The following is a 50583-nucleotide window of genomic DNA, read 5'->3' as shown; positions in this document are numbered from 1 at the left end:
GCCAGTGTTTTACTGATAAAGTGACTCATACAATTTCATTGTATTCAATGTGAATTTTGATAGCTGTACAATAGTAGGTTTATGATTAGATGACATCAGGCGAACAAAGGATTCCAGTGTTGGATTTACAAAGTATTTAGGATCAATGTATCGATATCTTAAATCGTTAAAAGTAGGGCATACAAGTGCAAAATGATATTCATTTTCCACTAGACTAATATTTAATCGAAGACAATATTTACACAAGCGACATTCTGGATCGATGGCTCTGCGTCTGCCCATTTCAATCATCAACTGATTGAATCATCTAAATCTTGACAGCGCTTGTTTCAGTAGTGTAGAGTCGACTTGTGTAAGATATACTTCGGTCTGTAAAACTGATTTGTAGGTTGAATATGCCATTAGCTTTGGATTCGATGATATTAATGAATGCCATTGTTGGATGTTGTAATCGGATACATGTTGCTTAAAGTGAGACATAAAAAGATAAACATGTCCATCATCTTGCATAATCCAGGCGTAGCCGAAACCAAACTGGAATAAGATATGTTTTATTTTAGTTGCCCAGGAAGTTCTGTTTACACAACCAATACATACAGCATAAAATACGGTTGCATCGGAAGTCAGCCATTATTCATAGTGCCATGTTGTGGATCCAACCAAAGTCGGCAATTGTACTCTGGGCAATGTTGCAATGCCTTGCCATTGCTGCTTGTGATTTATGTTTCAAGTCCATCCAAATTAATAAAATCGGAGCTTTTACTCTGAATAAACACCTCTCTGAGAACCCCTCCATAGGAGGTGAAAACAAGCTTTCCTGAATATACATTTCTGAGCTCCATAGTATCTACTGGAATACTTTCCATCCTATAAATTTACTTTTGAAAATATTGCTTCCTCCTTATTTGGGTTTCTTAACTGGAAGAGAGCATATGTGTCACTGCTTAAACCTTGTCACGATATGGCTGAAATATTGCCAATGTGACGTAAAGCATTAACTCACTCACTCACTGCTTAAACATTGTTGTGAAGATATTAGCTTCAGAGAACATTGGTCATTTTCAACATCAGCACATCTGAAACAGTCTGAAACATTAGGCTCGCCTTTCTAATAAACCTCCTTACCCTATCCTCCCCTTGCATGCACACACACAAAAAAAAGCACAGAAATTCTGCCTGAAGTGGGTGTTTCTGTGATGGTAAAGCCGGGATGATATCGTTGGCTCGTCGTGGGTGTGGTTCCCCACACGGGTACATACATTGTTTGATGCATAATCCTGCTGTCCCTACAACAAGGTGTTAGTCTCCCTATTCACACACTTTATGCATCGGTTTCTTTTTTTTGTAGATGCTAAATATCTTTGTGTTTATGTAAATTGTCAATATCAGTTTGTCTGTGGTTGATCAGCAAACATGTACTGGCTAGTCTGATTAACTAGTGAATTATCATCGAGTGTGTGAGAAGGAAATGTTGCTTTGTTTAATCCTGTCACTGTTTAGCCCATGTTCCACATTTTGGTACCAAGGGAAACTATCATGCCCCAGTGTTCATCCAGTGATCCTTGTGTAGTAACAATGGTTACAGGCAAGCTCTTGTGGCCAGCCAGTATTCCCTGTTTAGTAACCATAGTTACAATCAAGCTCCTGTGTCCAGCCAATGTTCCTTGTTTAGTAACTATGGTTACAATCAAGCCCCCATGTCCAACTAATGTTCCCATTTAATTTTGTAACCATGGTTAGTCAAGTTCCTGTGTGCAGCAAATGTTCCTTGTTTAGTAACTGTGTTACAATCAAGCCTCCATGTCCAACCAATGGTTCCTGTTGTAACCATGGTTACAGTCAAGTTCCTGTGTGCAGCAAATGTTCCTTGTTTAGTAACTGTGATACAATCAAGCCCCTCTGTTAAGCCAATGGTCCAAGCTTCTGATCTTGTCCTTCACTTCTGCCTCTACTAATGGCAGCAAACTGTGGTATGGATGCCCTGTCATCAAATACTGGTACATGTAGTTGATTCAGACATTTCTTAACAAGATGACTGCAACAATGCCATTTACCTATACAACTATACATGTATGCCAGTGAGACCTTGATGTTTACTGTGCCTGTCCCACTATAAAAATGTATACCACCAACCTTCACCTTTGTTAGTCCTTGAACTTTACACTGCCAGATGCAAAATAAGTCGTATGTTTGATATATGAGATTTTCGTTGCTGTACAATTTTATAGTCTGTGATACATTTACACACAATTTTCAATACATTGACATATTTATGGTACACATTCTTATATCCACGACTGTATTTCTTGACAAAGATAAGAAAAGAACTCAAATAGGATGTATGTGTAATAATGTCTTTTCTGAATAGTTATCAATGTATTCCAATCTCATTAAAATAAGATCTTAGTTCTCTCTACCGCTAAACAATGATCTGAGGACATCCCATTACGGGTCACGTCAGAACGACCTTGCGCAAACTTTGACCGACCAATGGAATGACCAATCAGAAGGCAGCTTTCTCGTGCTTTACGGCACTAATTTCAAATTGGCGACTACGCTTCGAAACATATTTTGACAAATTCTCGATTACAAATTTGAAACCTGAACAAAAGAACATTCTGGAATGGCTAATAGATGGTCTAGATTGTATGGATAGTCGTTAAACCTGTAACTATCGTTGGGAGTTAAAGTTTTCGAGGCTGCATGATCAGCAATCACATTCCGACTGTCACTTTAATGATCTGGTAAGCGACGCTCTGATTGGTTGGATGAAAGGTCGTTCTGACTTGACCCATAATGGGATATCCTCAGATCTTTGTTAAGTGATAGTGAGAACTAAGATCTTATTTTAATGAGATTGCAATGTATTCCAACACAAAGTATAACCTGTCTACATCCTCCATTACCCAGTGTGGTGCATCTCCACTCCCCTGGGCCCAGTCTCTACCACAGCTTCATCGTCAGTCCTGTTTACATGACAACAATAATAGCCGTCCAATTAAATTACAATTGTGAGAGAAGAAATCCTCGGAATTCGGTGATGAGAGATGAAGATCGCTTCCCCCCAAAAAGCTGTGGTAGCAACTGTGTTCATTATGATACATCGGGGATGTTGGAGGAGGGTGCCACTGTGCGTTGACCTGTTTGCTCATTTCCTTTGTACTACTTTTATATGTTTAAATACATCGATCAATAAAGACATAAGTTGATAACAGCTTTAATTTTGTTTGTGGGTGTCAGTGAGTGAGTGAGTTGAGTTTAACGCCACAGTTTAACAGTATTACAGTTATATTGTGGCGTGTCAGCTTAATGTGGGAAGAAAGCCTGAAGTGATGCAGGTCTCGGACGTTTACCACTTTGGTGAAGCGCACAAGCACGGGTATGGTGCTGACAAACATATTCTGGGCAAACCAGGATTCGAACCCACAGTCATAGGTTTCTGGCGTGCCCAAGGGACGCAACTCTGTACAGCGAATCATGGCACCTTAGACGACTGGGCCACCCGTGCCCCCTGTGGGTGGTGAGACTCAGCTACATGGTTGGTATCATGTTGTCGTACTCTGGGACTGGATGTTGCTCATTTGAATGTAAAAACACACAGCAGTGGAAATTTAATAATCCCATGTTGCTTCTGACCTACATGGCATCTACACACGTTTTTCTTTTGACAAGATAAACATTTCCAAATTGATAAACTTAGCCGTATTGTTTTAAAAAGCTAACATCAAATTGGCTCAAGAACCAAGCATCCTTTATCTTACAGGGTCCTTTGCTCAGGGTTCACCGGACACAACCTTCTTTGGAGGTGTCAGATCTCAACGTAGTGTTATCATATCTGAATAAAAAATCTGATTTTAGGATCATTGTACAGAAACCCCATGTCGCTCGGGTGTAGTCGTGAATTCTGTGTAACTGAGGTTGTGAATTCAGTCTGAGAAACGACAACTCAATGTTCCCAGTGTGGCATGTTTATTGCATGTGTTTCCAGGTTACAGACATTAGCTAAGACAGATCTTGTATACAGACATCACCAGCACAACTGTGCACACATGTACATACACATGTTGCAACAATAGGATTAAATAGGAGTGAGATGACACTTTGGTCTCATTCCCTTTCCCATATGGACTAATGACAAGGTTTACTAGAAACAATTACCAACATGCAAAGATGAAGAAGTCTGAGGGGAATCACCCACCGCACTCCCTTGTTTCCCAGCTAGGTTAGAGAAATTGCATCAAAAGGAGGAACCTCTTGTTTTAGACTACCATGTCTACAAAGGGTCATCTTACCTCGGCAAGTGTGTCCACTAGCCTTTTTTCGAATCCACTTGTCACCTTTGCAACATCAAGTACACTTTCCAGTGCTAAATATGATTGGACTATCGCAAATATTGATGGTCCAATCAGAAAACATTTCACAAAATCAACATCCGTTTTCCGAAAAGGCCCCTGCCGTAGCTTGTCAAATTTGCGCTTAAGTTCTTTCAACAATTAAGAGAAGATTCAAGATTAAAATTCAACTTTTCCCAAGTACAGTGCTTGTAAGAGGTACGATGATGAGAACAGTCATTAAACACTACTGGTACACAATCATATTTTCCACTGCCTCACATTGCTGACACGAATACATCTTTTCAATCTTCACACCCCTCAACGATCGCCTTTGTCTGACAGGGGTGAAATTGTGAATGTTTTCATAATTTGATCGGCCAGGTTCTCGTCTATAGTAGTCGCCATCTTTGTGGAGCCATACACGATAAGAACAGTGATCTGATTGTATATCACATTTTCATAACAAGGGGCACAACTCGTGCTATACACAGGGACCCCACGATCGGGTCAAGAAAAGTGGGCTTGATGTGGCAAGGGTAAAAACTAGGCTATGATATAGGCTAGTACACACGCTTGCCTCAGGAAGATGACAAAGGGTATATCATTAACATTTCATAATCATCTATTAAATAACTGACAGTACGAGACAAAGAGCACAATATATACAGAAACAGCTGACATGTAACCAAATGTACAGGTCCCAACATGAATGATCTACATCAGATGAACAATAATGTTACACGATGCATGAGTTCACAGCCTTCAAAGTGATTAAACATTAGATGCAAGAAAACATGTCCTATATCCTGATATACTGCTGGGATGTATTGATCATTCCTGGCTATAGATATTCTACAGAAAGCTCAGTGCTTGATAGCTACCATGGACACGACATGTCATGGACAATTTCGACATGATATTCAAATGCATTTGGATCTGATAATCAAACGGTACACAGACTTATTCATCCTATACAGTTGCACCTTGTTAATGTGGAGAAACAGATTCTAGACTCCCACAGTATTTAAGTGAGTTGTGTTTAACACCGCTTTTAACATTATTCCAGTCATATCACGGCATGTCAGCCTAATGTGGGAGGAAAGCCCGAAGTGATGCAGGTTTCAGAAGTTTACCACTTCGGTGAAACCCATAAGCACGGGTATGGTGATGACAAACCTAGAAACATAAATGGGGCGAACTGGGATTCGAAACCCACAATCATAGGTTTCTGGCATGCCCAAGGGATGCAACTCTGCACAGCGAATAACGGCGCCTTAGACGACTGGGCCACCCGTGCCCCCTCACAGTATTCAAGCCATTATGAGGATGTCACTCTATTGTATTCTGCTCCAGGAATTCACTCACCATGCTGAACAAAATCAAAACAACTAAATGATGACACAAGTATAGGCCATTATGTAAAATTATAGAGAAACTACATATCAACCATAACATGTTTAGGTCTGACAAATCACTAGAACATGTTCTATTCAGAAGAAGAATCAACTTGCCCCTTGGGGGTTCACTGATTCCAGTTCCAGAATCAATAGATTCTCATATCTCCATTACATCGTTGGTGCTTTCTTTCGTTAATATGGTTGATGTCTAGTTGGCAAAGTGGATTAAGTTACTGGTAATCAGTTTTGAAAAGACATATTGTGTGCCACAATATTTAACATATAATGCCTTCATTAGCATTAGCTTGGGATCCTTGTAAGGTCCTCCTGTATACTTAGAGACAATGAAGTGTGTACAAATTCAGTGAATGAAGTTTCAGTTGTAGCTAAATACAGTTACATGAAGCTCGCAGGGAATAACACTTGTATATACACTACAGATTCTTGCAACAATTGATATCCATTAACAATAACCCCGCAACTATCATTCAACATACTTTAATAGGGTGTACCACTATCACACCAGGGTGGGTACAGATCCTGATGTACCAACACTAACACCCGCTACACATCACAAATATCACATTCAGGTTTCTGCTGAACCACAATCAGAGTGAACAGGGTTCCTGGTCCACACAGAAGGGCTCCTGACATCTCTACATTATGCACAGAGAGTGTCTCATAGGTCAACCAACTAACAACTTTATTTGGTAATAACAAGATCTCCTAGCTCTAATATGGAGTTCTATCATGTTCATTCGTTAGGTTTTGTTCATTTTGTTTTTGGAATGTTTGATGATCATGAAAAGGAAATGTCATTTTTGAGCATAAATAAAATAAAACCAAGGCTCAAATATTTTTCTTGATATCTTACGAGCAAATTATGAAGCTTGGATTAAAAATTCTAACATTTCCAATCACAATTATCCTGGGGAGCAGTCTGTTTTGTTGACAATCTTTGTTGGACTCCGGCACTAGCACTAGAAGATGGGGATGTAGGAGTCTATCTTGGCTCGGTGGCGCTGGGCAACACACTCCGCGATCCAGATGATGTTGCGACATTCCTGTTCCTTAAGCTTGACATACGAGTAGAAGACCCCGAACTGGAACTGGTGCATAAACGACTGGGTCATCAGCTTCACCTGAAACACACACAGTCTGAGTAATTCACTTCAACACACCCAGTCTCAGTAATTCACCTAAACACACCCAGTCTCAGTAATTCACCTCAACACACCCAGTCTCTGTAATTCACCTTAACACACCAGTTCCACTTTTTAAAGGAAATTGATTTAATACATAAATTTTGATGTACATAATATGTTTTTATATATTGGTAGTGCTAATATATAACTTAGATTGTTAGTGGCTGTACCCTCGAGGGGGGTTGAAGTAGCGTAAAATTATTGTCCCCCTAAGAGGGTATGTAAGTCCCACATCATTCAATGTATTGTTATGCATACCAGAATTTTAAAACGTAGTATTTTTGTCCTTTTTCATCTAAGGCTTAACTGGTCAACTATGGCCAGTGACTGAAGGGATGATATAAATCCTGCCGGGGTCCATGCAGGAAGCAAAAGTACTGTAAGTCCCCATGGTCCCCAGTATGGTGATCTCCCTTTAGTTACTGACGATCTCTAGCCCATTTTTATATTGTGTTGTTAATTCTTTCTGCTTTTATATGTTCCTCAACTAGTTTTAATACACTCTGTGATATTCTAGTTATTGTACTGTCCTTTGCTGACAGTTTTTTTTATAAATTTTATATACTTATTTGTTATTAATGTATTAATTCTCGTCACGATATGGCTGAAATATTGCCGATGTGACGTTAAATATTAACTCACTCACTCACTTAACACACCCAGTCTCAGTAATTCACCTAAACACACCCAGTCTCAGTAATTCACATAAACACACCCAGTCTCAGTATTTCACCTCAACACACCCAGTCTCAGTAGTTCACCTAAACACACCCAAACACACCCAATCTCAGTAATTCACCTAAAGACACCCAATCTCAGTAATTCACATAAACACACCCAGTCTCAGTATTTCACCTCAACACACCCAGTCTCAGTAATTCACCTAAACACACCAAATCTCAGTAATTCACCTAAACACACCCAGTCTCAGTAATTCACATAAACACACCCAGTCTCAGTAATTCACATAAACACACCCAGTCTCAGTAATTCACCTAAACACACCCAGTCTCAGTAATTCACCTAAACACACCCAATCTCAGTAATTCACCTAAACACACCAAATCTCAGTAATTCACCTAAACACACCCAGTCTCAGTAATTCACATAAACACACCCAGTCTCAGTAATTCACATAAACACACCCAGTCTCAGTAATTCCCCTAAACACACCCAGTCTCAGTAATTCACCTAAACACACCCAATCTCAGTAATTCACCTAAACACACCCAGTCTCAGTAATTCACATAAACACACCCAGTCTCAGTAATTCACTTCAACACAATCTCAGAATTTCACCTAAACACAATCTCAGTAATTCCCCTAAACACACCCAGTCTCAGTAATTCCCCTAAACACACCCAGTCTCAGTAATTCACCTTAACACAATCTCAGTAATTCACATAAACACACCAGTCTGAGTAATTCACTTCAACACAATCTCAGTAATTCACCTAAACACAATCTGTGTCTCATGATTTCACCTGAACAGGCAGTCACAGATATTCCCCAAAACACAGTCTCAGTAATTCACTTAACAACACAGTCTCATAAGTTCACCTGAAACACAGTCTCAGTAATTCACACAAAACGTATCCAGGACTTGTGTCCGGCCTTGTGGCATTAATGATGCCCCTCACCTCATGTTCAAAGAACTTGTCCTCCAGTGTCTTGTCACCAGGGTTGGTGCCAGCGCCATCAAACAGCTCCTTGTAATTCTATAAGCACACACAAGCAATCTTTCAATAGCCACAACACTGGGCATGGACATTCACAATATCAAAATTATTATTGTTTCTTATTAATTTTTTAAAGTCTAATACTGTTGACACCGTTACAGGTGTAACTGACGAATCTACTCACAGCATAGAAGTCTGCGACCTGCCGGACCTGATCGTAGTCCTCGCACTCCCCGAGCATGGCGAGACCATCAGGGTACAGATGTCCGCAGCGGGGGTACAGCTTGAACCGATCCTCCTTACTCAGCTCTGTGCCGAACGAGTTGATGGTGATGATGAAGGCTCGACGATCTGCCTCAAACTGAAGCATGGACACAGTTTAGTCAGGCGGACACCAACAGGACAATTGGGGATGTGTTTGTTTGTTGTGTTTGTTATTTAACGCTGCACTCAGCAATATTCCTGCCAAATGAGTCTGAATCAGACAATCCAGTGACATCATGAGCATTGATCCACGCAAATGGAATACGATGACATGTATCAACCACACGATCCTGTTAATTGGGAAAGTGAATGAATGGGGTAGTAGTTAGCAAGATGACACTTACATCCCCAGTGTGGACCAGACAAACCCATGGTCGATAGTATGAGCAACAGTCTGTGCTATCTGCTTACACATTCCTACAGACTACACCATATCCTGCAACATGGCAGTCAGCAGACTTGTCACCATTTGAATCAAACTCAAGTCAGCTTAATGAAAGGTGTTTTCATTCTCATTGAACAAAGTCATTCCTATGTTCAGACACGTGAACACTTAATTGAAACAACAGTCATCCAATTTTTAAAAATCCTACAACGATGATTACCCAATCTTTACCCCCATTAAATATTACAATACACCATCAAAGCTGAAAATTTCATTGCATACTGCAGCAAAGATAAACTAAAACAGATAACTCTGAAGGTGTGACTCACAGCAAGTGCTTCACACATGACCTCCGATGTGGCTCCGCCCATCTGCTTGCAGAACCCATAGAAGTCTTCCAGGTATGCCTGTTACAACAGTCAAATATATGCATACTGTAACACTCAGTTATATGTAGTGGTCCTGTTATCACAGTCAGATATACATAGTGGTCCTGGTGTCACAGTCAGATATACATAGTGGTCATGTTGTCACAGTCAGATGTACATAGTGGTCCTGGTGTCACAGTCAGATTTATATAGTGGTCATGTTGTCACAGTCAGATGTACATAGTGGTCCTGGTGTCACAGTCAGATATACATAGTGGTCCTGTTGTCACAGTCAGATATACATAGTGGTCCTGCTGTAACACAGTCAGATATACATAGTGGTCTTGTTGTCATAGTCAGATCTACATAGTGGTCCTGCTCTAGCACAGTTAGACATACATAGCGGTCCAGCTGTAACACAGACATACACAGTGGTCCTACTGTAGCACAGTCAGATATACATAGCGATCCTGTTGTAACAGTCAGATATACATAGTGGTCCTGTTGGCACAGTCAGATATACATAGCGATCCTGCTGTAGCACAGTTAGACATACAAAGCGGTCCAGCTGTAACACAGACATACACAGTGGTCCTACTGTAGCACAGTCAGATATACAAAGTGGTCCTGCTCTAGCACAGTTAGACATACATAGCAGTCCAGCTGTAACACAGACATACACAGTGGTCCTACTGTAGCACAGTCAGATATACAAAGTGGTCCTGCTCTGGCACAGTTAGACATACATAGCAGTCCAGCTGTAACACAGACATACACAGTGGTCCTACTGTAGCACAGTCAGATATACAAAGTGGTCCTGTTGTAACAGTCAGATATACATAGTAGGCATGCTGAAACAGTCTGAGAGTTGTCCTGCTGTAACTATGGTAACACACAAAATGGTTCATGGTGGACTTACTTCCTTCTAACCTTATTTAATAAGGTGATGACATATCAACTTGGAGCAGTCTATTAGTATTCCTCAAGGCATGTAACTGTTAAAGATCCTTTATCATCGGAATATACTTCAAATCTCAATCATTCGATGCATGAAATATTAATCTCTACTTAACAGGTCAAAAGTGAATTATCCAATTACAATGGAAGCCATGCCTTCATTAATCAACAATGTGAACTCAATCAACAGTTACTTTGTCAGACGTGCAGTCTGTGCTCCTAGGCGCCCATAGATTGAATAGCTAATAACACTGGCAGAAGATGGTCAATACTGCAGAATGTCTATTCCTCACCTTGTAGAGTGTGTTCCTGATGATCTCGATGTTCATCTCGTCCAGATCCTGCTCTGATATACAATCCATGAAGTAGGGTGCTGAAATCATCAACAATGGATTCTGGTAAATGGTCAGCTGTACAGTTACAAACTCAGAACATGATCATGGCGACCCTCTACTGTGGTGGCACAGCAGGAGCTGCTGCCGAGACCCATCACAACAAATCTGTCACTGGTAAGTATGGCAACTCAAAGGTACCCAGGACAAATCTTTTATAACCTCATTCCACAAAGTATTGTAGCCCCAAGATGATCATAACACCCACAGTTTAACACAGATTTACATCAGACTGCATCATTTTTATAAAAGTTTTAAAACATCACATCTCATGGTAGATGATTGTTAATTTGTACAAGACATGGTTAACATACTCTTGAACTTCCATGCCCTTTGCCTCGGAATGTGTGCACAAATGTATGTTTCTCTCTTTGCCTTGGTTGATATCAAAATCACTGTCATTATCACTGACCTTTACAGGTATGTTATCTGATCTCTTATAGTCAACTGTCACTTATTTTCTAAGCATCCTGAGAAGTCTGAGATTCTCTGAACTCTTTTAGCCTCACACATTTTCACTTTTCGTGTGACATGTAATTATCAGAAAGGACATGATGTTTGTCTGCATTGCTGATTACATTTCAAAGAAAGACATGCGAGAATCACAGACAGGCTTAACCAAAGAATTTGTTTGAAATAACTTATTAAATTTGTTAATAGCTGACTGGGGTGTCCACTAGAGACTACATACCAAGAGGGGTGTCCACCAGTACAGCGTTATACAATTCTGCAGGGGTGGAAGCAATGTGGATTGCCTCCATCTGCTCGAAGCTTCCCAGGGGGTGACACTTGGGGATGAGCTCGTTGATCGGTCGTTGATGTAGTGTGCCGGTGATGAGGAGGATGATGTTGTCGATCATGTAGCTGTAGCTGCAGACAGTCAGGAAGTCAATATTGGAAACTTGAACAGTTATATTGTGAAAAAAAGGATTGGGTGAGACTTAGTATGATTCCGTCACATTTTTACAATTCATGAAGGCATGATAGTAAATGATAAGATGAAGTGATGCTGGAAGTGTAACTATGGTAACCCCCAAGTGGGGAGCAAACTACTGGTTATCCAGGATAAGTTGAACCAACTCACAAGGCATGTTTGGGACAAGTAAGCGATGCACAGAATGTGGGCGAACATATCTGGTTTGTTACAGGTATATAGGATGTACGCAAGTTGTGCACATGCAGCTCGCAATGACGAAATTGACTATGCTCCCGTGAACACGTGTTGCTCATAAAACTATTAAGAGGTCAGTGTGACAAGTCAATACCAGAATTCTCTAGAAGTCATTTGATAGAAGATAATTACAAATAAACATGTCAAAGCTAGGTAAGCATGGCCATATCATACATTCTCAGGCTTGAGAATTGGCCTATAATGTTATAAATTACACAAAGAAAGAATGTAGAAATATATCTCTCTCTCTCTTTTACAGCAACAAGATTCCCTTCAATTGTTGTTTTTCTGTATTGCTGTCACTGTTTTCACATCGGGTGCCTAACATCAGCATGTACAATTGGGTGCTATTGAACTCGCCAGTAGAACTTGTTGTTAGCCGAGACAAGAGATGCACATCATCGTACTACTTGTTACAGACCACCCGCTACCCCTTTCTTCACAATGGTACGTGCCAGTGGGTGACCTCATACATAGTAATACAAGGTTAGTGAGTGAGTGAGTATGGTTTTACACTGCTTTTGGCAATATTCCAGCAATATCACGACGGGGGACACCAGAAATGGGCTTCACACATTGTACTCATGTCTGGAATTGAACCCAGATCTTCGGTTTGACGAGCGAACACTTTAACCACTAGGCTACCCGACCGCCCCTCATACAAGGTTAATTGTCAGATCACAGTTAACTTATCCTGGCTTACCAGTAATCAACTAATAAGAGCAGGCCAATAACTTGCAGCCAGCGGTATTCTAGCTGTATCACAGCAGCTAGTATACATAACTGAGCCTGGTGCTAACAAACCAGTGATTTATATAATGACAAATGTACCATGCCATCAGGGTGAAACAACACACGATCAACCAAACCATGATGTCTGAAAACCCAATGATATTTACTAGACTCGGGGTTTGGACCAGTAGATGAGTCTTGGGGTTAGCTACAACTGTCTGCATGATCTAGGGACTCTTTAATCATGTTAACTTGCAATACTAGATCATAATCCGGACCCCTTGACTCTATCTCTGACCACAGTCTGCTCCCAGTGAGCCCACATTGGTCTGACTTACGTGATGTAGTCGAGGAAGGTGGCCAGCGGTTCCAGACAGTGGTTCCTCAGATGCTGGAACTCGATGACGAGCTTCTCCCGGAGTCTGTCATCAATGACGGAGACTGTGAGGGGGCTTGGTTCGTTGGCCAGGAAGTTGCCATAGTCTGTGCTTTGCAGGTGAAGCTTGAGATCTGTAATCATGGTAATAGCATTGAACACATCAGGAGAACGTGGTGGGGCTTATGCGACATCGGGAAATAATGGGAGTAACTTCATCATCATGAACAAGTTGGGTTTGTTTGTTGTTTAATACGGTAACAATATTCAGCAATATGACAGCAGTCTGTAAATAATCGAATCTGGACCAGACAATCCAGTGATTGACATCAGGGACATTGATCTACGCAAATGGGATACGATGACATGCATCAACCAAGTCAGCGTTTCTGACCACACGATCCCATTAGTTGCTTCTTACAACATGAATAGATGCCCCTTATGACAAGCATGGGTTGCTGAAGATCAATTCTAACCCAGATCATCACAGGTTGAGTAGGGTTTAACTTTGAACTGTATTCCAGTTGGTAACCTCCCAAAACCCCTACATCCCATTTCCCCTACAGCTTAAGACAACAAAGTTCACGGTCCATGGCACTGCTAATCCCTAGTCTGTTACCTATTTCATACAATGGAACAACCCAAGAAACTCGAATAGATTGAGATAAATATTTAATTACGATTACGATATTATTCAAAATTCATAATACATTATAATAAAATGTTCATTTTTCATAATTCATAATACATTATGATAAAATGTTCATTTTCAAAATTCATAATACATTATAACAAAATGTTCATTTTTCATCTCAACTGTAAATCGTCTCATCTCAGTTTCTCAGTGTAACAAGCGTATAGTTGACAAAGTCATCTATATCCCCCCCCCCCCCCCCCATTTTAACACGTTATGGTCCCAAACCAGGAGGCACCAGTCCAGTATGTGCCTGGTAAACATGCACAGTTTTTGTTGGAAAGTATTGAATGGGTTAAGAGTTATGCTCCGGAAACAAACCCTACCCTATAGAACCTAAGTCCAACTTGTTGCAATGGAAACGTAAAAAATAAAAATTGATAAAATTCCTAAATAGCAAAAGGCACCAGTTCAGTATGTGCCTAGTAGACATGCAAAGTTTTGTAAGAAAGGATTTAACAGTTTTCGAGTTATGCTCCGGAAACGATTTCGGGACGCACGGACGCACGGACGCACGCACGCACGCACGCACACACACACACACATACACACGCGGACGGAACCCATTTCTATATCCCCCGCCAACTTCGTTGGGGCGGGGGATAATAATTGTTTCTTCCTATTGTTATTTTTGTAATTTCTAAAAATTGTCTTCTCATCAAACAGGCATCTTTCATTACACTTACATTAATTCTTTTTTTTAAAAACTTTCCTTTAAGTCCCCTTATCCCCTAAAGCTCTACCCCTTTCATTTCTACTACCTCTACTCCAGACCTTAATCTCTCCTTTAGGTGAGTTCATAATGCCAGACAGGTAAATGCCGCGTGTTGTTTTAACTAATTGTAGGGGAACTGGGTTGTAGGGGAAATGGGATGTAGGGGTTTTGGGAGATAACCTTCCAGTTATATCACTGTGTGTCTGCTCAAGTTAATGTGGGAGGAAAGCCCAAGTGATGCAGGTCTCAGACGTTTACCACTGGTGAAACCCACGATCACAACATAATCAGGATCATCATAGGTTTCTGGCATGCCCAAGGGATGCAACTCTGCATGGTGAATTGCTGCATCTTTGGAAACTGGGTAACCCATGTCCCCAACTGCATCATAAGTTACAGCAGAAAATGAAGGCAGAATAAATTTGATGAAAAACAGGGCTGGAATGACATATTGTCTATCACTGTAGTGAGATCATGACACAGAAAGAATGATACAAGCTGCTAATCATGCTAATGACAGTTAATGTTTACAAACCAAAATACTTTTAGTCAAAATGTCATCTTTTTTTTAGTTGAAATTGAAAAAAATGATGGCACTGCCAACCACATAATACTTCAGCAATGCACTGAAAGCTACCATGTTTACAGCCACAATACTTATTGACAGGTAACTGACAGTGATGTTGCTGGAAACAAATGGCATTAGAACATTCTTCTGTATCATTACCAAAATTAAACATGCTGAAAAAAAATCTGCAGGACCTTTTGGATGATAACTAGTCCATGTCCAAGCAAATGAACTGATCAAAATCCCTGCAGTTACATGGTTTCATTGAAGCTGCTTAACATGTTTAACATTCATAAAACTCAAGACATTTAATAATAACATATTTCCTCCTATCAAATAATATAAACTTTATTAAACAAACAACATAATGCCTGTTAAATTTGTTTCCATAGCATCTCAATAAAACAATTTAAAGCCCAAAATAGGCAACAGAAACAAATGCCTCAGCTGTATTTCAATCTTGAAATAAATTCCTTAATCATCTTAATAGAACTTCCTCAACAATAAATAGAAACAATGATTAGTAATCTGACTTGTCACCTGAACATGCTGAAGTCCAAACATATTTTAACACAAGTTCAATAAGAAAACACCAAAAAGAAAATTCCAAACAGTGTTGCAGCCTGGACGCCCCAGTGGTACACCAGGATACACAGCTATGAGGCCATACCTTCAATATGTTCAACACTACACCGACACAACACTGGGGCTCTACAGGGGTGGGGTCAGCAGGAAGGAGAAATATTCAACTAAATGAAGACAATGTTCATAAGTAGACATATTGAAATAAAACAATCTACCATACTGATATCTCTCATAATAAAATATAAATAATATTGATTTTGTGACAGCCGGCCTGGTGGGAAATATTCAGTAAAATAAATGTACACTAATGGGTCACATGTCGCGTGCTCAAGTATTATCGTGTGTTTACTTTAAAGCCTCACATGGTTTTCATCACTTGTGATCAAGGTTATTCTTGAGTCTCCTGACTTGTACACGATAAGTCTGTATTTTCTTACTTTATTCATCATTAGTAGACATGGTGGATGACAATAAATTCAATTAGTAATGTTAAATATCAGCATTATTGTCAACACAACCCAGTCCAACACATGTACATTGTACTTGCTATTTGATCATGATTACAATCATCAAATCAAAATTGTCCTATAGTCTGACAGTTAAATCTTGTTTGCCTAGGACAGTATAGCATGAAGGAGGTGGCAAAACGTTGCTTAACACTATTATAATAACAACAGCCAGAGTAGTGTTTATGAATAATAGTGACAAATGTATGATAAATATACTTAACATCCCTATCTCATGTACTTTGATTAAAATGTCCTCCAAGTAATTTCCAATCAGATGTTAAACTTTTTCAGCTTGTTAATGAATCCGATTCATAGATTAACATGATCAATTAAGACACTCGATAGAAAACAACAACAAAACATTTTCCCCAGATTTGGATAACAAGATGGATATTTTCCAATCACTATGCCACAGACATCATTATAAGCAAGTAAAACTTTTAGGAGAAACAAGTGTACTGTGATATGATGGAGTCAATAGAGGTAACCACTTTAACGACCCGGTGAAACATCTCAGTGTACAATCACTGCATAACGCCCTGGGGGCTCATATATATGGAAATTAATCATGTCAAATAGAGGGCTATACTTCCTGGTCTACAATATTTACTTTGAGGGGACCTTGGCTTAAGCAATTTGATCATGTCTGTTTCACAAAGGACCACTTACAATAATGTTAATTACAATGTTTAGACCAAGACAAGAAATGAGAGCCTGGCTGTGGAGACATCCTTTACTGATGTTGCTGAACTTCATTTACATTTACTCGGTACAACAATTAATTTTTTACTGTTAAGCATGAGAAGCCTAGTTTATAATAAGGACTGTCGTGTGTCCAACATTGAAAAAATATATAACTTGCATGCAATGTAAAATAAGCGCTTCATCATGTTCATAAATACCGACCCATATAGGCAAAACGCATGGATAAAGATGGGCCAGTTAACAGGCTGTAGGTGAATTTGTAACCAAACGAATCCGTAGTCACTACCAACTCGTTGGCAAAATTAACAGTGAACTTGTAGACAAAACAAATATTGATACAAATATAATGGAGCAATAGAACTGAATAATGATTTATGAAACATTATTAACATTTAAAAAAATATAGATTGAATTTTTGTGTGGCAAATGTATTTCTAATCGTCAATTTTAAATGAAAATATATACTTCATGCATTATGAATGACCTAGCGTGACGGGATTATCTAACAACATGTTTATAATATAAAGTGAGAGAACCAATCAGCGTGATCAGATGCTTGTAAAATAACAACTGTTTCGGTAAGCATAGTAAGTGAAAGAGATGGTTTGTAATTATCATTCAATTCCAATACGAAGTTTGTCTACTAATTCACTGTAAATTGTGTCTACGAGTTGGCGGTGTCTATCAATTCACGGCACCCCAGTTATAGGCTAAATATTTATGTTATCATAACATGAATAATCATACAGGATCATGGAATCCAATGTTCTGTAATGTTTGGTTATGGCTTTTTCACAAATTCAAGGATTCAGTGACCGAAATCGAGAAGAAGGGACCATGTCATCCAACTGTAAATTATCATGATGCTCACATCACATGATGAATACCTACAATCGAATCCTTTACTCTAATCTCGACAACACAACTTCGAATCATATAGTGTATACGAAAATCTCAACGGGAACTCTACAATTTACACAATGAACAGGATACGAACAGCACACACCGGATTCACGCCGTCAAGCGGGTATCAGTATGCTCACAATCACAGGTTTAGAACGCAAGCAGTATTCAGAATAAACAATAATTTACCTTCAAGGGTTTCACACTGCACGAGGTTCAAATAATCAGCCTGTCGTAAAATTCCAGCTTTGAAGCCACGGACAAGACCTTCTACGTAGCCGTGGTCAATATTAAAAGTCAGTTCGGGCATCATTTTGACGAAATTTTGTGAAAACTGTGTGTCACCTTCACGAGCACCTATCTTGACAGAATGGATCACATGATCTGCTGCTGACATCTTCCGGTCATAAACATAACTAAGGAGAGATAACTCTAATTTATTTCGTAAGTTGCCTACCAGTAGCAAAAACACAGAAAGATCTTTTTTCGGCGATTCTACTTATTTGAAGCAACGAAAATAATGACAATTGGAAATAAAATATCAAAATGTCGTATCAATACAATGAAAGGCTTGTGGAATAACTCAACTCGTAAAAGGTAAAATAACCAGCAATCAACTATACCTTTCATAAGATAAGATAAAATAGACTTTATTATCACGTCTTGTTTTTTCTTGGAATCTCAGGAGCGAAATAAAAAACACAATGAATAATAGATTACATGATAGATATAAAGCACAGCTTATTGGATAACATTTTATACAATAGTTGACAGGTAATTGAATCTGTAAGCTGCGGTGTCCCCCGCCGTGATGTTGCTGGAATATTGCTGAAAGCGGCTTAAAAAATACTCACTCACTTAAGGCTGCACATGGACAGTAATCATTATACAGATGGATTTTGTATTTTAGGAGCTGTTACAACGTATGGAGTTTTCCAAATCAACGGTAGTTTATCAAATCGTTTGACATTTGATAAATTGTCTGAAATACACCACCAATACATGTAACTGGCCCCGACGCTCTTTCAAGACAACACCGATAATATTACCAGGAGCACCGGGTGCAGGCTAAAACGGCACCTCAGCAAAACGTCACCGATTTCTCTGGCGAAAACGGCTACTATGTGTCGGGCGAAAACGGCGACTCTATTTTTAATAATGATAAGAACGATTTTTGTAGTAATATATATGGTTTATTTACATGGTCACAGTTATCACAGCATGTTGATGTTTTCTGACATTCTTCTCTCATGCAACACATCGAAATGCCATTGTGAATAATTGTGATCTGACAGCACCATGTTAGGCCTCTTAAATACAGTTTCAGTTTAAATTGAGTAAAGGTACTTAAAACTTCAAAGCGTATAGTGTTAACACATTAAGTTAACTGCGCCCCCCCCCCCCCCCGCAAATCAGTCGGCGAGTAAATTGGAGCAGGGGTCTAATTTCTTACTTGTTTTATTTCACTGTATTTATTCTACAGAAAAGATATCTGCTTCTCTGGCATCAATATGAACACTATCTGGTAGGATGCATTTTACTATTTTTTCAAAAGACTTTCACCGAAAAAAACATCTTTCTCATTAAGAACTGATTTAATCTCGTCACTTTTCCTTGGTATATTACTAGTACAGTAAACTACGGTTAAAACGAACACGCTTATAACGAACTGGCGGATATAACAAACTGGTTTTTGGTCCCTTCCATTTGCTGTATAATTGCTGTATATATGCTTATAACGAATTACGGTTACGAAGTGGTAGTGGAAGTGGTTAACGAACTAGAATTTGTGGTCCCATTGAGTTCGCTATAACCGTAGTGTATGGTAAATTGTCTACACAGAAGTTTATACAATCCGTTACTACAAAGCGTGTTGTGTCCATGTTGTTACACGTGTCTTGACAGATGTCCTACAAAGTGAACTCGAAACAATCTTTGAGCTGATCCACAGATTCCTTTGTCAGTGTTTTATAGTGTTTTAAGCTTCATAGTTCACTCTTAAGGTGGGATCTGTAGGCTTGTATCAAGTGAAGAGAATTACAGTCAGATGTTCCGATTGGTGATTTAGAAATGAAGTAGAATAAATTGGAAGTGATTCAATGGCTTTTAATTGGTTAACCACCCAATTAATTTTTATAATTTAGACGATAAAACACTATCAAAATTACAAGAAAATACTGAAATGTACAAAAAAACAACAACCGCAGGTTATGAGAAACCACATGATAGAGAATCATTGTAACAGTTCACACACAGATTCGCACTCACATACACACATATGTGCAACATGTTAAAGTCACACAGAGACGGGGTGGTGGGGAAGACAAGTGGTTAAAGCGTTCGCTCGTCACGCAGAAGACCCGGGTTCAATTCACGACATGGGTACAATGTGTGAAGCCCATTTCTGGTATCCCCCGCCGTGATATTGCTGGAATATTGCTTAAAGCGGCGTAAAACCACACGCACTCACTCATTCACTCAGAAGATAGAGCGTCTGCACGGAAAGCGGAAGGTCAGGGTTCGATCCCCGGCTGCGTCATACCAAAATACATTATGAGACGATACTTGTTGTTACCCTGCCTGGCACTCGGCATTAAGGGGCTAAAACAAGGACTGGTCGGATTGAAGTCAGTCTGCTGTGCCTGAGTTGGGTATTCATGTTAAACATGGTATCTCAGTGAGCTACACTATAAATCGGCATCAGTTCGGACTAGTACAATCAGCCACACACACAGCTAGCAGACACACGCACGCACGCACGCACGCACGCACGCACGCACGCACGCACGCACACACACACACACACACACACACACACACACACACGTTAAACCCCATCAGTTGAGCATACTTTCCCCCCTTTTTCCTTACAGATTGTTGTTCCAATACTTGATGTACCCGAGACAAGAGAGTTAACTGACCCTAAAATAACTGACATTCACAGTCAGTCAACTCTCTTGTCTTGGGAAGACAAGGGTACAAGTTGTGCTCTATGGTAGCTGTTGTAGATTTTACTGCCGCTTCACTGTCAATGTCGCTGAGAATTCCTGACGGAAACTGTCTCGTTTGTGACCCGTCTTACAAACTGGTGGACGGGTAGCTGCTGATGGTGTTTCTGTTTCTATATTCACAAATCCTGACAATGGGGCTTTGGCTGAAAGCACAGACTGTCGAAGTATCGTTAGGGGAACGTTGATATTCAGATGTTGAACAATTAAATCTTCACACACAGGCACGTGTTCCTGGGTTTTACCTCGCGGTGTAACATACGTACACTTGTTATATCTGAGACTGCCCTTGAGCATAACGCATGTTGAAGCCAACAAGAAAATCTATCAGTTGTGATCCATGAAAATTATCTGAGAAGTCTATAACATCATCTCCTACTTCTTTATAATTTATACAGTCTATAGAATTGAATTCCCCACGCATACACTCAACACTTTGTCTCTGGTACTCCTACAGCGGATTTCTCAGTGTGTTATAAAATGTCAGCACCTCGAGCATACGATAATAAGGGGCGAAGGACATAAGGAGCGGTCGGGTAGCTTAGTGGTTAAAGCGTTCGCTCGTCACGCCGAAGACCCGGGTTCGATTCCTGATATGGGTACAATGTGTAAAGCCCATTTCTTGTGTCCTCCGCCGTGATATTGCTGGAATATTGCTAAAAGTGGCGTAAACCCATACTCACTCACGCATAAATAACACAAGTACAAATTCTAAAATCACTTGAATCAGGTTTTGCCACAGTAATGCCTGAATTGTCTCCCTTGCCTCTCTTACAGACTCCAAAACCTCAACTTTGTTCAATTGAAGGACATTCTTTATCAGAGCTGATGCTTTGTGAACAGTACGTTTTGTGTTGTTAAACTCTACTGTGTCACATTTCGTGTTCTTATTCATAATTCTACCATGAATTTAATTTGGAATTTACTCGATTCTGATTGGTCAGTCAGAGGCTATTAAATTACAATAAACCCCCTCTGATTGAAACAGCTGGTTTGACGACCGCGTCACCGTGGAAGCTGATATTCATAGAATAGTACTTTTTTCAGTCATTGTCGGTAGGCATATTTAAATAATTATATCTACAATTACAGGTTACAAAATGCACACGTGCGGTTACTACAATATTCAAAGGATTTGTGGCAATGTATTTCGTGCAGAAAACACGATAGAAACCTACAAAGGGAATGTATTTACGTTTTGGAGACATCAGAGAGCTTGGAATTTTGGCGCTTTTCTATATACGACTGTGACGTCATAGCTTTTGCGTCACAATGAGCGATATGACGTCATAATGGTGAAGCGCGATGTAGAGCTTTGTTTTCTTTAGGGATGCCCACCTCATGTTAGCTTACCAAGTTGCCGCGCTTTTATGCTTTCAATGCCTGTCATATGTTCGAGTGAAGTATTACGGTGTAAACAAACTGCTTGAGTATATACACAGCGCCATATTTTGTTCGGTGATTCTGTAAATGCTGCGCGTTCGGTTCCAAATATAATTTAGCGCGGTTAAAACTACAGGTAACCTAGCTCTACATTGAAAACACAGTATGTTTATCTCCTAATTTTGTGTTTTGTAGTTTTGACATCTTTCCGAAGCAAGCAACTCATAGAACTTTCAGAATAATGCATGATAACAGAGACCAAATAATAGATATGGTCTCTGATGATAATCACACATACACATACCTTGTCACGATTACCCACAATGACTCTGACGTGTATAGCATGCATGGAACTCCACATTCACAGTACACGTAGGACCGAGTCAATTCAATTCTAACGCTGAGCAAATCGTTGAAAAACTGTGTAAAACAACTATGCCGAGGGCCAAACCTTGTATCGTAGGCAGTTTGGCAGGGTATAGGTTTTAACAGGGACTTTATATATATCTTATAATGTTTTATATTCCCCGAGATAAGTTAGTTAAATATATATAACTATTCGCAGCGCTGTCCAATACAAATTATAACAACAGCTGGGCTATTATTACTATGGCCAGCAGCACGGAGTCATGAGCAGGTCAGTGGCTTCGAATTAACACAAAAGAATGGCCTGTTGGCCACTGAAGCTGAACAATGTGGATGAGGTTCGGGATACTGCAGGACCAGGGAGGTATGGTATTCGATACGTGGCAGTTGCATGGTCAGTGATTTGACTGGTTGAAATTAGAATGCTTGGCGTCGGTCGAGACTTGACCTTCGGACAGCGGCTAGGTAGGTTGGCTCTCTGACGCTGAGATGCTGCCTGGCCATGCCCGTCTCGTTACCATAATCATAATTATATAGATGCTGTATTTATTTTTATATCACAAATAAAGTGTTGTGGACCCACTGATGGACTCCTGTGTTTGAAGGACATATATCCCAAAACAACCAGCCCGGATATGTGTGAACGTTATACCACGCCGATATGAAAATAAACAGTTGCGTGCAATTGGAATGCATGACACTGCTTGAGCACCACTCTGGCATCCGCGTTTAAACAACTAGCATGCCAGTGAATGTCGTCATTTGCTTATATAACTTTAGTGAGTGAGTGAGTGAGTGAGTGATTATGGTTTTACGTCGCTTTTAGCAATATTCCAGCAATATCACGACGGGGGACACCAGAAATGGGCTTCATACATTGTACCCATGCCGGGAATCGAACCTGGGTCTTTGGCGTGACGAGCGAACGCTTTAAAGAATGTGAGGAATCGATCAGAGAGCATAACATCCGATCACGACGTCCACCTGTACGTCCAGTTTTGCTTCCACGTCATCGAACTGAAATCATGGTATGATCAAGACACCATCAGTGGTTCAGGTTACAGGGCCAGGTTTCATCTTGACAGCACTGATGGACGGAAGCGTGTTTATCGACGTCGGATGGAACGTTATGCTGACGCGTGTGTTGTTCAATGTTCTGCATTCGTTGGTAGGGGGATAAAATAGGTCTTCAGCAACCCATGCTTGCCGTGAAAGGTGACTGTGCTTGTCGTAAAAGGCGACTAACGGGATCGGGTGGTCAGGCTCGCTGACTTGGTTGATGCTTGTCATCGATCCCAATTGCCTGGATCGATGCTCATGATTGTCTGGTCCAGACTAGATTATTTACAGACCGCCTTCATATAGCTGGAATATTGCTGAGTGCGGCGTTAAACAACAAACAGATCACAAAAATCGTTGGTAGGGTAATTAGGAGTTATGCAAAGATTTACTTCTGGCTCATGATGGTGTTATATGCCGTAGGGGCGGTGGGGCGGTAGCCAAGTGGTTAAAGCGTTTGCTCGTCACGCCGAAGACCCGGGTCCATTTCTGGTGTCCTCCGCTGTGATATTCCTGGAATATTGCTAAAACAAGCGGCGTAAAACCACACTCACTCACTGGTTTCTGGCATGCTCAAAGGACGCAGCTCTGCATAGCGGACTGCGGCGCCTTAGACGACTGGGTCATCCGTGCCGTCCAGCGAAAACGACAGCACCGGGCGAGAAGAGTACAACACTGGCTGATCTATGACTGCCAGAGAGTGTTTTTAAGTGACAAAAGCAGATCTTGCTTATTCTATGATGATGTTGTTGTTGTTGTTGATGATGATGATGATGATGATCGTGCTCGGGTCTATCGTCTCAGTATGGAGCGATTGACGGCATGTTGCATTCAGGAAGTGCATCCATATGGCGAGGCGTGGCGTGGCGTGGCGTGGCGTGGCGTGGTGGTGTGGTGTGGTGTGGTGTGGTGTGGTGTGGTGTGGTGTGGTAGTGTGGTGTGGTGTGGTGTGGTGTGGTGGTGTGGTGTGGTGTGGTGTGGTGTGGTGTGGTGTGGTGTGGTGTGGTGTGGTGGTGTGGTGTGGTGTGGTGTGGTGTGGTTTGTTGACGTGTTGTGGTGTGGTGTGGTGTGGTGTGGTGTGGTGTGGTGGTGTGGTGTGGTGTGGTGTGGTGTGGTGTTGTGTTGTGTTGTGTGGTGTGGTGTGGTGTGGTGTGGTGGGATGTGGGCAATTAACAGTCGAGACTTTTCATCTGCCGTGGCAACCTCAACGGCCAGATCTACTTCGATGACGTTCTTCAACCCGTGGTGTAGCCATTCCTTTGACAACAGCCACGGGGAACACGCTTACATCACGACAACAACGCTGGGCCGCACACTGCAAGGGTCTTCCAGGATTTCTTGGCTGCGCACAACGTCGCCGTCCTTCCATGGCCAGGTCACTCAGACTTAAACCCATTGAACACTTGTAGCACTTTTAGCAATATTCCAGCAATATCACGGCGGGGGACACCAGAAATGGGCTTCACACATTGTACCCATGTCGTGAATCGAACCCGGGTCCTCGGCGTGACGAGCTAACGCTTTAACCACTAGGCTACCCGACCGCCCCTAAACAGACTGGAAGACGCACTAAAGGACAAATTGCAACGGATTCCCAATGACGCCATCAGGCCGCTGACTACATCGACGTGCAGACGAGTCTGGGCGTACAACAGATTCCAAATGACGCCATGAGGCCGCTGACTACATCGACGTGCAGACGAGTCTGGGCGTACAACGGTTTCCAAATGACGCCATGAGGCCGCTGACTACATCGACGTGCAGACGAGTCTGGGCGTACAACGGATTCCAAATGACGCCATCAGGCCGCTGACTACATCGACGTGCAGACGAGTCTGGGCGTACAACGGATTCCAAATGACGCCATCAGGCCGCTGACTACATCGACGTGCAGACGAGTCTGGGCGTACATTTGTACCCATGGTGGTCAGGTTCGCTATTGACAGTGTCTGGTGTCTGTAAACCAATTCAAACTTATCATGACAGTACCTGCTTCACACTGCTCATTATCGTGTACTGTGAAAGTACGATAGCTTGAGGCGTCACCTGCGATATTCATTATAAAATGCATGACATTTTTTTGGTAATATCGCCGATGATACCCGTATCAAATGCATCACCATTGAATAACCATTTCTTGTTTGTTCGAGGTTTAGCCACCATCAATCTTGGGTGTATACTTTCTTTGTCCGGCAGCCTATTATCACTACAACAGCTGTCAATATGAAACCAATTGACCAATAAGTTCTTTATTGCTTCATTTCATGTGTATCGACATATCAAATGTTTACCATCATCTATAATCGTCTCTGAATATGTAAGCATTTATACACTTAACTTATACTCACCGTGATAAAATCGTTCAATATGTTAATCGTGATGGAAAAAGTATAACCAGTAATGGAGCCTCGTTGCTAGGAACAGTCGTCAAGCGTATTTAGTGGAGATTAGTCTGTATCCCACTTCTTCGTTTTGCCTACTTGAATTGTATTGTTTATATGATACTGTCGAAAACTAAGTATCATTGTGCGATCAACATTCAACACTCTCGGACATACATATACCATGGGCGGATACAGCTTTTTTAAAAAGGAGTGTGTGTGTGTGTGTGTGTGTGTGTGTGTGTGTGTGTGTGTGTGCGCGCGCACGAAATAAAGGGGGGGGGCCGCACCCCCAACCCCCAAACCCCCAAACCCCCACCCCCTCTCTGTATCCGCCCATATATACAATTCAGTTACTATATTCACCGCCAAAAGAAACGCAAACCAGAGACACGTATAGAGAAGTAGGTCCGTTAAGAAGAGATGTTTACCAAAGTGTACAAATTAATTGTTTGACAGGCATTACTTAGAAGTTGACGGATGAAAGAGTAGACACTATTTATGGATAACAACTTCTTTAATTACTGTCAAGGTGACGTTTCTGTATAGATCGTTGTTCCCGTGTCATACAAGACTGAATGATGATGATGTTGCATTAAGTGTTTCAGAGGTCGCCTTCTGCCTCCGCAATTGCGGCTGACCTGTCCCTCTTTGGGACATGTGTGTGAGTAGGGTACACATATCTATTGCGAGTTTTGGTATTCATAGAATTTCTGTTTTTGTATTGATATGATTTCTATTTTTGTATATTGATATGATTTCATTTTTATCCTTGGCTGCTCTGTTTATATACGTTCGAGAAGCTGTCCATCTCTCAGAAAATAGAATTAGTTTGGCCTTCGATATTGCATCTCATGGATTTAGGAGCTCTACGACAGATAACGGATCTGACTGCAATTCTTGTTTTAACCGAGCCCGGGCTGAGGCATGGTCTTGACATTCCAGTAACAAGTGAGCAATGGATTCAGGTTGATTGCAAGATGGACACACCTTGCATAGTGCTTTTTGTGAGTCTGAGGCTATTTCAACTTTCCTTTCATTTGAGTATGAGTTTGGCTTTGGGTGTATCTTGTGTTAAATTTTGTATAACCATCTGCCGATCTTACTTGCGTCCCACTGGGCTTGCCATCTTTGGGCTATGGAGGCTTTGAGTTTGCTTTTTATCTCTAGTTTACTAAAGCGAATAGGCTGTATATCCGCTTTGTTTAGAGCTTGCTTCGCCAGTGTGTCTGCTTTTTTTTTCATTTCCATGAATATCTATGTTAAACGGGATCCAACTCATCCCCCACCTGTTGTCCTTGGTAGTCTTGTTTATTCGTAATGAATATTATTGAGTGTGTCTGGCCTGGGGTTTGAGTTTCTGCCGCTGAAGGCTTGAAGTGCACTTAGCGAGTCTCATAGGATGACTGCCTTTGCTTTCGGTATGTCCGGTTTGACTTTGACTGCATGATGATTTGCCTCCAATTCAGCAGTGAATACTGACTGACCAACAGACAGGCGAGTTTGGAGCTATGGCTATAGATCCCGTAACAAGCACTGATGTTGATAGGATTCCTGGATCTATCAGTGTATATATGGGCCCAGCTGTCCCAGGTAGTTACTGATCGTGATAGTGTTATAAGGTTAAAAATGCATCTCAGAAACGAATGATAATAAATAGAACCCATTAGATATATTTCGTGACAGAACTTGTAATTGGAAAGGAATCAATAGAGAAAGACATTTCACATTTATCATTGGATTGGTCTCTGGCTATTATCCATGAGTTAATGAAACAAATGGGGAATTACAAGGTATAATCCATTTGGAGCTTCGGAGCGAGTCACGAAATCAATAGAGAGATGAGCAATCTGGCACGTAGGTTCTGGTATTTTTCCGATGGTGACACACATGAGTTCATGGTCAGATATAAACTTGTAACGAATCAAATGGAGATATTGAGACATGTGACAAGGACAGGTCAGGCTCGAACACTATAAAATGATACCCTCAACATAAGGAGAGTGGTGCGCGGTTTACAGTCGATCGAGTCGAATCCCGATCGTTCTAAGTTTCCACCAGCTAGTGACGAGCCTGGCCAGTCTGATCCTGTTCTGTAGTGATAGATGGACTGAGAGTAAGTAAAACTATGTGAGTATAAACTGGTGTTGCGTTTCTTTATTATGCGGGTGTGAATGCTGATAGAGACAACTTGGAGTAAGGGTCATTAGGCCAATCACTCCTTGACGGAGCCGAGCCGTGGTGGACAAGGCGAGGGCAATGTCCTGGCTTAAGTGACCACAAGGACCAGGAACGGCAATACATTTAGTAACTGTAGCAGGGTCGCGCTGGACCCCCAAAACCAGTTACGACATGGTCGAGTATGTGGGTTTTCTCTTGAACAAAATGTTTAAGACGATCCCAGTCTTTGTTTTTCCTATTGTCGTTCCGTGAGTAATTTCCATGTGTCGGACTTCCCTTCTACCGAGGACAACTTCCTCCGCCCCTCATCCCCTCCCCGCCCCTCATCCCCTCCCCGCCCGCATCCGCTCCGCTCTTACAGAGATTACGGAAGTCCATATGGCAATCGATACTCTGAGCGAACAGTTAGCTACCCTTTTGACGACACTTATTTTTCACCGTCCGAGATCAATACTTTTCACTGGAGTCAGAATCAGTATCCCCAATCCCTCGGACCATATCCTCCCTACCCAACTCGGCAGTGTGAACAGACAGGACAAGAGTTTCAGCACCAGCAGGAGCAACAGCATCTTTGACGACGGCAATCAACTTCGCAACGGGCTAACCTCACCAGTGGTGGTAAGTATGATTTTCTTTTACTCTGATAGGTGTCCCACGTGTAATGCAAAATCTCATTTTTGTCTGACAATTTGACATGTCACAGGAGTATGTAGAACTAGGTACATGTATCACTCCGTTCCCCACCCAGCCATGAACAATTATAGTCACAATCCTTCAGGCAACTTTCCCACTGTGCTGAGCAAACCATACTTATTGACTTTTGACAATACTTATTTGACGTCACGTGACCCACCGGTTTGCAATTCTCCATGTTGTAAGCAGCCTTAATCTCCTCACTGGCAAGCCACTTAAAAAATGACAACAGACAAAGGGATTCATGTTAGTTAAGGAGAAAGTTAGTTTCTACAATTGTGGATTCAGGAGATTCTACTAGATTTTTAAGTCTTGAAGTTTTCAATGACTCATGTCTGTGGAATGACATCATTTTGCAAAAGTCAGGTATTTTACCTCAAATTATTGGTGATTTTTAAAAAGACCGACGTTTTCAAGTTGTAGCTAATTTACCGTCTATGATTTTAGGCTTAGATTTTCTGATACAACGCTGTCATGAATTTTCAATATCATACTTTGACCGTTCAAAATGGTTCAACAAATGTTCCTATCTGGGTAAATTGTATTTTGTTACCACCTGTTGCTGGTCAACAAACAGTGACCACAGAACAAGAACAAATTACTGTTCTCTAGCTCTCAAATATTATAACCCCCCCTCCCCCAATAAAAAAACAATAAGTTACTTCACTTTCGCAGTTCAGTATCGATCGGGCAAAAACATGTTACTGATAAGAACGGTGCAGGCAATGATTTCGCCAAGTCAGCTGACGACGACAAGATATCTATTTTGACTGTACCAGACATAGTATCAGATTTGTATGATAGACAGTACAGTTCCTTTCCCTCTTAGTGTAATCTCAGACCCCATAGAGATTAGTCGATAGCATAAAGGCAATATGACGGTTCAAGTGAATTGTAATATTTTACTTACAACCTATCTTGGTATAATGATCACAGAGTATTTAAGTTTTGTCCACGCGAACCGGCTTAAACGGTTTGTCAACCCGAAAGATAGACCAACTAACCCAATTCCAGTTGTTGCTACGGACAACCAAACGATTCTGTCTCAATCTGACAACAATCATACGGAGATGACCGCCCCGACGCCTCAGACATTAACCCCCAAGCAGGCACAGAATCCAGACTTTGATTTACAGGAGGATGACGTTTTCATAGTCAAACGAATCTTGGCCCATAAAATAGTGAATGGAGAAAAGTACTACAAGATTCATTGGGAAAATTTCACGTTACAGGAGGCTACATGGGAACCCGAATCTAATATCCCTCAAGGATTGATTCGTGATTACATGATCCAGAAGTCATTAAAAAAGAAGCGAAAACGTTAGAATATATCTGAATATATTTGTCGAATAGTGTTTCAGATTAATTGTTATATTTCGTTTCCTTTTCAGTTATAACACTGCAGATTTCGTGTTGGAAGTGCACTCTAATATTGATTTTTGCATGTGTTTTATTTCAGGTTTAGAATCACATGATGCTATATGCATGGAGCTAGCACATGCTATAGATCGTTATTACATTGTTAGATGATTCGTTTGTCACAAGGTTATAGGAAAATACAAACGTGCATATATGTTGAAAATGTGTATTGTAATTGTCAAATATTGTGTTTTGAATACTCCGAATACTCGGATTATATACAGTGATGTGTTGGTTGACATTGAATAAAACAAATCATGTTCATGGGTTATGGCCGCACATGTATTTCGCGGGCCACAAGAATACAAATGAGTTACAATATATGAGAAATGACGACTACGGGTCGCATGGTTATATACTACTTCTACGAGATGATTCTGGCTGCACATGTATTTCGCAGGCCACTATAAAGCAAGTTCGCTTTGTGTGTATATACGAGAAAACACATGAGTTACAATATACGTGTAATGACGACTACGGGTCGCATGGTTATACAATACGGTTACAAATACAGTGAAGTGATATACGATGATGAGAATTGAGATACAGTCATGTGAACTGAATACCGTCATGTGACGTGGAATACAAAAACGAGACAATAAATAATGTTGTGATGATATATGTTGATACTGTAAAAGAAGTTCCCTATTGTTGGATGTTGCTTACTCGCACGGTTCCCAGTGTGAGATTATATATTACCTACTTGTGACAATTGTTATCATGCTTCTTAGATACAGTCAGCGAGGTGAAGATTCGAGACGAATACAGTCAGCCAGTTACTAGGTTTCACAAGACATGGAAACCTTTTCTTATAAAACATGAGTGATCTATGATATTTAGTTTGAAGTTAATAATTATGTTTATACATTTATTTCTTTGAATTTTAGAATCCAGAGGCCTCCTCCGACCAGTATGGGTCTTATTCATTGTCATCGCGTTGGTTAGCATCCAGAATCGGGTTAATTCCGTGCATACGGAACTCCGACTTCCATGGGGAGTTGTCTTCGTACATATGTCACGAATCGACATTTCCCAGAATAAATGGATTCCTATCTTTCAATATAAATTGCCTGATTTAGATGGAATGGGCAATAGATCAAGATATCGAGACTTTTGTTCCACATATACTTTGGCTTGTTATACCGTTTCGGCGATGGATGGATATATAGCAAAGGCCGAACGAGAGTTGTTGGCGTATTGGACAAATGTCCATAAAGACATTAACCTGTTAATTCCCCATATTAACATTTTTTACAAGGATTCCCGCACTAAACGAGCGATACTTCCTTTTATTGGATCAATAAGTCGCTCGCTGTTTGGTACTGCTACAGTCGAGGATGTTGAACGACTGGCGCGGTATGTTAAACAATTGTCGTTGCATGCTGCTAATACTTCTCGTGCTTTTCAAGTCCAAGTTCGTCAGATGTCGTCATTTATAACTAAAACAAATAAACGCATTTCATCCGCTCTCGCGGGTATTGAAACAAACCATAAAGATATTATACTTGTCACAAAACAAATACAAGATGTGGAGAGATTTATTTTTATCACAATGAAAATCTTGTTAGATCGCCTCACGTTCCTAACTACTATTAGACAAGAAATTGATGAAATGTATTTAGGCATTCAACAGTTAGTTAATCAATGATTGAGTCCATCTTTACTCCCAGTTTCGGAAGTAAAGAGAGCGTTAAAAATGATTCAAAAACGTCTCAATGCAGAACACCCCTTGTTTCACGTTGCACATAAGGATCCAGGTTATTATTATCGGGAACGCACTGTTCACTGTTCTCGGAATTCAGATTCAATTTTAATTTCGCTTATTGTTCCTATCCAGACTCATTCTACCCTCCTTGATGTATATCGAATAAATTCTTTTTGCTTACCATTTAATCAATCAAGTACGCATGTCACTCAGGTTATGAATTTACCAGATTATCTTGCTGTTTCGGAGGCTAAAGATCAGTATATTGAATTTTCGGCTAGGGATTTTCAAACATGTTATGGTGAACACGAAAAACACTGTCCAATTTTTCACAGTCCGAAACCAACAACATCGCTCACATGCGCACTTGCTTTGTTTACTAAAGACACACAAGAAATTAAATCCTTGTGTGATACAAAATTCCGATTAAATGGGCTACGTTCAATGGCTCTCGAAATTGAACCAGGCACAATTCTTTTAACTGGCATAAAAACCATAATACTCACGTGCAAGGGTCGCATTGAGAAGCGTCCAGCTTGTCAGATTTGTATATTTAAAATTCCTTGTTACTGTGCCTTGAAACTGGATGAATTCGACATAGACATGAGAATTCATACATGTGTGAAAAAGTCAACTGCTTCAAAATTATACCCACCTAATCTTTTACTTTTATCGGAATTCTTTAATGCATCCATCTTAAAAAACATTGATAGTTTACAGCCCCTTCTGAAAGATTCCGCTTTTAAGATCCCACATTTATTAATTGATGATAAAGTTTTCGATGAAATTCGTAGAAAGGACACAGAATTTCAAGTTGATTTACGCCTTATTTCTCAACGTATGAAAAAGGCACAGGTCATTTCGGATAATTTTATTGATGGTAATTGGATGGATTCCCTCCCACCTTACGCTTTAGATGGGGATTTAACCAACCCATATCACTTAACGGCAAGCATAGCCGCGGGTTTATCCCTGTTTCTCTTAATAGTCGTTCTTTTCTTATGGATTAAAGTTCGACGCTTATTTTTTGCATTGACCTTACTTACAGCAGGCTCCCCAACTGACGGTTTGACAATTTTTCTGATCATATCGACAGTATTTCTGGTATTCATTTTGCTTTTTCGAAGAATAAAAAAAGTCAATCGACCGGTTACGTCACTGGTTTTACATTTGACAAATTCCTTTGCTTGTCATGAAATTATGGTCTCACAATTTTATCTTTGTCCCCGAGACCTCACGTTAACGGCTGGACATCCTTTAACTAATTTTCGTATTCAGCGGGTATTCTTCACTTATTATTTACTGTTTGATTGTCACAATTTGCAAATTCAAACCCCGACACAATCTATATATATTTCGGGAAAAATGTATGTAAGTTGGCTAATGGCGTTTCGTTTAAAAACGATTCCTTCCTTCCACGACAGGTGTTTTTATGGTACTTCAACATTGTGGAGTCGCTTTTCCGTTACCTCTGACATGATTAACATCGAGATCAGTTCCTCTGAGGTTTCTTTAAGCCCTGTTGACCTCTCCACTTTGGCCAGCTGCCTTGAAATAATGATAATGGTTTTCGTTGCCCAAATAGGATATTATGGCACGTATTACTTCATAATTTATTGTCTTTGTTATATCCCAGCCTTTTAACGACAGGCCGCTCGTTACCCTCAGCATCATAGTCAGTAGGGTACAGCGAGAATGTCAGAATTTAAAATGGTTACGAATTTGAAATATTTGATCATATTAGTTATCCCCCTTTACAGATACTGATTTACAAGGAGAAAGTTTATTTCTACTTATTGCATCTCTTTATTGTGACAATATTGAATGAATTACTTTTCTGTAGAGACAAGACCTGTATTTGGAATTGGTTTCTCTCATATGATGGTCATAGGATAATCACTTGGTGACATTACGTTACATTATTCTACTATTGTGTATCTTCTATATTACTGTCTAGGTTCAATTACTATCGGTGTTTCAATGTGTGCTCTCAGTCCATCCCTTGATAATTTTATATGTTGTTCGTTTTGGTGTTGATAACTACAAAGCATTTGCTGAATGTTGTTGGTTAGAATTTTATGATAGTTAGTCCGACTGTATTGTTCAAGCATTGTTTTGCGATTTGATCGTGCTTATTAATGTCTTTTATGATAATATGTGGCTACGCAAGTGAACCTGTTACGAATAATCCAGAAATTCGATTCCTGCCGGAATGTTCCTCATATGCAAATATGCATATGCCAGAAGACTATTAGTGTTTATATAGTCTTATGTTTACAGGCAGAAGTCTGAGCTGCTGCTGTCACATCTTTATATGTATTCATATTCCTATAGTTGGTATGGTATTCACTTGTTGTTCGTGAATTACCAGTATTTTTAAGTGTTGTAGATGATGGCCGTACCCCATTCTAAAGGGCGGAGAGTCAAGCACTTCCCCCGCTGTCGTCTGGTCCACGCCAAATAATTAATCTGGCTTCTGGCTACACGCTTGCTGTCGAGGATGCACGCTGTCCTATCACCTCTGCCGCTAGACACACAATGCAGGCAACAGAGAGTTATCTATATCTCTCAGCACCCCGACGTCTACATCTACAGGTGCTCACGACGACCGCATACACACTGTAACTCTATCGGCATACAACATCTTTAGAGAGCGACCAGTCAACACTCAAGCAGTGTCGAGAAAAGTCGACCTCTCGCTTTGACACCCCAGCCGAGGACCTGACTGTGTGCATAGACCGCGTGTTTTCAAGGATTCAAGAACGTTGGACAGCGTTTCGCCAATTGACTTTTCGAAACAAGAAAGGAGCCAGTGAATTCGATTGGGACCAGCGACAAATGAACTTTCGTGAATGGTGGTGCCTTATTGTGGCCATGTGCAGTGACATTTGACTTTCATGCATAGCTATTAATTAATTCTACATGGTATTTGAATAATATTTCATGGTGTTTATGCTTTGTGGTTATACGAAATAACACAGGATCATTAACTTATTCTTTACCAGGTAAATACATTTTTAACTGTAAAAGTATTCGTTGTTTTCGAAATCGTTATAACATTTGAAAATTGATTACAATTTTATATATATAATGATCGATCCTGTTTTACTTCCATTATGTTTATTGTGATTGTATTTTATATCTCAGACCGGAACTCATGCTTAGATCTTCCGAGCTGTGGGCAGCTCTTGTCCACAGGCGGAGGATGTTATAAGGTTAAAAATGCATCTCAGAAACGAATGATAATAAATAGAACCCATTAGATATATTTCGTGACAGAACTTGTAATTGGAAAGGAATCAATAGAGAAAGACATTTCACATTTATCATTGGATTGGTCTCTGGCTATTATCCATGAGTTAATGAAACAAATGGGGAATTACAAGGTATAATCCATTTGGAGCTTCGGAGCGAGTCACGAAATCAATAGAGAGATGAGCAATCTGGCACGTAGGTTCTGGTATTTTTCCGATGGTGACACACATGAGTTCATGGTCAGATATAAACTTGTAACGAATCAAATGGAGATATTGAGACATGTGACAAGGACAGGTCAGGCTCGAACACTATAAAATGATACCCTCAACATAAGGAGAGTGGTGCGCGGTTTACAGTCGATCGAGTCGAATCCCGATCGTTCTAAGTTTCCACCAGCTAGTGACGAGCCTGGCCAGTCTGATCCTGTTCTGTAGTGATAGATGGACTGAGAGTAAGTAAAACTATGTGAGTATAAACTGGTGTTGCGTTTCTTTATTATGCGGGTGTGAATGCTGATAGAGACAACTTGGAGTAAGGGTCATTAGGCCAATCACTCCTTGACGGAGCCGAGCCGTGGTGGACAAGGCGAGGGCAATGTCCTGGCTTAAGTGACCACAAGGACCAGGAACGGCAATACATTTAGTAACTGTAGCAGGGTCGCGCTGGACCCCCAAAACCAGTTACGACAATAGGGTTGGGTTTTCCTTTTGAGTGACTTCTGATCTTAAAGCAGTGTCAACTTTGGGAGTTTTTTTTAAGTTCAGGGAGGGTGTAACCCTTTGTAGTGACTTTCTGGTGGCTGAATGTGATTACATTTGTGACTTCGGGTGAGTTCACGTACTAATATCCCAGATGGCATCAGTAAGGGATTTTGCCGAACTAGGCCTTCGTCTCTGGTGTTTGGGCCTTGCCATATCTTTTTCACCAAAGGGTTTGATGCTCGTCCCCAGAACGACACTATTGCTTGCTCTCTTCTTAGTTGCTGATATGGTCCGAGAAGGCTGATTTGATGGTTGAAGTTTTGTGCTCTTTGATTCTGGTGTTGATGGTGCTTGATGTTTTACCTAAGTAGGGTTTTCCACAGTTACAATCAATTTTATAAACTACACCCTTTGGTTCTTGGCGTGTGGTTGTGGTTCTGCCGTTGGCTGTAAGTAGGGTATTGAGGGAGGTGGGACTGATGAAACAGGTGTCAATGTCTATACCGAAACGTCGCCTTTACAGTAATTAAAGAAGTTGTTATCCATAAATTGTGTCTACTTTGTGTACCAATTAATGACAAACCTAACAATCAGTAAAGTTTAACAACAGAGTGTCTTTATTTTTATCACGATATGCTGCACGTGATTTCCAAACTTTACACGCTAATCTATGCTGTCACATGTGATTCCTTCATGACACAACACAACATAAAAATATGTTCGTGTGTGCATCGAACCAATCTAATGTTTCTTGCATATGGGTAATTCTTCAAATATTAGCCAACATGTATGGTATCCGTGTGTCTTTTGTCGGTGAGTATATATATCATAAAAATGGGCAATGAAATTGGCAACAAGTATAAAAGACGTATTGTTTAAGGTTGGATACGGTTTTATATGGCAAAACAAGAATATAGAATTCAATGCAGAATTTTTAAAACATTTACTCAAAGATTAAAAGATATATATCTACAAAATTGGCCAGAAAAACAACAACATCTGCATCAAGTAAATGTAATTACTATTCAATTGTTAAACGTTACATACATGTTGGTTGGTTGGTTTGTTGTTTAACGCCGCACTCAGCAATATTCGAGCTATATGACGGCGGTCTGTAAATAATCTAGTCTGGACCAGACAATCCAGTGATTGATATCATGAGCATCAATCCACGCATTTGGGATCGATGACATGCATCAACCAAGTCGACCTGACCACCCGATCCCGTTAGTCGCCTTTTACGACAAGCATAGTCACCTTTAACGGCAAGCATGGGTTGCTGAAGACCTATTCACATGTACATGTACGTACAGAACACTAATTTGGAGGGGGGAATATACAGTCAAGTCCTGTTTATCCGACACGATTGGTTGCATATGATTATATCGGACTAACGAGTATGTCGGATAAACGAAATCGAGTTGCATCAACGTTCGTGATCGAAAATCGGACAACTACACGATAGATAACGATACATACATGTTGTAATAAAAAAATGAAAAATGAAATTTTCATATTGTTATGTTACATTGTAACTAGTGCCGCAAAGCTCAAGAAAGCTGCTTTCTTACTGGCTAATTAAGACGTCCCGTCAGTCATTTTATTGGTCGGCCATAGTTCGCGAAAGGTCATTTTGACTTTACCTGTAATGGGATGTCCTCAGCAGGAGCGAGAACTTGTATCTGATTTTTATGAGATTGAATTATATAAGCATGTGATTGTTTTAAATCCTAATTTGTTTATTTAAAGCACTAATTGTTCATTGTTAAGCCAGCTTATCTCTGCAGCCACTGTTATATGCTGCTATACCAGCAGACTCGTCTCGCAACAAAACACGGGCTGTAGAGACATGTAGGATAAGACTGGCACGTTTTCGATACTTATCACATGGTTTGTTATTTGAAAAAGGAAGAAATATAAACACGACAAGGGAAATGGGAATGTGCGATCTTTGTAATTTAAATGCAGAGGAAGATGAACATCACTTCATTCTTGTATGTCCAGCTATAACAAAAGTTGTATGTCAACTAATACATAAATTAATTTGCATCTTTGTTAAAAAAAGTATGAACTTTGACACACTGCAGAATCTATCCATGTTTATTTATTATGAAATATTATATAGAAAAAAATGGAACCTTACGTAATGTATATTAACTGTTATATCATAATATTTATAGCACCCCCCCCCCCCCCCCACACACACACACACCACCACCACCACCACTACAATGGGTACAATGCATGTGTGGTGTCCCCCGCCGTGATATTGCTCGAATATTGTTAAAAGCGGCGTAAAACCGTACTCACTCACTCTTGCCCATAAGGGAAGCTGGATAGAGCTTCGTTACCGTTCTGTCATGCTCGTGGGAATTACAGTGTTTCTATAAATAACTCTAAAAGCATTTCATTGGTCGCCGGTACTATATCCACGTGCTGACTTGCACACATAACGAGAACGAGAGACACTGTACTATATTGGATTCTGATTCCGAATAACTAGTTGCACATGTACTTATTCCACAGGTACTTATTCCACATCCACCCATGCATCATTATGTGGTGGTATGCGTGTCTGGCGTTGTGTAATGTTTGAAACAAGATAAATGAGCAATTTAGCGACGTGCCGTGAAAAGGTCGCCTGTTTATAAACTGGTTCTACTGTATGTACGCGCCGCAAGTTTACCGGCTTTTGCACTTGGTAGACAGGAGCCCAGTCAGGATTTTTGACGGGGGGATGCATTCTTTTGGATTCAGCCGCTAGAAATGTGGTTATAAGTGAGATCAAGAGACGTTTGCACTAAATTTGATTTTGGGTTAGAAAGAGAATAACCAAAGAAAACTCGGAATATTACTGTATTATTATGTAACGGTATTATTTCGTTTCAAAATACATATAGATCTAAGTAAATTTCAATCAAATACGGCATTTTTATTATTTACGGGGCAATATTGAGGACAGACCGGCTTTTCTTTAGACAACGAGAAACAATTTAACAAAATAAAATCAATTTGTTTGAAATGAAAATATGTTTTTAAGTTCCTAACAGAAAAGAAAAATAATTATCAGCCTCTTTGAGATAAAGCAAGTATTTGGTTTAATCAAAATCGGGCTGTGTGAGCATTTAAAAACCTCTTAAAAATCTTGAAGCGAGAGTTTGATCATGACTCGATGATATTCACCCAAATAACCTGCACAAAACTAAACTACATCTCACGTGCGTGGAAATATACAGTGAATCGTTCACTTGACTCTGTCGCTTAATGACCTTTGCCCCCAAACGTCACACTTTTCAGGTCACAGTGGGCCTGTCCCATTTCAACCAATGACAATTGACTACCGGTATCACGTGATTTGTTCGCCCGTCAGAAAAGTATAAAAAGGCTGACGATCACCACTGTCGTCCTCTCTTAGACTTGACACGTGCGTTGTACAGTGCTCAATATCTACAATGGCCCAGAAACCACCATACAAAGTCGGTATGTGTCATGACAGTGATACCAACTGATGCATTTGAATATATTTATCTATATAACATCACTTCTGCGCCGATAGGAAGTGTTAAGACCCGTCTGTATGTTGTCTAGCCTGCTTGACTTACCTGTGTTGTCGATGTGAAGTGGGCCTTTCCTCTTCAAACGTTTTGATTGTTGCACATAAATCGCCAGTTTTAAAATATATGTATTCAAAGCATTGGCGTTGGATCATAGAAACTGTTCAGCGACGATCGCCTACACTGTTATTCACATACAGTTCAGAATAGATCTCCAAGGCGGTAGATACTAATTGATTTACTCGATCTCGGCTGGTTAGCCAAACAGCTGGGCCCTGACTGGGGATAGTAAACAGTCCTACTCGGAGGGGTCTGTTGGAAGTGTCCCTTTTCTTCCAGTTAGCCAACCTACAGAGTGTGTCAGCAGGTGTAGGATCGTCAGTTTGGTTGAAGTGAATCGTTACTTAAAGGTCCACTGTTCTCTGAATAATGCATTGCCCTACATTATAATTTGTCGTGTCTATTCACGAGCATGCATGTGTACGTGTCTCCTGCCCAGCGGTCACGATGTACAGTAATATTGATATGCAGACTTGGTATGATATATTAAGTGCTTTTGAATTATGAATTACTCTGTCACAGATGTCACAGATGCTTATAGAATGTGTACTGTCTGTTGACTGTCTGTTGACTTTTTGTTGATTATGCATTGTGTGTACCTTTGAACAGGATGTAGGTGGACATCTTTTTCACTCATCGTCCTGTGATTAGGGGGAAGATTGTTGGTGTTGTATGGGGGAAGATTGTTGGTCACTTCGGGGAAGAAATGTTGGTGTCACTAGGGGGAAGATTGTTGGTGTTGTATGGGGGAAGATTGTTGGTCACTTCGGGGAAGAATGTTGGTGTCACTAGGGGGAAGATTGTTGGTCACTTCGGGGAAGATTGTTGGTGTCACTAGGGGGAAGATTGTTGGTGTCACTAGGGGGAAGATTGTTGGTGTTGTATGGGGGAAGATTGTTGGTCACTTGGGGGAAGACTGTTGGTGTACCTACAGACTCACATTAATACATGAGCTGACATGGCTAGTACCGGTACACATATCAAACTCTTTTCTAAGCCCCACGAAAGACTATATCCATGACATGCAGTTGTCTCTTCTGTCTTTTCAGCCGACATCGGCCAGGCGGAGATGGGGCGTAAAGCTCTCGACATCGCGGAGAACGAGATGCCAGGGCTGATGATGATGAGGAAGGTGTATGGACCAAAGAAGCCCCTAGCGGGGGCCCGCATCGCTGGCTGTCTCCACATGACCGTGCAGACCGCAGTCCTCATTGAAACACTGGAGGTTCTTGGAGCTAAGGTAAGACTTCAGCTCTCATAGAAACACAGCAACTTGTTTTGAGTCTGTGCGGTAAGATATAGTTCAAGCTGTGCTCACAATTGCGTGGATAGATGCTCATGATATCAATCACTGGATTGTATGGTCCAGACTCAATTATTTACAGACAGCCGTCATTAAGCTGGAATATTGCTAAGTGCGGCGTAAAACAACAAACAAACAAACATCAAGCTGTGCTCTTGTGCACAATGCTTGTTCAGGTCCCCACCTCACATACATCATGCTTGTTCAGGTCCCCACCTCACATACATCATGCTTGTTCAGGTCCCCACCTCACATGCATCATGCTTGTTCAGGTCCCCACCTCACGTGCATCATGCTTGTTCAGGTCCCCACCTCACATGCATCATGCTTGTTCAGGTCCCCACCTCACATGCATCATGCTTGTTCAGGTCCCCACCTCACATGCATCATGCTTGTTCAGGTCCCCACCTCACATGCATCATGCTTGTTCAGGTCCCCACCTCACATGCATCATGCTTGTTCAGGTCCCCACCTCACATGCATCATGCTTGTTCAGGTCCCCACCTCACATGCATCATGCTTGTTCAGGTCCCCACCTCACATGCATCATGCTTGTTCAGGTCCCCACCTCACATGCATCATGCTTGTTCAGGTCCCCACCTCACATGCATCATGCTTGTTCAGGTACCCACCTCACATGCATCATGCTTGTTCAGGTACCCACCTCACATGCATCATGCTTGTTCAGGTCCCCACCTCACATGCATCATGCTTGTTCAGGTCCCCACCTCACATACATCATGCTTGTTCAGGTCCCCACCTCACATACATCATGCTTGTTCAGGTCCCCACCTCACATACATCATGCTTGTTCAGGTCCCCACCTCACATACATCATGCTTGTTCAGGTCCCCACCTCACATACATCATGCTTGTTCAGGTACCCACCTCACATACATCATGCTTGTTCAGGTCCCCACCTCACATACATCATGCTTGTTCAGGTCCCCACCTCACATACATAATGCTTGTTCAGGTCCAGTGGTCAAGCTGCAACATCTTCTCTACACAAGACTTTGCAGCTGCTGCCATCGCTAAGACCGGCGTCCCCGTGTACGCATGGAAGGGGGAGACAGACGAAGAATACGTGTGGTGCATTGAACAAGTGAGTAGAGGTTCTCCTACATGTACAACATGTTGGCTAACATGTGTTAAAGAGGGAGTGCTCTTATTAACCTGTTGAACCCCGTGGGGATTTCTGGGGTAGAATATAGGTCACAACAACCTATGCTTGTCTCCCGATGGGGATTCTGGGTAAGAATATAGGTCCCAGCAACCTATGCTTGTCTCCCCATGGGGAATCCAGGTAAGAATATAGGTCCCCAGCAACCTATGCTTGTCTCCCCATGGGGAATCCGGGTAAGAATAAAGGTCCCAAGCAACCTATGCTGTCTCCCCATGGGGAATCCAGGTAAGAATATAGGTCCCAGCAACCTATGCTGTCTCCACATGGGGAATCCAGGTAAGAATATAGGTCCCAGCAACCCATGCTTGTCTCCCTGTGGGGAATCCAGGTAAGAATCAACACATTCTGTAACACCACGTATGATTTGTGTTTGTCCAGGAGCATGTAGAGACTGCTGCAACCTATGGCTGGTTGTTTGATTTATGTCCTCGTCTTCTACTCTTCAGGGGCGGTCGGGTAGCCTAGTGGTTAAAGCGTTTGCTCGTCACGCTGAAGACCCGGGTTCGATTCCCGACATGGGTACAATCAGTGAAGCCCATTTCTGGTGTGCCCCCGCCGTGATATTGCTGGAATATTGCTAAAATCGGCGTAAAACCTCACTCACTCACTCACTCTACTCTTCAGAGTCTGGTTTTCCCTGATGGTTGGTTGTTTGATTTATGTCCTCGTCTTCTACTCTTCAGACTCTGGTTTTCCCTGATGGTAAACCCCTCAACATGATCCTGGATGATGGTGGTGACCTCACAAATCTCGTACACGAGAAATACCCACAGTATCTTAAAGGTAACAACTAGAAATGACCAGTCAGTAATGTTTATGAACTGAAAATAAACACTTGGAGGCATGTAAAAATAGGGTACTATCAACCTTCAAACATATTTATCTTGTTCCTTAATAAGTAAAGTCAGGGCATGGTGGACTTGATCGTCTGAGGTGCTTCAATTTGTTTGTGCAGAGTTGTATGTAGATTCAAATTCTGGTTTGCTCTGATTATGTTTCGGGGTTTGTCAGCACTTTACACTTGTTCATGGGTTTCACCAAATTGGTAAATGTCTGAGACCTGCATCATTTCCTGCCACATGAAGCTGACACACAGTGATATACGGTTATAAATGACAAAACCACTGTCACTCTTTTGGGCTAGACTTATTAACATTCAGGTACAAGGTTACTACCCTAGTGGTGACGATGATCATGATGATGGTGATGGTGATGATGGTGATGATGATGATGATGATGATCATGATGATGGTGATGGTGATGATGGTGATGATGATGATGATGATGATCATGATGATGGTGATGGTGATGATGATGATGTGTGTTACTCTGCAGGCATCAGGGGTTTGTCCGAGGAAACCACAACCGGAGTCCACAACCTGTACAAGATGATGGCAGATGGACGCCTCAAATGCCCAGCCATAAACGTTAATGACTCCGTTACCAAGGTAAGGTTACATGGCATCAAATCATCGGGGCTATGTCTTGGATTATAGTTACATTCAAAGTACTACTTTAAAGATGAATCATTTGCCAGAATCTATTGTCAGTACATGTACTTAGAACAATTAAAAGGAGTTCAGAAGTCAAGTGAGTTTATGTCATGGTCTGTTTGTCTGCTGTGTCATTATCTTCTCATTGGAAACCACAAAATAATCGAAGCTGAATTTTCACCTGTTCAAACCAATGATGATGCCCCAATTCATTAGCAATTCCAAAAGGATTTTCAACATGGCTGCCATGACAGCCGTTTGGCAAATACTATTCATTCCTCATACCCAGTCATTTAGATTCAACACATTGTCCACTTAAATGATGAAAGCTTATTTTGTTCTCGATGTTTGAATTTGATTTTCAATATGGCCACCCTGGCAGCCATATTGAATAAACAGGTTACCTCCCTTAACTGATCTTTTCCCACAAAACTCAGTGTGGTTGTGTTCTGTATTGCAGAGCAAGTTCGACAACTTGTACGGTTGCCGTGAGTCACTCGTTGATGGAATCAAGAGAGCCACGGATGTGATGTTGGCAGGGAAGGTTGCCTGCGTAGCTGGGTATGGGGATGTCGGCAAGGGATGTGCCCAGGCTCTCCGTGCCTTCGGGGCACGTGTGATGGTCACTGAGGTTGATCCCATCAACGCATTGCAGGCAGCCATGGAAGGTACGTTTTTAAAAACACATGTTCTGGGCCACAGAAACTCCGAAGTATGATTTTGTCAACTCGGCTAAAGTCTAGAGCCAATAATAATGAATAAATGCAAAAATAGAAAAGTGTAAAAATTCAGTTACACAATAAAATTCTGCAACCCTGTGGAAACGTTGGTTGCAATGGGTCTCAACCACTCTGTAGGAAGAGGTGACCTAAATGGATTGTGTGGTCAGACTTGGTAACCTTGTTGATAGTGTCATTGTTGATGTGGCTGCTTGTCCAGCACTGGTCAAGCCCAGATTTGTGGCAATCATTGAATATTGCTGACTACAGCATAAATGATCGAACAAAAGCTTTTTGAATATTAATTCAAGTAAAATTACAAATTTATACTTTTTTGCATGTTGCACAAATTTTCAGCAGGTCGTCTGATATTAGTGGTGGTGGTGGAGGGGGAGAATGGTTAATTTGTAGTGTAGAGTTGCCCCCCTTAGGCGAGCCAGAAACCAGTTCTGTTTTAATGGAAGTGGTAAATGTCTATGGTTTCTATCCTCCCAGACCAGTGTTACTGAAGAACCAGAGCTCCAGATAAGCTTTTGGTGTTGTGGGTATTTTACGCATGCATTTTAAAATCATTTGGTATCAGTAATTCTATCTGGGTATTCAAATTTCTGTTACCCACTAGTTTTTACACATGTGGGTATTCAGGTTAAATATTTAACAAGGCTATTCATCTAGTCCCTGCAAACTGGTTTCATGTGGGTTAGAGAGTTTTATAGGACTTCACAAATACCACCATACTTCCACAAGAAAGTGTGATGGCAAATGATCATGATGTAACTGTCATCATGGAGTTTGGCAAGGTTGACGGAATGCCCGTTTATAATTTCAAAATAAGTTGCTGATTCGCTAATAGAATATGCAGGGCTACTTCACCATATTTTGATGATACGCACACGTTTTATTTTTGTAGCGTATCTGTAATGTTCGTTCCGTATTTGATACGCTTGGATTTTATTTTACTGCGTATTTCTGCATTTCTGATGCGTAATTTACGCAGATACGCAGCTTATCTGTAGCTCTGAGTACTGATCAGAAGGGCATTAAACCAAACCTTCTCACACTGATATTGCCTCCCTGGCTGACAGGATTACCCCCCTTGTAGACACTGTGCCACATGTGTGTGTGTTTGTGCTTCAGGTTTCCAGGTAACAACGATAGAGGAAGCTGTCAAACAAGCCCGCATCTTTGTGACGGCCACCGGGTGCAAGGGCATCATTCGACCCAACGACTTTGACAACATGCTGGAGGACACCATCGTGTGCAACATTGGCCACTTTGACTGTGAAATTGATGTGAAATATCTGAACGAAAACTGTGCCAAGAAAGAAGAAGTCAAACCTCAGGTATGGACAAAAGTGCCCTCTGTGTAGGGGTGTGGTCATCAGCGCCACCTGTGCTGGTGTGTGGGGCAGTGTTTGAAATAATTATGAAAACCAACAAGACAGTCGGGCAGGTGACCCTTAAATTTTGCCTGCCCGTCTTCAAAGTTACCTGCCCGAATTCAGACATTATGAATATTGAAAAATAAGAGACAAATCACGTCTTGATTTGATGCAAACAATTATTTGATAATTTGTAAGGAGTTATAATAAAACTGAATATGTAAGTTGGCTTAAGATTATGTCAGTCGGGCATGTAGAGGAAAATTTCATTCAGTCTGACAGAAAAGTCTCCAGCCATGGGCAGGCGGGCAGGTAGTTCTTTCGGACACTGGCGTGGTGGCCAGTGCCACCTGTGGAGGTGTGTGTACATCTGTGACTCCGTTAATGCATGTCATCCTATCCCAATTACGTGCATTGATGCTCAGGGTGTACATCACTAGACTCTCTGCCCCAGACTTGATTATTTACAGCTTGATGTAATGCACCTGAAATATTGCTGACTTGGCATGAAACAACTAACAAACAAACGGTGCGGTCCGTGAATTCTAGTTTTGTGTTCTCTGCTATTGCAGGTTGACAGGTATGAAATGAAGAGTGGCCGTCACATCATCTTGCTGGCAGAAGGTCGTCTGGTGAACCTGGGTTGTGCCCACGGGCATCCCAGCTTTGTCATGAGCAACTCATTCACCAACCAGGTGTTGGCGCAGATCGAACTGTGGTCCAAGGCAGACAACTACAAGGTCGGAGTCTTCATGCTGCCCAAGAAGGTGAGTCTGATGGGAGGGGGTGATGGGAGGGGAGGGGGGTGATGGGACAGGAGAGGGGGTGATAGGATGGGGTGGGGCGGAGTCTTCATGCTGCTCAAGAAGGTGAGTCTGATGGGAGGGGGTGAGTGAACAGGAGAGGGGGTGATGGGATGGGGTGATGGGATGGGGTCAGAGTCTTCATGCTGCCCAAGAGTGAGGCTGACAGGAGGGGGGTTAGTGTACGGGAGAGGGTCGGAGTCTTCATGCTGCCCAAGAGTGAGGCTGACGAGAAGGGGGTTAGTGTACGGGAGGGGGTCGGAGTCTTCATGCTGCCCAAGAGTGAGGCTGACAGGAGGGGGGTTAATGTACGAGAGGGGGGTTAATGTACGGGAGGGGGTCGGAGTCTTCATGCTGCCCAAGAGAGTGAGGCTGACGAGAGTGGGGTTCATGGGAGGGGTGGACTCAAACTCGATTATTTACAAGCCACTGCAATGTAGCTGGAATATTGATGACGGCAGCTATACAAATGAAATGAAGTATAACAGACAATGAGGATACAACCTGACCCCGCCCTGGACCAGGTCCAGCTCCTGACAATGCTTTCATGAAGGTTTTAAGTTTTATCAATCTCAAAATGTAGCAACTGCTTGGCAAAATGTAGCAACTGCTTGGCAAAATGTAGCAAATGCTTGGCAAAATGTAGCAACTGTTTGGCAAAATGTAGCAACTGCTTGGTAAAATGTAGCAACTGTTTGGCAAAATGTAGCAATTGCTTGGTAAAATGTAGCAAATGCTTGGCAAAATGTAGCAATTGCTTGGTAAAATGTAGCAACTGTTTGGCAAAATGTAGCAATTGCTTGGTAAAAGGTAGCAACTGCTTGGCAAAATGTAGCAACTGTTTGACAAAATGTAGCAAATGCTTGGCAAAATGTAGCAGTTGTTCAGCAAGACTTAAGTCATGTAGGACTGTATGTGAAATATTGTGTTGCAGCTGGATGAAGAAGTGGCTGCAGCCCACTTGGAGCACCTTGGGGTCAAGCTGACCAAGTTGACCGATGACCAGGCCTCATATCTCGGCATTCCATCCACGGGACCCTACAAGCCTGATCACTACAGATACTAGTGCAACATATCACCACTTCCAGAGCTCACTCACCATCAGATACCCTCACAACACACATCCTGCAGTCCTCGAATCTCATGGCGGCTGACATTGTGAAAGCCACGACTGTTGAGATTTGAAGAGTTCATTCATCACTTACAACGTAGTGTTGCTGACATGAATCTATAAAGGGTTCTGTTTTATACTGTAGGGGGGTAAACTCATCTTCCTGCGCTGTGCAGGTGAAAGGGACCGTTGTTTGAGGATTCTCAAAATACAAATTTAAGTATAGCAATATTGTGCTGAATTTTTATTAAGCAGATTGTTGATTCTTTTTGTGCTTAGCTTCTTGTTTTTCAATATTGTTGATTTAATTTGGATATCTTCAACATTCATGATTGCTCTGCAATGTTTGTATGGCATCTCATCTTTTTTTGTTACCATTGTTGTCATGGTGATGACAGTGTACAGACATATATGCAATAAAAACTGAAAATATCAAGTCCAAGATGTTGCTTTGAATCACATGTATGCATGTACGCACATGCGTATGCCACAATATTATTAGATCTATCAGATGCGTGAAGATCCGTGTTAGAATAGGTCTTCAGCAGCCCATGCTTGCTGTAAGAGTCAACCCTGCTTGTTGTAAGAGGCAACTAATGGGATCAGGTAGTTAGGCTTGCTTGGTTGATGCATGTCGTATCCCAATTGTGTAGATCAATACTCGTGATATCAATTTCTGGATTGTCCGGTCCAGACTCCCATTATTTACAGACCATAGTATATAGCTGGAATTTTGCTGAGTGTGGTGTTAAACAACAAACACACAAAACAAAGACATCTGTAACTCAGTACACCCTGTATTGTCTGATGCAATTCCCTATTTTGACTTGTATCATATATTCCCATGGATTTCAGGTGAACAATTGACTTGCCTTTGCATGTGTTTGTGATGGGTGCCACCAGTTGGGGCAGGATGCGCTCACCTTTTTGAGAACATAAATTGTGATTCATAAACGCATGCTCATTACAAAGTCGGAATCGTAAATCGACTTTATCAGCTATTTGGAAAGGGTTTTGTGGCTTTTATTTAACTTTTGATGCAGAATTTATTTTCATTGCATCATAGGTGGCATTGGTGGAACAGGCATCTAGGGTGCCACTATTGGCGGTGCAGAGTTGCGCCCCTTGGTCACGCCAGAAAGCTATGATTGTGGGTTTGAATCCCGGTTCGCCCTGTTTATGTTTATAGGTTTGTCAGCACCATGCCCGCGTTCGTTGGTTTCACCAAAGCGGTAAACGTCTGAGGCCTGCATCACTTCGGGATTTCCTCCCAAATTAATCTGACACGAGGAGATATAACTGGAATACAGTTAAAAGTGGCGTTAAACCCAACTCACTCACTCATTGCATCATATGATAACATTTTCTGGGGTATTTTGTAGATGGCATAATAATAGTATGATCCAGTATTTAAATATCTTTAACTATAGATATACATTGGAAACCTTTATTCAGCATACACCCTACCCGTGAAGATTCGGGATAGAATAGGTCTTCAGCAACCCATGCTTGCCGTAAAAGGCGACAAAGCTTGTCGTAAGAGGCGACTTACGGGATCGGGTGGCCAGTCTCACTGACTTGGTTGATGATGAAAATAGGTCTTCAGCAACCCATGCTTGCCGTGAAAGGCGACTACCGTATTTCCTCTATTAGCTGGGTATCTAATAAAAGCCGGGTCAATTGTTCAGTGCAAAAAATAGAAGCCGGGCCTCTAATAGACGCCGGGTCGATCAATTTACGATTCGGGACATTCGTGGTCATAGTGAAATGGGGGTATTTATAGAAGCCGGGCCTCCAATAGACACCGGACCTCTAATTGACGCCGGGTCAAAGGCTTGTCCGAAATAAATAGAAGCCCAGGCGTCTAATAGAGGAAATACGGTATGCTTGTAAGAGACAACTAACAGGATCGGGTTGTCAGGCTCGCTGTTTGGTTGATGCATGTTATCAATCCCAATTGCGTGGATAGATGAACATGATAATTATCACTGGATTGTCTGACCACCCGTGCCCCCCCAAAAAAAATATTTTAAAAAGCATGAACAGAAAATGCTGTTACACTGTCCCCTTACACTGTTATCATACCCCTTGAGGTATCCAAGGATATCGTCTTTCACAAACTCAGATTCAGCTCTAGTTCTAGCATTCAAGTTCCCTCTAATCATAATGTAAACATCATTACAATGTGCTAATATTTGAACTATCCTGAGGGGCAATATAAGTTAAGTAGCGGGACGACGAGGGGTATATTGGGTACATCAAGTGATCCTGTTACAGCGAATTTATCTTACCGATATGTTTTAATATGACTTTGTGAAAGAACCGAAGCGGGGTATAAGAGATTTATTTTACCGCTGATAAATGTATTTCCCACCAAGGCGGGATACATAGTATTTTATCAAGATCACGTGGACCAATCAGATCTCATCATTCTGACATGGAGCTGTGATACAAGAAATTATACATTTCTTTTGATATTATCATGTTTGATTTTGAATCGAAAATATCTTAAGTTTGCATGATTATATAAAGAAATGAAATGTGCTGGCGCTTATGTTTGATTTAAAACCTTAAATAAAGTCAAATACGTTTAATTAATCAGTGAATTCCTGATCAATTAACTTAGAATTCAGCTCCGATACATTCCAAAATGGGTTAGTCAGATGTCGTCCACATACCACAAGACAGTCAGATGTCGCCGACATACCACAGGGCAGTCATATGTCGCCCACATACCACAGGGCAGTCAGATGTCGTCCACATACCACAAGACAGTCAGATGTCGCCCACAAACCACAGGGCAGTCATATGTCGCCCACATACCACAGGGCAGTCAGATGTCGCCCACATACCACAGGGCAGTCAGATGTCGCCCACAT

At 41.3% G+C, this 50583-nt stretch overlaps 2 protein-coding genes across 2 annotated transcripts; one reads left to right on the top strand and one right to left on the bottom strand.

Annotated features, from left to right (window-relative positions):
• Positions 1 to 3952: 3952 nt before the first annotated feature.
• On the bottom strand, positions 3953 to 18336 carry LOC124143252 (V-type proton ATPase subunit d 1-like). The gene is made up of 8 exons (XM_046512147.2): positions 18129 to 18336; positions 13223 to 13394; positions 11673 to 11851; positions 10883 to 10962; positions 9594 to 9671; positions 8800 to 8976; positions 8577 to 8654; positions 3953 to 6873 (listed from the first exon to the last, which is right to left on the bottom strand). The coding sequence occupies exons 1-8, from the start codon at positions 18334 to 18336 to the stop codon at positions 6712 to 6714; spliced, it is 1134 nt and encodes a 377-aa protein (XP_046368103.2). The 3' UTR covers positions 3953 to 6711.
• A 21110-nt stretch (positions 18337 to 39446) lies between these two features.
• LOC124143249 (adenosylhomocysteinase-like) lies at positions 39447 to 48141 on the top strand. The gene is made up of 9 exons (XM_046512144.2): positions 39447 to 39573; positions 40757 to 40947; positions 41987 to 42115; positions 42880 to 42979; positions 43532 to 43644; positions 44150 to 44357; positions 45546 to 45751; positions 46363 to 46557; positions 47528 to 48141. The coding sequence occupies exons 1-9, from the start codon at positions 39546 to 39548 to the stop codon at positions 47657 to 47659; spliced, it is 1302 nt and encodes a 433-aa protein (XP_046368100.1). The 5' UTR covers positions 39447 to 39545; the 3' UTR covers positions 47660 to 48141.
• The last annotated feature ends 2442 nt before the right edge of the window (positions 48142 to 50583 follow it).

The sequence above is a fragment of the Haliotis rufescens genome, unplaced genomic scaffold (genome assembly GCF_023055435.1).
Source record: "Haliotis rufescens isolate VD_foot unplaced genomic scaffold, xgHalRufe1.0.p SCAF_30, whole genome shotgun sequence".
NCBI classification, from domain to species: Eukaryota; Metazoa; Mollusca; class Gastropoda; order Lepetellida; family Haliotidae; genus Haliotis; species Haliotis rufescens.
This window is presented reverse-complemented; position numbering and strand designations above follow the sequence as displayed.

Bases quoted from the DNA above. Each gene is read 5' to 3' on its own strand.
- LOC124143252 (XM_046512147.2), bottom strand. From the start codon at position 18,336: ATGTCAGCAGCAGATCATGTGATCCATTCTGTCAAGATAGGTGCTCGT. The intron at 11,852-13,222 runs GTAAGTCAGACC...GACTGTCTGCAG, and splicing joins ACCTTCCTCGACTACATCAC to CTACAGCTACATGATCGACA. The intron at 8,655-8,799 runs GTGAGTAGATTC...GTGTGCTTATAG, and splicing joins AGGTCGCAGACTTCTATGCT to AATTACAAGGAGCTGTTTGA.
- LOC124143249 (XM_046512144.2), top strand. From the start codon at position 39,546: ATGGCCCAGAAACCACCATACAAAGTCG. The intron at 43,645-44,149 runs GTAAGGTTACAT...TCTGTATTGCAG, and splicing joins TTAATGACTCCGTTACCAAG to AGCAAGTTCGACAACTTGTA. The intron at 45,752-46,362 runs GTATGGACAAAA...CTGCTATTGCAG, and splicing joins AAGAAGAAGTCAAACCTCAG to GTTGACAGGTATGAAATGAA.